Source organism: Populus alba, chromosome 1 (genome assembly GCF_005239225.2).
Source record: "Populus alba chromosome 1, ASM523922v2, whole genome shotgun sequence".
NCBI classification, from domain to species: domain Eukaryota; kingdom Viridiplantae; phylum Streptophyta; class Magnoliopsida; order Malpighiales; family Salicaceae; genus Populus; species Populus alba.
This window is the reverse complement of record NC_133284.1, coordinates 39,903,007-39,975,095: the sequence shown is the minus strand read 5'-3', so window position 1 is coordinate 39,975,095 and position 72,089 is coordinate 39,903,007. Positions and strand designations below refer to the sequence as shown.

The window sequence follows — 72,089 nt, the reverse complement described above, 5'->3', positions numbered from 1 at the left end:
AAGATATAATTTCCATATAAAGATGACAGTCCATGCATAATATTTTTCCTCCTTTGAAAAAGTTATTGATATAATTTCCATATAAAGATAACAGTCCAAACTCGAATCTCAAATTTTAAATAAATAAAATATAAAGAAATAAAATTAAAAATAAATTAATAAAAAAATACAAAAACAAAGGATCAATAAATTGGATAAACCAATCAAACTCTGCAACTTTAATTATGAGAATGAGATAACACAATAGAAGACAAACAAAAAAAATTACAAAGCTCAATTCCAAAATAATATAATCCAATGTTGAAAAAGAAAAATAACAAATATTAAAATTTAAAAAAAAAATCCTAAAAAAAATCTAGTCAACCCGCCAAACCAATGGTCTAAGTGATGTGACTAGAATAAACAAATATAATAGAAATTGAGAAAAATCATGAAGCCCAATACAAAAAAGCTCCACCGTTGAAGAATGGAATCGAAGAAAAAAAATATTTCTAACTAATTTAATATTAAAGGATAAAATAAAAAAATATTTTAAGAAATTTGCCGAAATAAATTTAACAAAAAAAAATAAATAAAAAAATCCAAAATAACTCAAGTTATTTTTAAATTTTGTGAAAAAACATTTATAAAAAAAATAAATAAAAATAACATAGCCCAACATCCAATTGAGTAAATAATGAAACTTAAAAACCATGAGTTTCAAAAAAAAAAAAAAAAATCAAGCAAACTCGATTAAAACTTATTAAAACCTATGTTAATCTCTAAAACTTGTAAAGTGTGAAATCCTATACCTGAGCTAAATAAAAATGCTCAATTGTCAACTAATTTAATATTGAATGATGAAAATGAAAAAAAAAATTTAAGCATCAAAGTAAAAAAAAAAAATAGCAATTAAAAAAAATAAAGATAAGATTTGATATAAGAATGAGATTGTAAAAAAAAATCAATTTTAAAAATTATCTCAAATAAAATAAATATCAATAAAAAGAATAAAAATCAAATTTAAAAGATGAAAAATTAAAGGGGAATAAAAAATAAAAATATTTTTTTAATTGTAAAAATATCTTTAAATCAACTTGATATTAAGTAAGGAATCATGATGAAAAAGCTTATGTAAGATTGTTTAGTAGATTTTTCCTTTAAGAGTAACTAAATAATTTTATTGTGCTAAAAAATAAAAAATAAAAACTAAAAGCTTCTAGTCATATTTTTAATTTTTATTTTATTTTAAGAGTAACTAAATAATTTTACTATGGAATAAAAAAGCTAAAAGATTAATATGTCCACATACAATTTGAGATTCACAATTAAATCATAGTAAAAAAAATTATTTTATCCTCAATACTTAATTCGAAGGTCTTGTAATTGAAGATTAAATTTATCATTATACAATTACAGTAAACAGTATTCTACGAGTATCTGTACAATAATTCCACAAGTATATTTAGTTATACACACACACACACACATAATGTTAAAGCTTTGGCAAATTATGGGCTTATCCGAATCAAATCCATCTTTGATTTTGTTAAAGGCTCGGCCCATCCAAAGAAAGATGCTTATCCAATTAAATATATTTGACTAAAATAGGGACATATATGTCGATAGTTAGAGTGAGAGACGCAGGGGCCAAATGGAGAGGGCAAATAAGCAACACAAAGTGCTCAGACACCTGAAATTTACTGGGCTCTGCACTTGGCTGCTCTCTTTCTTTGCTATTTTGCCCTTACGCCAATCTTTCAACTATGGTGAAGCTCTCTCAAAAAGTCTCCTCTATTTCGAATCGCAACGTTCTGGTCGGTTACCATACAGTCAAAGAGCCGTTTGGCGATACCATTCAGGCCTCGCCGATGGCCTAGAACAAGGAGTAATGGATGCAGTGTGTTTCATAATCATATATATATGTCCATATGCGTTTAATTTTTGGAAACCTAATTTGTTCCGATATATATACATGTTGTCAGGTGGACTTGGTTGGAGGTTACTATGACGCCGGGGACAACGTCAAATTCGGTCTGCCAATGGCATTCACTATAACGATGCTATCATGGTCTGTTATAGAGTATAGCGAGCAGATTTCCGGTGCCGGAGAGCATGAACACGCGCTGGAGGCAATCAAATGGGGAACAGATTATTTCATCAAAGCTCACACTCACCCCCATGTCTTATGGGCTGAGGTAAGTAGTTCAAGCAATTGAATGGGGAACAGAATTAATACACACATATGTATGTATGTTACTCCAGTACTAGCTAGTTTTAGACCAAACAAAATCGAAAATCTTTCAGGTGGGAGATGGTGACACCGATCATTACTGTTGGCAGCGGCCGGAGGACATGACAACGTCACGGCAAGCCTACAAGGTTGACGAGAACAACCCGGGATCAGACATAGCAGGGGAGACCGCGGCAGCAATGGCGGCAGCGTCCATTGTGTTTAGGAAAACAAACCCACGCTACTCCCACCTACTTTTGCACCATGCAGAACAAGTAAGTTAATTAATTGGTTTGTTATGCATGGTAGGTGCTCTGCATGCCGCTATACACCAGAATCACTAAGAAATGAATTTTATTTAAAGGTGTCAGAGTTACCAAACTTGTAGAATGCGTTTAACTAATTTTAGTTGTATTGTATACATAAAAAAAATAGTAAAATAATGATGATTAAAAGTGGGATTGGGTTGCCTTGCAGTTGTTTGAGTTTGGTGACAAGTACAGAGGGAAATATGATGAGAGTGTTAAGGTGGCGAAGGGGCACTACACGTCGGTGAGTGGGTACATGGACGAGTTGTTATGGGCAGGTTTGTGGCTGTACAAGGCCACCGGCGACGAAGGTTATTTGAATTACGTGATAGAGAATGCTCATGTTTTTGGTGGAATCACTTGGGCCATCACCGAATTTAGCTGGGATGTCAAGTATGCCGGTGTTCAACTCATTGCTTCAATGGTACAGATACGCCTCTCCATCTCTTTCTCTTTTTTTTCTTTTTCTTTTTTTTATGGTGGGTTTTTGAGCATGTGGTAGCAATTGTCTTTTAAAGTATTTTATATTTAGAAATGCATAAAATAATTTTTTAAAAAAATTATTTTTAACATCAGCATATTAAAATGATCTAAAAATACACACAAAAAAATTAATTTGAAACAAAGAAAAAAATAAAACTTTTCAAATTTTTTCAAAAATATTTTTAAAATGCAAAAACAAACATGACTACACTTACAACATGCTGCATATGCAAACTAAATTCCATTGCTCATAAATCAAAATATTAGTTGTTAATAAGCCACCATCGTGACCACCTACCGTAATGTAAGACATAATGTGGATTAAAATTAAGGCCTTATTTGTTTAGCGAAAAATGGTTTTTTCTGAAAAACTATTTTTTAAACTTTTCTATGTTTGTTTGTTATTAGAAAAATTTGTTAATGAAAAACACTTTATAGTCAAAGAGAAATTTAACTTGATTTCTAGAAAAGTGTTTTCCTTTTATTTTGGACGGAAAACACTTTTTGAAAGTTGTGAAAAAATTAGAAATGTCATATTATTTATTAATTATATCAAATTTGGTCCTCAAACTTTTAATTGCTATATATATATATATATGTTTTGAATATTTTTTTTTCAATTTCATCCTTTAGAAATTTGATTTTTATATTAACTTTGGTCCTCATTTTTATAATTGTTATTTTCTTTTCCCTTATCATTTTTTAATTGAATTTTTTATCTATTAAATTTGGTCATCATTCTTTTAATTGTTACTTATTTTATTTGAAATAATTTATGAAATAGTTATTATTATTATTTTAATTTCTTCATCTTTCAATTTTTTTTATTTGTTAGATTTGATCTTTATTATTTTGATTATTATTTATTTTATTTGAGATAATTTATGAAATTATATTCTTTTTCAATTTCATTCTTATTCAACCTTTTAATTTGTAAGATTTGTTCCTCATTATTTTAATAAACTTGAAAAAAAAATAAAACATTAATAAATTATTTTTCATGACATAACCTAACATTGGAAAGTGTTTTTCGTTAGACTAACAAACATCGAAAAATAATTTACTTTTACGGAATTCACTTTTCAAAATAAAACTTACTTTACAACAAACAAACAGAGCCTAGATATACAATAATGATATTAGTATAAACTAGACAAGTGGTATGTCTTATGTTATAGGTGGGTTAAGTTTTTTTTTTTTTTTAATATAAATAAAAGATAGTCAAATAACGCCAAAATTTTTAAATAAGCAAGAAAAAAAAATGTGATTCACTCATTAATTTGACTAGGTTTAATAACTCAATTAACTTAATAATATGATTAAAAAAAAAGACATTGATAATAAATATAGCGAACAAAAATAACAATATTTAACTATAAAAAATAGTTGTCAATATTATACTCGGGAAAAGAATAAAAAAAGTTTATTAAAGACTCACCAATGTTGAACAGTAAACATTGATCATCCCACCACTAGAAAGAGCTCACAAAAAAGTTCTACAGCTCCTGTGAAAGGTTGCACAATGACATTAAAAGAAGTAGCATGCGCCATTAGAGCGATGACTTGGAAAGCAAACCAAATAAAAATCATGAAAGTGATCATAATATTTATATTTAATCAATTAATTTAATTTAATCCATAAACAATTGTTTTTAAAAATAAAGCTAAATTGAACTAAGAACACCAAATAAAAAGACATGAAAGTCATTTTTAAAATTAGTGAAAAATCTTATAGAAAATAAATAAATAAAAATAACATAGCCTAATCTTCAATTAATTAAATAAATACAAAATTAAAAAACCATAAGCTTAAAAAAAAGGGGAAAACTAGCAAACTTATAAGAGTCTTCTAAACCTGTGTTAATTTTCTAAACTCACAACCTAAGAAATTTTAGACTAGGGCATAATCATTAAGCTCAATTCCTAACCAATATTTAAGGAAGGAATTTTTATTTTTTTAACAAAGCAAAACATTAAAAAATAAAGAGATATGCTGAAATTAAAAAAAAAAACAAATAGTAAAATTAAAAGAACAATAGTATCAAATTTTAAAGAAAAAACGAATTGAAGAACTGCTTTGAAAATTAAGATGGTTAGGCATGAAAATCGAGGAGAGATAAAAGCAAAAAAAAATAAAATGTTGGTGCCAAACTGAAAATTAACAAGCCATATACATCATCTAGAGATAAAGAGACCATCGAGACAATTAAAATGTCGTCTCAAAAGCCACCATTTAACCATCAAACGCTCCCTCACAAGTAGTTCAAATAGTGCCAGCACAAACCCATGCATACATTAGTCATTTTTTTTTAAAAAAAATACCAATTTTTTTTCTTAACATTAACATAATAAAAAAAAAATCATGTTAAAAAATAATTTGATCACTTTATTACGTTTTAAAAAAGTAAAAATTTGAAAAGGGCTTTGGATTGGATGGTAGTTAAATAATTTTTTATGAAAAAATCAGGTTAATTATAATTAATTTAATAATAACTAATAAACCTTACTAAATTATATTATTACCCCGACAACCAATCCAGTGTTTGTTTAATTAGAATGGTAAAATCGTTGTTACATTTTCCAACCTATACTGTCTTGAGTTGTACAGTCGATCCCTTTTAGTTTCTTTAAACACATGTAAACATAAAATAATAAAAAAAAGGAGTTGAGTGAATCTATTCAGGTGTCCCTTTTACGGTGTCTGTGGATTGATAATCAAAACGTCACCGGTTAGTTCATTATAGGAAGAATACTACTAGATTAAACCCCATCAATACTCCTAATAATTAATTAGCATTCAGACAATTATCTTGCTTCTATTTTTTATATATATATTTTTCAGGTTAATTATTAACTCATTTAAAGTTTATTATAAATGCTAGATAATGTTCTTTAATATATCCATACACAAACACTATCTTCATAAAAAAAAAATTATATATTTTTTAATATTTTTAATTTAAATATTTCAACTTAAAAGAATAATATAGTATTTTTTTAATATGTAATAAAAAATACTTTTGAAATTTTATTATTTATAACATGTATAGCTTATATATATATATTAATTGTTTTTTAATTTTTTTTATATGAAATTTTAAAATCTTAAATATTTTTTTAATTTTTTTTCAAATTTGATTCGGATTAACCTGTATAATTCAAGATCCAATTTCTTAATGGGATCAACCCTCAGCAACGAGGTTTGATAACTTCGAGTATTTCTAATTGATAATAATTTCTTCATATTATCTTTGCAGTTGCTGGCCGGAAAAAGCCACAAAAAACACCAACACATCCTTAAAGAATACCGTTCCAGAGCAGAGTACTACCTCTGTGCTTGCCTTAACAAAAATAACGTGACCAACGTGCAACGGACACCAGGCGGCTTGCTTTACATTCGCCAATGGAACAACATGCAATATGTATCAACTGCATCGTTTCTTCTCACGACTTACTCCGACCATCTCCAAGCCTCTAATCAACGGCTGCAATGCGATCAAGGTACACTGGACCCCTCAGATATCTTCAAGTTTGCGAAATCACAAGTTGATTACATATTAGGTTACAATCCAATGGGGATGAGCTACTTAGTTGGATATGGTGCAAAGTACCCTGAAAGGGTTCACCACAGAGGAGCATCTATTGAATCGTATAAAGGGCAAAAGGATTTCATTGGATGCATGCAGGGATATGATATCGGGTACAGCCGACAAGGTCCGAATCCTAATGTTCTCACCGGAGCTTTGGTCGGTGGTCCAGACATGAAGGATCAGTTCAGGGATGAAAGGGAAAACTACATGCAAACTGAGGCCTGCACGTATAACACCGCGACTCTTGTAGGGGTTTTTGCTAAATTGCACTGGCTGGAGAAGGATTATTTGTCTGCTAATCCATCATCATTGGCTAACAGTAGATAATTCTTCTCTCATTAAATAAAAGGGAACCACGCGAAGCTTTTGGCTGTCATCCATGGAGATGGCAGTCTTAAGTTTAGATTCAAGGTTCGCATGATATATAGTTGAGATAACGATATGGTCCCAAAATGCCAAATGGGTTGTTTCAAGCTTTTAAATATAATGAACAATGATGCTCATGTTTCAGGAAATCTAATATACCTGATCTTAAGCCTCTTTGATGGGTTGAGAAAATGATGGTGATGGTGCATCCTAATTCTGCGTGCAAGAAAGCTCCGGAAGTTTGTGGTGTTATGATTGTAGGATTTTGAAACATAGCAGAAACGGTAAATTTAATTTTTGTTGTGATTAATTTAATTTATATAATGGCTAATCATTGTGGTTAATTTATATTATAAATTTATTACTGTTATTGCGGTCAATTACAATTATCTACTTGTTATTACTATTATAATGTATTATAATTATCTTTTTATTATTACCATTGTGATTTATCACAATTATTTACTGTTTATCGTCATTGCAGTTTATCACAATTATCTACAAGTTACTATCGTTGCAGTTTATCATAATTATATACTTATCACCATTATAGTTTATCATTACTCATCATTACAATTAATTACAAAACACACATAGATTTTAAAACACAACTAAATATTCACCGAAAATCTAACACCTATCAAAGCATTTTAAATAAATAAAAATAGGAATGGAGGCAATTCCTTACCTTGAGCACAAGCTGTAAAACCTCTAGAGAAGTTAAATCACTTCTGATGCTTCTCCTACAACTTTGAACAATATATTTAGTGTTTTCACCATCAATTAAAAACTCAACCTTAAAAATAATATTTGGATAACATTTCTATGTTGATAAATTAATATTCACATATTATAATTTCCAAAAATCTAATTTTTATCATTTTCAGCACAACACCACAAATTATTTATTATGTTTGCACCCATAATTCTATCTTTTAACATCTAAATTTCACGGGTTTCATTTTTCTTGCTTTCCAATTATTTTAGGTTTAATATCTTTTCAATTTGTATACATAATTTCCTATTATTTCCAACTTTAAACTATCTTTAATTACCAAATCTTACTTTCATATAATAAATTTAAATCATTTTAGTCATTTAATATTTTGATCCATTTTCAAATTCCACCAACTTACATATTGACTATTCAATTAATATTAAACAATACTTATAAATTTCAAGCTTCCTTAATACATGCTACAACATCATATCATAATAAAATAACAATACATACTCACATATAATTTCCTAACATTTACACTTATCCCTTCCATTATATCCTATATATTACCAACATGTATTCAACAATAAGACTTCTTAATATATTAATTTTAATACCTTTTCATTTACTTAGCTACATATAACATCACAAAAATAGTCAATTTAATGTTCATATCCTTGCTAAACCCACATTCATACATACAATATTTGTATATCAACAAAAAAATCTTTTCCTAAAACATAATTATTCAAGTCAATATATTAATAAATATATAATCTCATACAATTCAACTAGCTTTCAAAAATCAAGCTTATAGTAAACTTAACAACATCTAGTAATTTTAGTAAAACTCTTACAACTTGATTCTACTCTATTTCTTACCATACTACATACCATAACCACCCAATTCATACAACTCCAACACTTTTACCTCATTTCTATAATATAAAACTCATGTTCCCAAATAATTTATAGGTACCCAAATAATTTATAGGTACGTATACATATGCTTAACTAATCATTTATGCTTTAATTTCATTCTCAAACAATATACATTAAATTAACACATAGATAAACAATTCAATTTAATTCTTCTATTTTCCCCAATTTTTTTTTTATTATGGCCAACTCTAGGGTTAGGAAATTTCAATGGTTTTTCTTTCAATTATCATCATAATTCTACTCTATCTAACATATATCCCATGCCAAATTAGTCAATTTACATCTAAACTCCCATTCCCCTAATTCTTTTTTTCTCAATAACCCTAAAATTAGAAATTTAAGGATTTGTTCTCCAATCATAAAAGACAAGTTAAATGTGTAAATAAATGGAGGGTTAGTCCTTTACCTTGGATGTTTTAACTCAATTTGATGAGTTATTGTCACTTTTCCACCAATTTTCTCTTTCTTCTCCAAGAACCTAAGCTTTCTCTCTCTCTTTTCCACATCCAAATTTAGTTCTTTATTTTTTTTTTCTCTCGAGAACCCTAAAATTAGAAATTTGAGGATTTCTTCTCCAATAATAAAAGATAAGTTAAAAGTGTAAATAAGTGGAGGGTTAGTTCTTAACCTTTGATGTTTTACCTCAATTTGATGAGTTATTGCCCCATCAATTTTATATTTCTTCTCTAAGAAGCTAAGCTTTATCTCTCTTTTTTTTCCACACTTTTAGTCCTCCCCGTAAATCCCTTTTTAACCTTTTTTTCTCTATCAATGATCACTTATATACACACTCCAATTCATATGTTTGAAAGATCAAGCCACTTATTTGGAATGAAAAGAAAAAAAATCATATCCTCTCTTTCTATATAGTTGTTGTTGGTCATTTAAAAGAGAAATAGAATGGATTTTTTTTATTTAATTATAGAAAAGCCATTAATGAGTCCATATGTTATTTTCTATATATTTTTTTTTTATCTGACTAATGATACTCTTACAGGGCTTTCCAAAACTTCGATTGATCTAAAATTGCAACTTAAGATAATATGTTAGGAGACTCGTTGTAAAATTTTCATCTATTTCAATAGTCAGAGTGAGAGTTATGTTTGACATTGTAAAACTAGATAATAAATAATTTTATGTTAGAATTCAAATATGCATTCTATTGTATTTACTTAAATCATCAAATTTTTCATACCAACTTACTTAGGACTTTCATCCATAATTATGATAAATTTTTCCTCAAAAATTTCACCATTTTTGAAAAAAAAAACAACGTGACACGTGTTTTTCACCCATTTATGGTAAAAAAAAACATGTTTGTATATATGTTTTTCTTGCATAAAGTCATACATTATTTTATTTAGAATTCCACTTTATTATTATTATTATTATTATTATTATTATTGTCTAACTATTTTCATCCCACTTTAAAATTTGTTTCCTTTAAATAATTATTCTACCTAATTGAGAAGTTTGTGCGATTTATTACTAGTTAACATTTTACGTACATATTTTATTACTTTGTTTCATTCAAAATCTAAGTTAATTCATTGGGGATGTTCTTCCTAAATCACAACAGTTTTTTTTCCTCTTAATTCATATTTTTTCAATTGAGGATTACCCTATTAACACTAGTTTATTGATTTTTGGACCAATAGTTTTTAGTCATTATCAAAACCAAGTCTAAAAGGGACATTACAATCATTAGACCTACTTCTAAGTAGATGATCCTATAATAGGTCACTTTTTAGATATCTAAGGTTATGGTATAATACTTGATTCAACAAAAAATACAAGTGAACCTTGGTAGCATAGGGTAAATAGGATTTGGGTTGAGTAATCATTATCTATATGCCATTATTGTATAAACAACAAGTTTAGCAATAACTTCTCCTAGGATTTGGGCTAAGTTCAATGAGCCTAATAATGACTTATCCAATTAATCACTAACATGATTTGATAGACCATTATGGTCACATATTATGATCATGAGTAAATGGTCATAGATGTACCAATTCACCAAGCAATTAGGAGTGATAAACATGACTTGGATCTTAGAATGAATATGTTTAAACTCAACATCTACTTAATTGGTCTACTCATTGTAATAGACCAACTATCACCTATCTAGGAAGACCATTAATAGATTAGACATAACAAACCATTAAAAATAAAAGATAAGTAACAGTGTAGCTTAGCTCAAGTATGATGTTTTAGATTGATAATATTTTCTTTATAGCATAATTAGTTTCTTATCTTAGAACTCTAAATAGCAATTAGGATTTTTAGTGACCATAACGTTGGATAGTAATTTATTTTCATAATTTCAGACCCCCCTGCCCTTTTATAACACCAAAAAAAGCATTTCTTTTTAGAAAAGAGGGAGGGTCACCACGATGTTGGGTGTGCTATTTTTAATTATTTTTTTCACATAATTATTAAAAAAAAGGTTAAATCAAACCATTATTTTTTATTTTTTTTAATATATATTTCATTATTCAACATTTAGTTTTTGTTAAAAAAAAAATATCTGGATTTTTTTTTTTAATATCATCCTTCAACATTTAATTTATTTTGAATTAGTATTCATGCCATGTTTCAGTTTGGTTTTTGTAGGATCATTGTGGTTTTGGACAAATATCCTGATATTTGGTTGGTGTTAAATCTTATGAGTGTCTATTTTTATTGTCAACATATTTTTTATGCTTTATTTTTATTTTTATTTTTTATGATGTTATCACTATATCATGACTAGATTTATGAGTTTGGTAGGTCAATTTAAATCGATCTAATATGTTATCATCTTAATATTTTTTTAATTATTATATTGAAATTCTTTTTTAAATATCAAATCATATTATTACTTATTGTCTAATTTAATTTTGGATCCACATGTCCATAATTTTTTATATGTTTTTTTTTTAACTTTTTGTTTATATTAAATTATTTTTAGTCCAACCCGCCTTATTGCATCAGAAGAAACCCAATCAATATCTATTCAATTCCGGCTATGCGAACATGGTAAATGATAAATAAACAATAATAAAATCTTTAAGAGAATGGTGCGCTGATGATAAAATCTAATAATCTAATAAGTTATGTTGTGCATAATCAATTTTTTTTTTTAATTTACTATTACTATGAAGACATTATTTAATTATTGAAAGTTGTATTTCTCTCAATAAGACATATCAATAATTTTCTCGATAGATTCTATATTCATATAAAAGAAGAGTCATGGTATTTGATTTTTTTTTTCTTTTATGCAATGAATGTTTTTTACGTTTTATTTTTTTAAAAGATTTTTAAGTTTTTTTATTTTGTTATTATTTTATGGCCGAGTTTTTTTTAAAATTAATTTTTTTTTATGAGTTGAGGGACATTTTTAAATAAAAAATGATATATAAAAGAAAATAAAAATATTTAAGGATGAAGAAGTTTAAAAGAATTTTTTGTTTAATTTAATTTTATTAGATATTTGAATTATTAATTAGGAATTACCTTTTGTTTTCTTAAAAGAAAGCTATTTTTTTTAGAAAATATTATTCCTAAACATTGGATTTTCTGAATTTCTTTTATTAATTTCATCTTTTATTTTAAATCAATAATTATATTTTCTTTACTATATAATTAAATAAAAAAAGTCATTGAGTCACAAGTTTACGCAGATTTATCCAAATCCTGAAAAAAATCTTAACGTGGAGGGAATTTGTTTTATTTTATATATATATATATATATATATATATATATATATATATATATATATATATAATATATTTTTAAAAAATGATTCAATGTAGCGCTGAAAGTAACCTTTTACAACTCCTATAAATAAAAAAGAAAAATAATCGGAATGATAGAAGCGAGTTAGGGTTTTATCTGCCTACTTGCTAAGTCTTCATTACACTTGATTGTCTAAAAACAAGAACGAAAATAAAAGAGTGGAAAACAGAATGGAGTCAAAGGGAGGTGAAGCTGCTAGAATCCTCAGCGAAATTGAAACATTAAAGGCTACGAGGAGCGACTTAGACAATCGAATTTCTGCTCTCGAAGCTCAGCTCCGTCACTTGAATTTTGAGAAAAACAACGTTTCCTGTCCTTTAATATCCACCGGCTTCGGTCACGGATTATCACCTGATATGATATACCGTTACAGTCGCCAGCTGCTGCTCCCCTCTTTCGGAGTTCAAGGTTCTCTTTATGTATAATATGTTGTTCTTAAATTCAAACTACATTCCTTGTCAGAATTAATGTTTTTTTTTTTTTTTTCTCTTTGAGATTCAGGTCAGTCAAATCTGTTGAAGTCTTCGATTTTAGTAGTTGGAGCCGGAGGGTTGGGTTCGCCTGCGCTGTTATATCTTGCAGCTTGTGGTGTTGGTATTGAGTCAGTCTTCCTCTTCTTAGAATTAAATTTTCATTTATCACCAGCAGTGACTAGTTGCAAAGTACTTATGCTTGATTTACGCTTTAGCTGGTGTAACATTATACTGTACTAGTTTATCTAGAAAAAAAAAAAAACTAGCAAAAAAGTGGTTTGGTAGGAGGTTGGGAGCATGGGGGAGGGAAAGGGATTGTTACTCAATCATGGAGTTGAATATGGTAAATTTTGCTTTCTGTGTCTAAATGATTTTCTTGCCCAAATTATTGAAGTTGGTTTCTCAATTTGTAGCATCTTCTATGGAAAGTCATGAAGATGGTTCTCTTTTATCATCTGGGGTGGGCATCAAATGGGTCTTTTAGCGGATTGATATATATGTCTCTGTGTTTATATCATGATTTCAATATATATTTCTTAAGTAGTTGATTGGTCCAAGTTAAGTCCTAACACATTTTGGCCCTGTTTGGCATTGAGTCCAACTGCGCTTATGAATTTTTTTTTGGATTGTTTTGATATGCAAATATCAAAAATGAATTTTTAAAAAATTAATAAAAATATTATTTTGATGCATTTCCAAGCAAAAAGAACTTTGAAAAGCAACCTCTACCACATTTTCAAACAATATGCTATTGCAGTGCTTCTTATTTCCCTTTGCTTCCTATTTGTTAATGCTCTGTGTTTTTCTTTGTAGGTCAATTAGGTGTTGTTGACCATGATGTTGTTGAGCTGAATAATATGCACAGGCAGGTACAAAGCTGGAAACGTTTGCGTTGAAAATCATTTTATTGTTTCATAAGTAGTTACAAGAAAAATCTAAGCTATGTTATTTTTCAGATGAGGGGAGGGTGTTTGCAGTGCTAAAGTGCCAATGTCTATGACTCCATTCTTATACCATCAGTATTATTTCGGTTTATAAATGTTATTTTGCAAAGACAACATAAAGACTTTGTAGTTAGGATAGTAAAGGAATGAAAATAGAGTTCTCTGCATTTTCTCATGCAGTTATTGTGCATGGGTGTCAAACAAAGTCGCTATCTTGGAGCTCTAATCATTCCATCATTCCATAAGTCATCTAATAAATTTTCCTCATATTTGTGTTTTCATTAGTTATTTCTCTAGAAATTTTATTCAACTTACTTCTATAGTTATTTGTTGTGCTTAGGTTATACACACAGAAGCGTATATTGGTCAGCCAAAAGTGAAATCTGCTGCTGCTGCCTGTCGCTTGTATGTGTACATTTTGGATTATCTGTCTACTTCTATTAATTGATTTCAAGTTCCATAGCTAATATTTGATCTCAAGCTGCAAGTCTAGTAAAAAAAATTAATAAAACAACTTTGTACTTGTATTGCGAGTGATGAATTCATTCTCGTCAATCGAGCCTTAGAAGTTCCAGTTCCTATTTTTAATGCTATTGTTTTACTCCTGTTCAATATTTGTTTTTTGAAGGATCAATTCTACAATTCAAATTGTGGAACACCAAGAAGCTTTACGCACATCCAATGCTTTGGAAATTCTGAGCCAGTATCCTTGAAATGATAAATCCAAATTACAGCTTCTCTCCATAATTAACATTTAAAAAAGAAACTCAGCCAGAATTGTAGTTTCCATAACTGCCAACTTTGTTAGATATGACATAATAGTAGATGCAACAGACAATGCTCCAAGTCGATACATGATCAGTGATTGTTGTGTGGTTTTGGGGAAGGTAAATACTAAATTGTTATCTTGAAGTGTTTTTCATTTCTTTTCTTTTTCCTTTTTAATTCCTCGAAGTGTGTGCTTGTTTAAATCACTGCACAAAAGACTATAATCTGAATTTAAAACATTGAGTACGAAAATATTTTCTATTGTGGAATAATTTGGACTTGATTCAAGTGATATGTAGGTTATTTTGTTACACTAAACACTGTAACTTTGTAATAACAATAAAACATTGATGTAATTAAATATTACTTCCTAGAGGCAGGGTTGTTCTGGTTTATGCTAAAACTGAGTCGTGACGTTGTGTATTGCACTGAAACTTGTGTTGTCAGCTTTTCTGCATATAGATATGCTCTGGCATGTATGTGTGCATTACAGATTGAAACATTGATCTATTGTTGTCTCATTTTTCATTTTGAGCGTTAATCACATTCCATTTATCTACATGCAGCCACTTGTTTCAGGTGCTGCATTGGGATTGGAAGGGCAGGTATGTTATGCAGCTGTCGTATTCTTTCTAAAGCATACAAGAAAACCTATAATGGTTCACTTACAATTGTAATGTTCAGTGCTTTAAATATTCTGTGAAAACTCCAATTATAATTCTGTGTAAATTTGTTGTTTAGCTCACAGTCTACAATCACAACAGAGGTCCATGCTATAGATGCCTTTTTCCTACTCCTCCACCTACAACTGCATGTCAAAGATGTGCTGATAGTGGAGTTCTTGGAGTGGGTATGTCAATAAGTCCTTATTACCGAGGTTGAGCTAGTTTTAAATTCTTGTCTAATGCCATATGTTTATATGTCATCACTAGCTTAGTTCATTAGGGAATTTTAGGTTGATGCATTATGTGTTGGAGTATGATAAGAGCCATTGCCAGTGGAAGATTTTTTCTAGATCCTATAGAAATTCATTTTTATTCCAATATGCCTATTATTATGATAGAATTTTGTGCATATTAGAAAACCTCTGCTCTTGTTTAGTTGTCATTCAGCTAAAGAGAGCATAGATGCATTTGTTTGATGTTTATATTATTCTGCTCATTCTGCTGATAGACTTGTACACTTTGATAATAGATGAGTGCATGTGACTCCTGGTGATTTGTTTAAATTGCAGTGCCTGGCATCATAGGCTGTCTCCAAGCATTAGAGGCCATTAAAATTGCAAGTGCTGTTGGGGAACCACTATCAGAACGGATGCTTCTTTTTGATGCATTGTCAGCTCGAATTCGTATTGTATAGTCCATCCTTATCTTTAAAAGCTATTTTAAGTGGCTAATGATGCTCTATTGAAGTGATTAATTTACTCTATTGTTGAATGTTGCTTAGGTCAAGATCAGAGGTAGATCATTACAATGTGAAGTATGTGGAGAAAATTCAGCTTTCACCCAGCAACAATTTAAAGATTTTGATTATGAGAAGTTCACTCAGTCTCCATTGTCGGCGGTATTATTGCTTTTCCTTGCTTTATTTATTTATTTATTTATTTTTGTTTCCAACTTTAAATTGCTTAGATGCAATAACTTCCTCACATATTTCCTATTTCCAACCTTCAATGTTTGTTTAGAGGTCATGTAACCCAGAAGAGAAAAAAACCAGGGTTGTCTGGTATGATTTTTTGTTCTCAGATGTTTCTTGTTTATAGTTTGTGGAAACTATTTATTTTTCTAACAAAGATAAATGAAGGAAAAGTTATTATACAGACAAAATTTAATTTAATTTAAGAAATATAAATATGCATTATTAGTTAAAATATAAAAATGAATAATATTACATATTTGATTATAGTGATGAAATGGTGGCATGGCGGTGCTGGTAATGACTGATGTAATGCTAATAATAGTCATACCAAATTAATGGTAATTATTATATTATTTGTAGATAATGTTAATTGTGATGGCGGATAATGATATGATAGAAGTGACCATAATAAAATGACAATAACAGATTTTCATTAAATGTTTGTGAAGGTTATAGAGGTAATGATTATGGTGGTTGTGCTGGATTTAATGATATTGTTGGTTGGTAATACTAAAGGAGGTGGTAAAGTGACAATGAAAGTGATGGTTGTGGTGGCTGTAGTCGTGATGGTGATATTATGGTGGTGGTGGGGGCTATATATGTGGTGGTAGTGGTATGTTGTTTTTAAACCAAAATAGATAACACTATAACTTTTTGTTGTTTTTAAACTGTGCTTTAATTTTTAAAATTGTTCACAAGAAAAAAAGAAAAAAAAAAGAAAAAAAAAGAAGGAAACTATAGATATACCAAACAGCACCCAAGAATTGTTTTTGTTTTTATTTTCTTGCTTGCATTTTGTTTTGTTCTTATCTCAGAAAATCTAGTCATCTAATTGTAACAGATCTGTTCTATCGGTCTTTATCTACATGGCTAAAACATGAAGTTACCCTATTGGAAATTGGCCTCCTAAACTGAAAATTCTCATAGTTTGCCCCCCTCAACTAAAGTTTTATTGGATTCAGGTTTCTATTGATTACCCTCCCTTAAACTAATTGCAAAAGCTGAAGGCTGATTTGCTGACATGTAGCCACATCAGCCAAAGGTTGCTGGTAGTTGTTCATGGACGCCAAATTCTCAGGTCTTGATTCTAAGAAAATATCAGTTGAGGAGCAAAAGAAAGACCTTATTGTGGTGGGATCATTTTCAAAAATTAAAGGGATGCTGATTTTAGTTATTTAATATCGGTGATTTCTTAAGAAACAGAGTATTAATTGGCAACTATGTTCTAATGTATTCGATCGCGTAGAGGATTGTGTCCCACATTTTTCTTTCTTTCATGGAAATTATTGTTCTCTAGATGTAACAAGTCTTCCTAACTGAATGCAGGCTCCCTTGATGTTGAACCTGCTTCCAGAAGATCACAGGATACACAGCAGAGAGTTGAAAGAGAGAATTGTTAAAGGGGAGGCTCATGTGCTGGTAGACGTACGCCCTGCACACCACTTCAAGATTGTTTCTCTTCCGAATGCCGTGAACATCCCACTATCAAGTCTAGAGTCTAGGTTAGCTGAGATCTCATCAGCTTTAAAGGAAGAGGAAAAGCGGAAGCATGGTGGCTTTGAATCTGGTGCAAGTCTGTATGTGATATGCAGACGAGGTAATGATTCACAGAGGGCTGTTCAATTGTTGCACAAAGTGGGCTTCACTTCAGCCATAGATATAATTGGAGGCTTGGAGGCCTGGGCACGTGATGTCGATCCGAATATCCCTACATATTAGAAAACATTTTATTTTTTTTGCCATTATTTCTGTATGATTATGCTCATATTTTGACATAAATGGTTTGCCAAGAGAAGTTCTATCCAGCTATCAACTTCTCCCCTGCTGTTCGAATTAACATAAGCAGGGAAATATCATGACAAGCAGTGAACTTTAGTGAAAGGTAACTTCTTGGCAAATTCCACAAAATGTATTGGCACTCGAGTTTCTTATAATCTTTTAGTTTAAACTTTGTTCCAGCAACCTCATCATCATTCTCTCCATGCCATGTCAAGTTTTGGTAACAGAGTAGATGCGGTCATAGAACTCACTTCTGGTGTTGATTATAAGCTATGATTGGATGCTGTAGGGGTCGTGGAAGAGGCAGTCTTGGTCCTCAAAGAGAGTTGCTTGATGAGGATTTGTCGCAAGTTGTTACCATGCTGGAAGGCGGTCTTGACGATGAACGTAATTACGAAGAAACCCTTCTCAAGAAGCTGGACCCGTGCACGAGGTGGATTGGAGGAGCGATTGGTATAATGCCCTGAATCTAAGTGGGGTTGGAAGCAGACTCGAGGGTACTGATTTTCAAGAAAAGATGCATGAGGAAGATTATTCGGATTGGGAAGTTGGCTTGGAGAATTATTGTGTGGAAACCAAAGGGTGAAAATAAGGTGATGTTTGTGAGGCTAAAATTGAAATGCATTGTACTTTAATAATTGAAGGAAGTCGAAGAGCAATGTGCGCGTTAAGTAGAGGAAAATAAATCAAATAACCAAAAAAAATGAAAAAAAAATATATGATATTTGATTTGGATTCGATTTGAAACCTCTGAAATCATTCAAATCGAGCCGAGATAAACTAGTTTAGTTTAAACTTGTAATTTCAAAACTAGGCTAGTAAACTAGGTACAAGTGTTTTTTTTTTCAAACCCTAATCCCCTCTCACCTCCCTCTTAATTTCTTATCATTGATTTGGTGTAGGAATATATAACCCTTTTTTTGGGTTCAATTTTAACATCTATTTATCCATCCATAAAGTTTTGTAAATCACAAATCTAAAACCTTTGCTCTTTAGTTCCAAGATATATAATAATTAATATCCTAAAGTATAAGCATGTAAGGCATCCCATATAAATACATGCAACAATATAGTTAAAATCCTTTTCATATGCTAATCAATCAAGCAATTCATCCTCTCAAATTGTAATTCTCGCAGTTGACAATAACTAGATTTTTCACCACTACACAAATAACAAGAATTCATAACTTTATTGTTGTTTACATCTTATATTCATTCTATTTATTTGTATTGGATTTTGTTGCCTCTGTGCATGATAGTTTGAAGGGACAAAATCATCTATTGCGTCCCCCTTTTTAATTCTTGGGTTATTTCTTTTATTTTTCTTCATACTTATTCTTCTTTCTAATTTAACATCCAGTTGTGGTAGTTTTCCTATCGTTTCACCTGTCTTGATTCAAAAGGTATTTTTTTCATGTATTTAAAGTAATACAAAAAAAATAATATTCAAAAATATTATTTTCATGTATTTAAAGTAAAAAAAAATCTTGAAAAACAACCATTATCATACTTTCAAACACTATCTCAAGAAAAAAATGACAATGTTTGGCTTATTTACATTGGATTTTAGCAGCTTATTGATATTGTATTTTTATTGGAATATTGAAACGGATTATCTTGTAGCATGGATAATTGATTTTGTTTTAGTTTAAACAATAATTAATGGTTTTTTAGCTAGGAACTGACTCCTAAGTCAATTATTTTTCCTTTAATAAAATAAGTCTTAGGTGTGTTAGTATAAATAAAGCAACATCGTAATTGTATTTTTTTGGCATGCTCGATACAATAGTTTTAATACAAACTTTCTTTAACTTTTAGCAATTATTTTCACCTCTATGCTCATGTTTTCGGATCGCGTAATTTACTAGTTTTTTACAGCTTTATTTTTTTTTTATTACAAGCTTTTGATTTTTTTTATTAATTTCTTTCTTATAATTGCTAAAAGTTATAAGAAAGTTTGTATTAAAAACTATTGTATCGAGCATGCCAAAAAAATACAATTACGATGTTGCTACCCCATTAATTTTCAACTACAAAGACCCACAAAGCTGCTACCCCATTAATTTTTTGGTGCGTCATTTGTGGTCACAAGCCCCCAACTATGTGCTCTATGAATGAGTGGTAGCATGTGGCTACATGTGCTCTCTTTATTATGTTTGGCTCACACTCAAATTTTCTTGTACTAGTACTATTAGTAGATTTCAATGGATAAATCTTCTACTCATATGCAATGATTAAATTTGTCAAATCACCAACTCATCAAAAAAAAAAAAAAGGATCTTATCTACTATATGATATTAGACATATCCAAAAGAGATATTTTAAAAATCAAGTCAATATCTTATCATTTATGTATCTTAAAATATAACGATTTGAATCCAAGGGATTGTAGTGTGTGTGTATCCCTTGATTTGAATCAAGAGATTGTTGTTGTTGTTGTGTGTGTGTGTCTTGATTTAAATCACTTTATATGATGTAACAATGAAATGTATCTTCTTAAAAAATAAAAATTACATAAAAAACTCTTTTTATATATCTTCTCTCCTTGTTTTTACTCTGTTACAGGATTAGCCTCAAATTTCCTGGATAAAAAAAATCCAATTTTGGTAGAATATCTAAAAGAATTTTGTTTCAATTAAGTCTTTTAAGCACTCAGTATTTCTCAATTGATTTTTTGGTCTAGACTTTTCACAAACTTTTAATGAAAAATATCCAACTTTAAAAAAGAACAAAAAAAAAAAAGCATCATTTTATGGGAAAAAGGGGGTAGACTTCGATAGAACTCATTATCTATATAAAATTCTTAAATTGAAATCTAATTTTAGAAATAATCTACCAATAAGTGTCATTTTCAGAAACCACATCCAAAAGGTGTTTAAGCTTAGTTGAGTTTACATAGAGGATCCATAACAATTAAGATGAAAAACTAAGCTATAAATGATGAAATTACATCCATAACATTTAGGGATCAAACTAGCAATAATAGTTCAACGAGTGTCCTTGTGGTTTCTAAAAAAAAAAAAAAAAAACATTGTGTTCATGAGGTTGAGCCTGGCCATAAGCCAATAAATTAAGCCAGTTACAATGATTTATTTGGTTGAGACTAAATCCATGTTAATATATGTGTTTTTCTTACACTATCTTGGTATTCACAACTTCAAAAACATGTAAATCTCCATCTTTGTTTTCTTTCTCTTCAACATACGGCACTGACACATTCCTAGTTACAAACACCATTTCCTTATATCTTAAAGTTATAAGCCTCCCATTCACAGTAAACTTCAACCTTTGAGGTAAATTGGAGGCCACAACACCTCCACAGTGAATTCAGGAACATCCTAATAACATGTTATAATACGGTTGAATATCCAGTACTTTCAGCATCACTAGAAAAGTTGTAATCTAAATCCCATGGATATAAAAATCTAGAAACTCACAGTTAAATCAATATTTTCTAAAAAAGTTAAATTCAGGCTTGTGATTGAACTTAATATAATAATAACCTATACCGAGACACAAAAACTATAGAAACTGAACCCCACCTAACGTGATGCAAACACCTCCTAATATGCGCTAAAACTTTGAATAGTTTGCAACTTCATTCAATAAGAACCCGCCTTAGAGAATCAAAGCTATATGCAATGATCACTCCCATTTTACACTTATAAAAAGATGTGAATGATTAGTATAAAATCACAATGAAGTTGATTAATCCTTTAAAATGTTTACATGTTCAATCAAAAACTTAGTATGAGAATCACTTAACCACATAAAATATAAGAAGAATAATGATTTTTTTAATTAAAACAGTCTAAACTCTAAAAGTTTCTACAAATTTGAATATCTATACTAGAAAGAATTTTAAGTCTAATAGAATATCCCTCATAGATATAGATAAAACCTAATAAATAATAATAATAATCTATTGAAGCTAAATTTAAATAAATGCTCTAATATCTCTAAAAAATCCTAGTAAATAACTAAAAGATAAATAAATGCAATAGACAAAAACTAATTTAAATAAGATGAAAGTTGTTTTTGTAATTAATTAATAAAATCAAAGCCCAACTTCAAATATATGATTCTCTCTCATTTTAATGAATTAGAAGGAATGTTATATATCAATAGAAAGATATGGATGTTTGCTTTCCAATGCAAGTTTAATAGCATTAAAGTTATTTTTTTAGCTCAACTTATGACCAAAATAATAGTGAAAGGTCAAAAATTAGAAAATTTAAATCTACTTATTTTAATCTTTTGTAATGCCTGAATGTCCACAAATAGAGCATTCTTGAACATGAATTAAATTATTCAAGTCTTGCTCTTCATTATTTAATAGTTTCTTGAAGTTCAGTCTTGAAGAAGTCAATTGAAAGCCTATCTGAACCTTTTAGCCATAAGTTTTATCACTAGACTAATTGAAACCTGTAACAGATAATTAGTGTTGCTTGGATCACATAATTCCTTTTCTCATTGAAAGGATCCATTCTCAAATCATCACCTGTATCAAATAAAATAAGATTAAAAACATTGAATATAGCACTAACACCATAATCACCTGATAGATCCACTTTGTATAAACTGTCATTGATCCTTTTTATGATTTGAAAATGACTATCTTCTCGAGGCATCAATTTTGATCTTCTTTATTCAAAAAACCTTTCCTTCCTTATATTCACCTAATGTTGGGTTTCCTAAAACACACATATGTAGCGAAAACTATAAATTTAAAATATTTTCAAGAGTCCTAAGGATCTCGTTAGACATATCTAGAGTTGTTTAGGGTTTATGCAAACATTACCTGAAGATCGGATGTCCTTTTTAGTTTTGAATATTTGTTAAAAGGTAAGTTATCACAAACCACAAGTCATCCAAGTGTCTAATCTTTAACAATAATCCATACGAACCACCAATAATAAAAAAAATCTCCTAAACCCTTTTAGAAGATAAAAATTCTTATACCTTAGAGTGTTAGCTTTTTTATTTTACGTTTTATGTGTTTATGTACTGTACTTTTCTCACCTTAAGAAATAAGAGGCATAACTTTCTATTTATAGAAAAACCTAAAAATCTTATAAATGATAAAATATCAATTTTCCCCTTAAATAATATTGTTTGTTCTTAGATCAAGTATAATGTCTAGCAGCCTGTCATGATCCCCCAAATATTAGGAAAGTTATAAATAGCTAAATGGCATGAGTGTTTTATTGTAGCCTAATTCATAGTATAATGTGTCTTAGGCTATAGTAATATTATCTTTGTGCCCTTTTTTCCAAAACAATTAAGCCTCTTAGGTGGGGGTGTTGATGTCTTTTTTATTTTTTTTACATAGTAAAAATATCATTTTCCCTCAAAGTCAACAAAATATTGAATTGTTGACCAAGGACTTTCTTGACTTTGTATAAGTTTCTTGACAGTAAAAATACATATTTGCCCCTAGAGTCAAAAAATTATTGTGTTGCTAGATAATGTGTTTTGGGGTTTTTGAATTTTAATGTACAATGCAATTACATCTTTAACCTTGAAAAGGACATAAAATAAGCTTAGCATTTTGGGGGTATTTTTGTACTTTCATATGGGTATTTTGTGTAATTATCGGGGTCATAGAGGTATTTTTGTATTTTCATTTTTTTTGAATTTTTTTAATGCTTAAAGTTGTTGGAGCATGCTTGGCACGTCCTAACGCATGAGTGGCATATGTGCCATTCAGGCAGCAAATGTGATGACACTCAATGGACGTAAGTAGCCTTCCGCCCGTCTTCTTAGATGTGTCTTTGTGTCCTCCTTTCATTTGGAGTGGCATGTGGCAACTGACGATAGTCAAATTGTTGCTAGTGATCGTTTGATTTAATTTCCTTCTTTTCTCTCTTCTGATAGGTAATGTACATCATTATCCTTTTTGTTTCTTACTTTTCAATTTCAATCCTCAATCTATTAATTTCTTATTTTGTTTTTTTTTTATTTATAGAAGTTTTTATTCTTTTCAATTTAGTTCTTCAATTGCAATTTCTCATATGTTTGGTTTTTCATTTCAGTCCTTATTTTTTAAAATTTCTAAATTTTTTTTCTTGGTATTTTTATTGAATTTATTTCTTTCAATTTCATCATTCAATCAAATTTTTCTATTGTTTTTATTTTTTCAATTGACCCTCATTCTTTTGATTTTTTTTTCTTTTTATTAAAGTCATTTTGTAATTCAAATTAAACTCTCTAATTGAGAATTTTATCCCTCTAATTAATGTTTTTTCTCACCCTCATTTTTTTTTATATACTTTTGTGTATTAATTTTTTTTCTGGTTTCATCTTTTGACATTTAATTTTGTTGGGAATTCAGTTTCGTACAATTTTATTTTTTAGCATTAATTTTTTTTTAACATTAATTTTGTGATTATCTTTAAAGTTTTTTGTATAAGTTTATCTTGGTCTCATGATTTAGATTATGATTTTTGCATGTCTTTTTTTAATATAATTTTTTTTAGTTGTTCTATTTCTATTTTATTTTTCAAGGTATTATTCTAATTCATCTATAATGTTTTTTTTATATATATAAAAATGAAATTTAATTTTTAAAATTAAAAATAATCATTTTAAAAATTATGTTGTTGATGTGTTCGGCCTTGCGTAATATTTATTTATACCATGAGTTTATTCAGTTAATTGCTATTTGTGTTTTATTTTTTAAAGTCACGAGTTTTTTAGAATTTAGATTTATCTCTTATTTATTTAAATAAATAAGTTCATTAAATATATAATCAAATACATATCTCTTTTTATATTATAGAATATCTTGATCTTGCTTGCATAGACTTTTCAATTTACATTGTAAAATGTTTTTTTTATAATATATAAAAACATATTGAAGTAACTTTATATATATAAAGTTTATAATCCGCAGTGAATCGCGGATTAAACGGCTAGTTCTCGACTAAAATCATTCAATTACTGTTTATGTCAGGTTGGTAATAGCAGAGAGGGAATAGGGTTGCATGGAATGTGATGAAGCTCATGTTTACCATATGGAACCAGAGACCAAGGAAAAGCAAAAGCCCCTTAATTCTATCAAATCTAACGAGCAATGGCCCTTCTTTATGTTGAAATAATATTTAATTAATACTGAGAAAAAAAGGTTAGGGTCACATCAGTTACACAGATCCTTTAATCAGGGATTTGTAAAAGCAAAAGACCAGCCTTTAGGAGCAGAGCAATGGAAACAGCCCTCTCCAAATCACGTACTTAGTAGTTTCACCTCTCATAACACGAGAATTCATTTGTTTAGCCATGCAAGGAAAACATGAACCCTTCAAGTATCTGTGGGCGGCGAAGATCAAAACTGAATTGAACTATTATATATACTACCTTCATGTGTTTTGGGTGTGTGTCCAGTGCCTGCTTGTGCGTCTAAATCATGCGGTTCGGCAAAGCTGTAATTGCTATCTTGCTCGTATCCATGGTATCAAAGTTAACAGAAGGAAATTCAATGCTCGAAGAAGAGAACAACTTCACAACTGGCTCGTCAAAATCCCGATGGCTAAAGAAAGTAATGAACCATGGCCCACGACCGCGGCCCCCCGGGTGCCGGAGGACGCCGTGGATATGCAGAGAGGGACCGCATCCATCGTCAGCTCGAATGCGGTGTTGTAGAAACCAATGTCTTGATGTCTCTTCGGATGTTAGTAACTGCGGTTTCTGCGGAATTAGATGCCCGTTTGCTTGGCAATGTTGCCGCGGGTTCTGTGTTAATACAAATCGCAACCCGTTTAATTGTGGCCGGTGCGGGAACAGATGCCCCCGGAAGGTCCGGTGTGTTTATGGGATGTGTGGATACGCTCAGCCAGTTCCTCCACTACCATTTCCCTGATCCACCTATGACTCATCATCCCGGGGAAGTTCAGCCACCTTCAATAAGTGAAGATCTTAATTAATCGATCATTGTTGCTCAAAATGTTTTCGTAAGACCTTGAGTTCTTTTCTTTTTGTTTCTTTTCTTTTCTTTTCCAGTTGAATCTATATATGTTCTTGGTTAATCCGCTTGCCAGGACCATCCCTAAGGTCTTGTTGTGTTCATTCATGCATGTTGTGATTTCATTTTAAATTTCTTATATGTACGGTTTGTAACTTGCATTGATGCGTTCTCACATCTCACCAAATCAAAACATTAAGCTTCAAGCAGGCATGCGAAAGAAGCAAATAAAAGAAAAGAAAAACGAGGATGGATACCTTCTTTTCCAATGTTGATTTGATTATTAAAATGCAATTTCTATTTAATTAATCACTGCTAATTTGCAAGCTAGCAACAAAAAGTCATAATTCTTCCTATAAAACGGGGCACGAGTCTTGACAAAATTCTTAGTTTCCATTATAGAGGTTTATGATGATTTTTTTATTATTTATTTAACTAGTTTTTTTTCTATATTTCTTTAGATTTTATAAAATAATTTTTCATTTTTTAGTATTTTTATATTTTTAAAATTATTATTATTAATAGTTTATGGCTTGAGGGATATTTTCGACAAAAAAGGTAAAAAAATTATGTGAGAGAAAATATAAATATAAAAATACGTAGAGTGAAAAAATTCTTAGAAAGTAAATGAAAAAATACACCCAATATACAAGCAGAATGGATTAGATAATCCAAATTTTTTTATGATATTTGATAAGTAATAATTTAAAACAGCTATAAGTAGAATGATGATGATATGTTACAGTGTTATAGGAGCATTGGTTGTGACAAAAGTGCTCATGAAGAGATAGGATGATGGTAATAATGATGGTGGTGATTAAAATAATTAAATTATATTGTGAATGAGTTATTATATATATGAAAAATATAAAATATTTTATTAAACTTCAAAAGCTGAAACTAATTCAAACAAATGAAATAAACAAACACAAAACAATTAAAAAATATTTTAACCAAAACAAATTATACAATATATATAAGGAAACTGTCTTTTACTATAAAAATGATAATTTTATAATTGTTTTTTACTGTTATGTACTTTTTAAATTTTTAATTTTATGATCTCCTAATTTTTTACAAATTTAATTGAGTCCAAAACTTTATTTTTTTTAGTTTTTGATTTGAGAGATAAGAAAAAAAGTTTGATTTTGATGGAAGAGAAAAAAAAAATCTAAATTGAATTGATTCTGACAACAACATACATTAAGTTTAGTATCAATGGGTTACATTTAATAAGAAAAGTCTTATCAGGTGTTCTTTGGTTCTCCAATTGTCTAAGATGATATATTTGAAGCATGAGAAGGTTTTTTTTTTGTTGTAGATTAATTTTGTATTTTGTTTTTACTTTTTTTTTTGTTATTTGAAGTCATATACAAGTTTATTAAGGTATATGAAGTGTTTTGGTCAAAATTTGGGTTAATAATTGGTTGAAAATAAGTTTTTGAATTAAAATATCACCCCCTAATTTTTTTGAAAATTTAGGAAGAGGCAAGTAACACGTAGTCTGTTTTGCTTTTTTTTTTTTTTTCCAAAAACATTCTAGTATACACAACATCGTCTACCCTTTTAAAACTAAAAAAATATAAAAAGCCAACCAAAGCTCATGAGGGTCTAGGTTGAAAATCTAGCTAGCCTGATATTTTCAATGCTTAGGATCGTTGGTCCACCCAAGTCAAGCCCCTGCATTTAGGCTTTTTTTTCCATTATTTTTTTTATATTTTTTTTTTATCAATTTCATCATTTAATATTGATTTTTATTGAATTTTTTATAGGTGTTTTTTTAACACATTTTTATGATTTTTTTAATGTAATACAATTGAATCTTTACTTAGTTTTAGGATAAAATTTCAATGTTTTTTAGTTATGATATTAGAAGGCATTTTTTTCTGTGTAACCCTATATTTTTTCTTTAATTTTATTTAATTAATTTCTTAAGCATTTTTTTATTATCGTTTTATTAAATAAAACATTAGTTACAATAAACAAAGTTATTAAACATCATTGAACACATGGTTCATGTTGTAAAAAAAATTTCTTAATTTACATCTATCTCTCAATTTTACCAGTACAGTCTTTAATTTTTGTATATAATTTTCAATTTATTTAATTAAATAAATGCATCAATTTTCAATTTACTGTTAGAATTTTTTATGTCAAGAAACAAATTGAAAATGCCTAATTTTTTTTTTTTGTATTGAAAATATAAATTTAGGCAACCTAGAGGGGTTCAAAATATCTGGTACCATCTAAAGGTAATTTCCAATACTTCATTCTAGACAGTCTAATACTTGCAAATAGGTAAATTTAACTTTATGCAAACAGAAAAATCATTATTTGTGTGGGCCCACCATTAAGAAAGTCCGACAAGGTGGCCAAACCTTTTTAAATCTTTTTATGCATTTAGGTTTGAAAATACACAAATAACTCATACGTACCATTTTCTACACTTAGGTTTGAAAATACACAACAAACTCGATCGTCTAGCTAGTACAAAGATTAAAATTGAGTCGCCACTTGATAAAAACACTAACTACCGTTCAGAGTCAAATTATATTTGGAATTTAATTCAATTTTATATGTAATTTGAATTCAATTAATAATTTATTGTAATTTTTTATATTTGAAATAAAATATTAAATTACATAATTAGATTTAATTATACTATTTGAAATTCATGTAGAATTTTAATTGAATTAATAATTTTAATTGTTTTGCCCTTAATTCAGAAATCATTTTTTTTTTTGTTAAAAAACATCTTTTTTATTGTTAATATGAAAATAAAATCTATAAATTGTCTTATAATAAATCATGATGCAAGGTATGGTACAACATGCAATATTAATGTGCTTGATGTTGAAAATATTAGGAACAAATGATTGTTATTAACAAAAACATCATATTATTTCTTTTAGTAATAAAAGTCACAGGGATCTCGTTAGATAAATTTAGAGTTGTTTAAAGCCTATACAAAGATTACTTAAAGATCAAATGTTTTTTTTTGTTTTGAATAATTGCTTTAATATCGGGTTGTCGCAAACTATAAGTCATTCAATTGTATAATCTCTAATGGTAATCCATACGAACTACTAGTAAAAAAAATTCATAAACCATCTGAAGATAGAGGAATTGTTATGACTTTGAGAGCTAGCTCTTTCCTTTAGTGTTTTTCATAGGTTGTGTACTATATTGTTTACTATTTCAAAAATACAAGGTATAACATTCTATTTATAGAGAAACCTAAAAATCTTATAAATAAAATAAAAAATTCCATTGAATAATATCACATATTATTTCAAGTAAATTTTAGAATTCATTCAATCAAGATCATACTTGATTTTTCTAGATTAGAATTGTAATTTCTTATATTAATTACATTCTAGTCCCTTAAGTCACACCTTCATTAATCATTCGAGTATAATTTCTGACTAATAGTTTTTATATGTGTGGCCCATTAGGTTCCATAATAAGTAAGTCCAAATATAAATCATAATTTTAGATAAAATAGAATTAAATAAATTTATTTATTTATTATAAATTTAATAATTAATTGATTTATATTTGAAGATCAAGTATAATATCTAACAACCCGTCATGACCCTCAAATATTAGAAAAGTTATAGGTAGTTTTACTTAACCTTTTAGTGACAAGTTTCTTAATGTAATTTTATCTCTTCATTAATAATATTCTTGATTTAAACATTATACTATAGGGTGTGTCTACTGTATCAAATCGTATTTATTTTCAACACCATAGTCATTGATTCTTTAATAAGATTTGAAACTCTTTTCAAATCTTATTCCAATTTGTGTAAGGATTAATAATCAATACTATTTGAGAATATATAAAAAAAAAATTTAATTAACTTAGGGTGATGAATTATCTCTTGATTACTTAAATATCTTTTAATAATTCATGTTATACCCAATATATGCTCATTTGCTACCCTTGATTAAGAAAAAATATAGCATGATCAAAGCAAAATATTTTCTATATACGATAACTTAGTGATCTTAAATCTAAAAATCACTTACACAACTATCTTGTAAGCCTTTTCATAGATAAAAATAATTTCTTCATATAAAATTCTCATACAAGCTAGTTCATTGTATATGTCATCTAGCATGCACCTATATATTAGTTCTAAATATCCCTCATACCTCACATTATAAAAACGTCTACTTCATTTCATAAAGAAAAGAACATAATATGTAGTAGTTTCAATGACTCTAATTAATATCCTATCTTAATTGAGCATTAACCAGAAACATTTAAGAACAATGCTTTGATGCAATAGAAATTTCATAATTATAACAACTTTATAATTTCATTTACAAAATATTTTTATTCTAAGAACTTTATTTTTACTCTAAATTTATTAATTAAATATTTGATTAATATTAAAGATAAATAAGCTTTATTTATCCTTAAATATATTTACATGAATAAAATCAATATCACGTGTAACCAACTGATTAGATATAGGGCACATAAACTAACCAAGGTTGTTAATTTCGTTCCATTTCGTCCAGAATGGTTGAAACATTTTATACCAATTAAAAAAACAGAACAAAATAGAACAATTTTAATCTCATTTAAATCTCGGTCCGTTCTGGATTTTTTGGCTAAATTCCGTCCAGAATATTCTGGTTTCATTCCACATATTTCGTTTTGGTCTTGAAAAGTCATTGAATCAAATTGAACTTTGTTCAATTTAATTAATTAAATCATTCAAGTATAAAAAGCTCTTTTTCATTACTATTTTTCAATAACAATGATATTAATAATAATATTGAAAATTATTATTACTATTTTCATTAACAATGATATTAATTTTTTAAATTAGATTTATCACTAATATATATGATTTATATTCATGTTGGTTTTTTTTTTTTAAGTTTATACTTTGTAGGAATTTGAGCAAAACAAAGGATCCTTTAGATCCTATTAGCCTTGATAACATTGACCTAACTTTATATTTATTTAAGTTAAAACATTTTCATTTCATAATATTTTGATATTTTATTTAAGTTGAATTACTTTAATCTTAACTATTTAGAAATATTTTAAATTTTAAAATTATATTTGTTTGACATTGTGTTTGTATCACATAATTTATAATTAATTTATCTTGAATTTGAATTATGTTTGTTGAATATATATATATATATATATATATATATATATATATATATATATATGAATAGTACAACCCTAAAACGGAATGTTGAAACACTCTGAAACTGAAACATTCCATTCTAATTGAAAAAATAAAATACCTACCAAAACAGAATTGACAACCTTGAAACTAACACATGTAGCCATCAATATCAAAAGAAACTCCTGCAAATTCTTACTCAAGTCACATCTGTTTATAAGTTAGAAAAAATAATGATCCAATTTATTGCATGCAAAGCCAACAAATGCAATCTTCCTCTTGCTGGCACACATGAAGAAAGAACACAAGAAAGCTACAACAAATCAATAGACTTCAAGTTATGGCATGCTAGTATTTAAATTCAAGTGAAATATACACAAATGACTAAGCTAATTCATATTAAATCTCATGGACTGATTTTAACTCCATGTACGTCGATGAACAAAAATATGTTAGATTCATGGTTTATGATAATAAGCCATAAATATCTTTTAACTAATTAAGTTCATATACTGGACAACTATAATCGACATGCAACATAATTAACCCAGTGTATAGACCCTAGATGTTTAACTTAATGGAAGGAATACTTTTATTTTTATTTTTTTGTGTCCATGTTCCAAGTTAAAGAATTTTTGTTAAAGAATAATTCCTAATAAAGTTTTAACCCTAAGAGTGAGTGGATCCCAATATTAATTTGGTCTCAAATACATCCATTAACTATATTTTAAAACAAAGTTTTAACAATCCCCTACATGAATGGAAATTGTTTAATAAGTATATAAGGATTCAAAAATTCATAAAGAGAATGATTTGGTAGATAAATATATTAGGATAAGTCGCTTTTAGCTTTGAACCTTCCATAATGAAATATTATTAGATTTTCTTGGCTAAATAGTACACAAAATATCTTAAACTATTTATCTTTTTATGTAAACTAAGATAATATTACTCATATAATTCTCTACTTAGAGATTTCTTTTTATTCTCACATTTATGTTTATTTTGTTGCTAAAAATATATGGTTTCATGTGCTTTAGAGAAATTAACTCTTTTTTTTTTTTTGTAAATTCTTAAAGAAATTGCATATTTCTCACTCATGTATTTGATCTTTTTATTAAAAATATTATTCATACTTCAATTGATATATTAAAATACAAAAATCAATAAGAGCATACCTCATTCTTTATTACGCTACAACTAGCACTGTTTTCATCATAGAAATAGATAGGAAAACATTTTTTAGTGCTATTAAGATTGTTATATGGCTTTCTTTTTTCTTTGAACCTAGATCCTAGGATCTCTAATACATTAGGTAGGGTTACCATGATTACAATATTTTATTTTTAAAGGATTTAGGCTCATTCCCCTCAATGAGTTATATACAAACTATTTCAACAAACCTTTTGTTAGCATATCCATAATATTTTTATTTGACTTTACATAGTCAATGAAATAATCTCATTCAAGAGCAAGTATTTAACAATATTATTTCTTTACTATATATGTTTAGACTTATTATTATACATGTTACTTTGTTTCCTTCTTATTGTTTCCTATTGATGACTAATTATCATAGTGGACATGAATTGCTAACATTTGTTTTGGCTAGCATAAAATATCCTCTAAAAAATTATAAAGTCGCTAGACTTCCTCTCTAGATTTATTAAAAGCAATAAAATTTGAGTTCATTGTGGACCTTACGATGCACCTTTTTTATACGATTTTGATGACATAACTGCTTCATCAACTGTGAAGACATATCCACTGATGGATTTTAAATCTTTAGTGTTGGATATTAAATTCACATTACTACACCCTTATAGTATCATTAGGTATCCAATGTAGCGTAGCTCATAGTTCAAGGACTATCTAGAATATCTAAGTACCTTATTTATTATTTTTCAATGATTCATACTTTGATTACTAGTAAATCCACTTAATTTAGTAATTGGGTATGTGATATCTAGTCTTGTGTAGTTTATAACATACTGATAACTTTCAATTATTCAGGAAAATTTCAAAAGTTGTATTCTTTTACCTTTATTATTAGATAGATGTACAATTATGTCTATTGGTATTTTCATTGTACTATTTTTACCTTTAGAAAATTTATCAAGAATTTTGTCAACATAATAAGATTAAAACAATATCAATCCATCAAATGTGTTAGTGATTTTTATTCCTTGTATTCCTTATTAATATTTTCTTAGTAAACTTGATATGTAATCATTGTTTCTAAAATAAGTATATTATCCAAATACAGATATACTATGACATGACCTTTATTTGTATTTTTTTTCCACATAAACACATTTATCAAATTTGTTATTTTGAACTTATGACATTATACAATTATAAAAATTTTCATATTATTGTTTAGGTGCTTCTTTCAAAATACATAATATCTTGTTAAGTTTACAGACTTTTTTTCTTGTCCTTTAACAAAAAAAAACTCCTTAGGTTATTCTAAATAAGTTTCTTCATTAAGATTACCATTTAAAAAAGCTATTTTTTCATTTATATGATGTTTTTAAAATTTGTTAATAGTTGTAATGACTATTAATATTTGTATAGAAGTTATTATTGACACAAGTGAATATGTGTCAGAATATTCCACACCTTTTTGAATCCTTTAATAACAACTCGTACTTTATATTCTTAATAATTCCATTATCTTTTATTTTTATTTTAAAGATCTACTTATGTCCTAATGGTTTACTTCCAAGTTAAAGATTCGCTAGTTTTCATGAATTATTGTTCATAATATATTCAATTTCATTATTGACTGTCACTTCTAATAGATAGCTTAAGAATAGGACATTGCCTTAAAGTAGGTCCAAGATTTATTTTCTAACAAATATGTTAGAAAAATATTACTACATATTTTTTCATTTTTTCCTTTTTACTTCTTATAAAATCAACTTCATCATCTTCCAATTAATAATGCTATTTAAGCTAACTTCAATTATTGTCTTAAACAAACAATTATCTTATGCATCCTTAAAAGGAAACATATTTTTAAATAATATAGCATTTATTGATCCCATAATAGTATTCAGATGAATGTGCTAAATATTTGACTTGTACATAAAAAATCGATATACATTACTATTATAGGCATATCTGATAAATAAATAAATAAAAACACAATCTATAGTTTTAAAATGCTTACAAACTTATCATTATGGAATCCATCATTTGTTTAAGTGTTTAATTTTTACTTTCCACAATATTATTTTGTTAAGGTGAATAAAGAGTAGTAGTTTGGTGGATAATTGTATTTTGAGAACAAAATTCACTAAAAAGTATTTTGTACTCTGTACCTATATCATTTCTTGTCATCTTTATTTTCTTATTAAATTGATGTTAAAATTTATTCATTTAATGTTTAAACATTTTATAAGCCTCGTCTTTACTTATAAGCAAATAGATATAATAATACATTGTGTAATCATCTATAAAAATAATATTGAGCTTTTTTTTCACTTATAGTTTGCAAAAACTTTAAATTACCAATGTCTAAATGAATTAAATCTAGAGGTTAATATTTCCTTTAATTATTTTTAAAAAAAATTTTGTGAATTTTTATTATGCATAAACCTCACACATATGTTTTTTTCTCAACAACCATATTAGGTAATAATTTAAGATAAATTAATCTTTTGTATAAAATTATAATTTACATGTCCTAGTCTATCACACCACATATAACAAGACTCATGAAAGTAAGAACAAGATGTATTATTCTTATTATTTATCTCATCCTCAATTACAATAGTTATTATATTTATTTTGAAGGAATCACAAAGATACCCCTTTTATATAAACATTCTATTTTTAGATAGTATAAATTTATCACTCTCAAAGACCATATTAAAACCATTTTTAAACAATAATGAGCTAGACATTAAGTTTTCTCTACTGTTAGCAATATAAAGCATATTGTTGAGGGTTTTAGCTTTCTAGAAATCATTTTTATTGTGACTTTCTCAACACCTAGTACCTTAAAACTTGAAGAATTTCTCATGTAAAAGTGTTCATCATCCCTTTATTTATAAGTAGAAAACATCATCTTCACAAGGTATACATGTCTTATTGCATAAGTATCAACCTGCAACTACTCTGGTTTATTGATTATATTGACTTTGGAAATAGTTGTAAACAAATTCATTTCTAAAACTTCATTTATGAGGTGATCAAATTCAGTGATATTGGCTTGAGTAATTAATTTCTTAAGGTTTTCTTATTGAGCTCTTTTCTACAATCATTGCTTTGGAGTCTAACCTTATTGCATATGAAAAAATTTCCATTCAACTTTTTTGCAATCCCCTTTCCTTTCACAATAAGCTTTTTATTATTATTATTATTATGGGTCCTTGCCACTTGTTTCATAATATTTGTTTTATGGACCATATCAAAAGAGTTGGCTCTTTTTTTAAATAGTTTATTATCCTCTAAAATATGATCTTCAACTCCCATTTATTTATGCATAAGGTAGTTCTTAAAGTCTTTTCAAAATAGTGATAAATTTTCAATAATTATAATTACTTGGAAGGATTCATTTAAAATCATATCTTCAGCATAAATGTCATGCAAAACGAGCTGAAAATCTTGAACTTGTCTAATAATAGTCCTTAAATTAACTATTATAAAATTTAAAAGTTTACTAGCTATGAACTTTTTCATATCAACATCTTCAGCCTTGTACTTTTAGTCTAAACATTCTTCTCATAATGTCTCTGTATTTTTTATTGAACTATACACATCATATAATATGTTATCCAATCTAGTCAAGATATAGTTTTTGCATACAAAATCGTTATGATTTCATGCGTCTATAATTATCACAATGGTAGAACCAGATTCACCATCTAATAGTTTTGATGTATTTTTTGTCAACTTTACCAAGTTCTAGGTGGTTAGATAGAATAGTATTTTTTTGTTTCCATCTCTTGAATTTAAATATATTAAAAATTTTAGGTTTCTCACCATACATCAACAAAGATGATGGTTCAATTTATATCGAAGTAGTACTTGTCAAAGTAATGTTAGTTTAAGTAACCAAATCTTGAGTAGAAGACATGATTTGTAATCTATAACAACAACCAAAAATATATAATTAAGTTTAGCTTATAAACATGCAATACAAAAAAAAAAAGATCACTAATAGATTGACTATACAATTAGAAACTATATTTAGATATGACAATCAGATATGAAAAGAACACAAGATAATGAGAAACTCGGTTTAGTATTAATATTATTAGTGATGTATTGATGATAGTAATTATATAGTGTAGATTGCAAGCAATTTTATATCAAGGAGAGAGTATAAACTTGCAAAATAATTTTTTTAAAAAAAACTTAGAATGCATACTAAGCAAATAATAGGATATTTAAAGTTGTACTTGATTCAACAAAGATCCTGACACACACACACACACATACATATATATATATATATATATATATATACAATGTAGATATTTGTTGCACCAATATAAAATTGGGACCTTAAAAAATTAAAGGGAATATAAGGAAAAATGGAGTCATCACCTAGTTCTTTAAAGAGACTAAGAATCCTAAAATATTGACTCCAAAGATTTGAGTAAGAATCTTGTTATGGTTAAGGAAAAATAAAAATCACCAGTATTGTTTCTTTTCCAAGAAAATGTTGCCTTTTCTATATTTTCTTCTAAATTATTTTATGCATGTCATTAACTACCCAAATTATTTTATAATCTTACTTACAAGTTATTTAATATTGGTGGATGTTTGTCAAGTTAGCGTCGAGCCTTAAATCAAGAGTCTTGCAAATCAATGATTTTTTTTGTTTTTATTTATTTATTTATCAATATTTCTTAACCTTTTTATTGTTATTGTTTTTTTTTTAATGAAGAAACAAATTGAGTGAAATGCTATGTTTCTCCCATGTCAGTTCCTACTCGGAGGAGACTTGTGGATTTATTATTGATCTCTTTTTTATTTTAAAACATCATGTTAGGCCTATATCTAATCAGTTGGTCTCTTTCTTATTTTAAAACTATAAGACATATTGATCTAACTTTAATCACCTTACATGAATATTCATGAATAAATAATGACCATACATAAATAGTAACATGTTCATTATATGCATTTCCATGGTTTCAGTAGGGGCGAAGGAAGAAGGATTTGGGTCACCTAGGGGAGATTTTTGGTGTCGGTGATGTGCCATAGTAAGGTGGTTTTAGGATGTTTTTCTCTCTTTTTTGTTTTTTGTGTCATTTCTTTTGTGTATTTTTTATCCTATTTTCTCCTCTACTACCTCTTGGTTCATAACACCTCCATTTCTAGCTCAAAACTCTCCTCTTATTTTTTTTAAGTGGGTTTGGTTTTGGTTTTATTCTTTCTTTTCTTTCACTTTCTCTTTTTTTTTTTCACGTCTTCTACCTTCTGAATCAATCTACTATCACTTCTCTCAACTCAAACTCTTTTTTTTTAATCACTTTCTAGTTTAGCTACCCTTATTTCTTGTTCTACAATGATAAAGCTTTTGGAACTTTTCTTAACAGAATTATCATGGCCATTTTTTTTTTAGGTTAATGACAACCATCCATTATGGTTGTACCTTTTGACCAGCATATTTGGATTGGCTTCTTTACACTAGTTTGTGGTGCTTTCATAGGGTGAGAGCATGTGTTTTTGGTTGAGAATATACTTCACATGTACGGGAGAGGAATGTAGTATTGTTTGGCCTTTCTAGAAGGTGTAGGAGAGAGAAAATGGCAGCAAGGTTGTTCATATAAGGGGAAGAAAGACTATTTATCTCATGCACCAAAATGACATCGTTGTTTTTTTTTTTTTTTTTTTAACTAATGAGTGAAATGGTGTCGTTTCACATATGTGAAATACACCGTTTCATTTAAGGTTTTTTTACCGACATCATTTTGAAAGAGAAGGAATTTTTTTTTCAAATAGGTTCTTTAATTTCCTTGCCTTTTTTAATTCAGTCCACATGTTTTATGTTTTTTACTTTATTTTTTTTCAATTTCAACATTTTCCTCAATTTTTCTTCTCAATTTCATCTCTAATTGCATTTTTTTCTATTTTAATTTTTTTATTTTTCTATTTTTTAATATTTTTTTAAAAATACTTTTTTATTAAAATATTTTTTTGCCTTTTTGGTTAAAATATATGTATTTAGAGTGTCAATAATTAGGTTATGACAATATTTCATACTTGTTAGAGATGATTGAAAGAAATGAAGAATAAGAATATGTTTGTTTGTCAAAGATATAAATATATTGAAATAATGAGCAAAATATTTAATTTCTCATAACAAGAGCATTCAAAACATAAAAAATTATCCAAGAAAAACCTAAAGTGCATACACTTTTAAATCTATAAACATGTAAAAAAGCAAACCTAAGAAAAACATGTTTTCAATACAAATATAATAAAAGAATACTAGTATGCATACTAAGTATGTGTTCAGACTTGTAATTGATATAAAATTAAAGTCCTAGCATGCATACTAACAATAAAAATAACTATACTTAAATTAAAATAAATAAAGGTACTTATTTGTTGAAGCACTTTAAAATTTTTTTTTTTTTTCAAAGATGATTCCTTTGTCCTTAAGGCTTTATTACTCCTCACTTGAGCAACTAGGATGTTTGCAGTATGCCTTCCAAGATTCTAGCAATATCATCTTGGTTTGGATGCATTTCTATACAAGATTTTTAAACCAAAGATTATGTAACTTAAATATTTCTTATGAAAAAGAACCTAAGCTCTAGATTTCAAATGAAAACTAAATAAAAAAAAAGAAAAAAGAACATAAAAACATTAAAATATAAGGTAAGGAAGAGTATATAAAAAATTAAAAAACATTATTTTAAACTCTTCTTTTACCCCTCCTTTTTGTAGTGGATTTTGAAAGCTAAAAAATTAAAGAATTAATTATGATAATAATTACAATTAATTTTCAAATTATCAACCTTTGATTAGCCACCATAAATTAAGAATTAACTCTTAATATAGTGGCTAGAAATCTGTATTTTTAACAAGAGCTTTTAAGATTGTTAACATTCATGAGTTTGAAAGAAATAATTTTTCATAGACCAAGCTTAAGTTCAAATTTTAGTTGAAAAAAAATAATTTTTTGTGACCCAAAATATTATTTTATAATAAATTGAAACTTAGGTATTGTTAACATTCATGACTTGAAAGAAATAGTTCTTCATGGACCAGGCTCAAGTCCAAATTTTAGTTGATAAAAAATAATCTTTTGTGACCCAAAATATTATTTTATAAAAAAATCCAAACTCATATATGAAGCCTGAATACGATTTGAGTCGAACAACATGTGTGTGGGTTTAAGCTAAAAGCTAATTTTGCCTAAGACCTCTCCTCTCTAAAAGTTTGGGTGGTTTTTTGGTCTAATTTTAACTTTTCAACTACCTATTTTATAGACATTAGAAAAGTTTTGTTTTTTTTTTTTCAAATGTGGGATAAAGTTCTTTAAAGGGTTTTGGGTTTCACCAAAACACGTCAACCAAGGCTTTTTTTTAGATCAATTTCTAATTCAACCATAATTTGTTTAAATCATTTTGATGTTCTATGTTAAAAAAACATAAGTTGGAGATTAAGTTTCAACAAAATTTTAACCATAAAAGTGAGTGAGACTCACTTTTGATTTGGTCTTAAATGTGCTCTTTAATCATGTTCTTTAAACAAATTTTCAACAATGTTGTTGTCAAAGACTAGACCTTTTATCCTTAAAAGTAAATTGTTCATCACTTGGTGCAAACGATATTGTTGTAAATAGTCTTTTAGGTTTTCAACAACAATACTTTCAAAGGATACAGGCCAAAGAAATAAAGAAACTCAAAGTCTCTCTTTGAATGACTGGAACTTGCTCTAGAATGAAGGAAAAAAGGGCAAACAAAGTTGTGAAAAAAATATTATAGAAAAGGGCTAGAGATTTGCTGCAAAGTTTATAGAAAATCTCCCCCTTAATCCCTTTTTTATGTTGTTTTTTTTTAATAAAAATATATGCAGAATTAATTCTATTATTTTGCTTTAATTAGTCGTCATTAAAAACAAAATTATCATAATAGTTTTTGTTGTTTTAAAATATGATGTTTTATGTATAAATAAAATTGTTCATGTTAAAAAAAAAAAAAAAAAAAAAAGATTGCTCACTCTTTATTCATTGACTAGATAAATAAATGAGCTAGCAAAAAAATAATTCTTTATGGATCAAAGAATTATTTTATAACAAACTCAACCCAAGTTTAAAGATAAATTGATAAAAACACCCAGGACTCAGGACTGGAACCACTGGCCCTAGATCTAAACCCAAGCTAGGCCAAGCAAGCATGTACCTTCAACCCAAATCCACTTTGCTTAGGTTAATTTACAACTCTTTAACTTTTCATTATGTAAACTACAAGAAAATCTTGTACTTTTTTAATATGGGATGGAGAGTTTTTGAATTTCACAAAACATATCAACCAAGGGTTTTTGGTAGATGGGTTTTTTTATTTACTTAATTTATTTTAATCATGTTAATGTTTTATGTTAAAAAAAACTTTTATTGCATAATAGTTATAAATTATTAACCCTGAAATGAGTGAAAACATATTTTTAGTATAACCTCAAATATAATCATTAATCATGTTTTAAAACACATTTCTAACAAATTAAACACATTGTTTAAGATATTGTTGGAGAGCCTTAGCTGGTAGATATGGAAAACTAGATTGATTGTGCATAACTTAATTGATCATTTGAGAAATGCTTGATTTGTCTATTGTTCTAAATTATTGACACTTTTTTTATGTGTGAACACTAGAACAAGGTTGTCATTTTGTACTTAGACTAAGAGGGTGTTTGAGATAAAGACGTTGCAAGATATGGTTTTTTTTTTTTTTTATAGAACCCACCCAAAAAGCAAGAAAAACTTGCTTTTGGTGATAGCTTTATTTGGATTAAATGGGTTGTACATTAAAAAGAAAAGGTAACCATATTTTTATTCCAAAAAACTTTCTAGAGTTCTTGGTTTTTGTTATGCACCAATTATATATTGGATTGTTATGACATATTTTCAAAAAGTAAAAGCAAACAGTTATCCAACTATTCTTAGCATTGTTGTCACTTCTGATTTTTTTTATTAGATCTTATATATAATTACATTTCAAATTTTGATTTTATAGAAGCTAAAATAATTTTTTTTTATTTATTTTACAAGAAAAATTCATTTTATAACAATTTTAACTAAACAAAATCTTTAGGACTTATTTTTTTTAGAATTAAAAAAAATGTTTTTTAAAACCTATTTCTTTTTAAATTATAATAGCAAAAATTACCATAACAACAAAATTACAATAACTAAGCCATATAGTATGAAGACATCATCCTGATGCAAACCTGTCTTCAACTTAAACTAATAAAAACATAAGATAAAGATGATTAATGGCAGCCACATGTCAATTTTCTCACGTGTTCAAATGACCAACAAAACTCTACAGTAATTGATTAAATTTAGGAGAAATGAAGATTTCATGCATCATTTGAAATCAAATTTCCTCAAAAACCAAACTCATATTTCAAATTAAATTATGTAAGAATTATCTCAACATAACTCAATTAACTTGATAATTTTAAAATCAACTTAAACAATCGATAAAAAATATAATTTGGCTTTAAAAAGTCCAATATGACATCTTTATTTTAATATTGAGATACTAAAATATTAGATCAAAAAGAACTTATGACTTAACCGTCAAACAAACCTACAACCTAAATTATAAACTTCACAATTTAACTCATAAAAAAACAAAGTCTAAATCATGGACTATAGTGGGTTTAAAAGCTTTGTTTTTTAAAATTATTTTTTATTTAATAATATGATAATAAAAATAGATGCTTGCAAAAATAAACATCAACTAAATATCAAGATATTTATTTAAGACTATAATAACTTTATAGAAAATAAATCAAAATAAATTACAATGATAAATTAAAATTTAATAAAATATTAAATGATAAATTAGATATTCTAGTGTAATAGTGGTGATAAATTAGATTAATCTTGTTGAAGACCATCATGCAACGTTGTCAAAAACTACACAATACAGAAAATTCAATATAAACTTAAAAACAAATAGATTGTAAAATCATAAAACCAGAAAGATATTTTTTTCTAGATATCACATGGCAGTCAAGAAGTCATTAAAGAATTAATTCAAATAGCACTGTAATCCATTTAAATATTTGATGATTCTAATTAAATTTTAGTTATAATACATGTGATTAAATGAATCAATAGACAAAAGGAAAATCAAACAAGATCAGATATTGACAAAAATAGACAGGTATGCAACTTGGTTTTTTATCTGCTAAACAAAGGCAAGTGGACATGAGAATCAGTGCTGTTAGGTGCCCGTGAAGACCAACAAACACCCAACAATTGACAGCAGAACCATAAATTTATCACGCATGCAAGAAGCTTCGGTACTCAAAAAAATTTTGTGGATCTTGCTAGGAAGATATCTTAAACCAAGGCCTTTGATCATCTGATGAGATGATCTCAGCCATTCATCATTAAGTTTCCCTTTTCAAGAGTCAACTTTATAAATTTCACAGTAAAATCCTAGGTCTCTCTCACCTGCATAGAGAGGATGTCGAAGGTGGAAGTTGTATGTGATGCAGTGATGGTTTATTGAGGAACACTGGAACGACTTGGAGAGAGACGCTGGCTAGGGTGATTAATGTGGTGTGGTGCAGTATATATATTCCATTTATTAAACTCGCGAACACGCCTTTACTGAACAAGAAACACTAACCATTAATGATTTCTGCTAGCCTGCTACCATTCCACTCTTCCGTTTCTCAAAAGACACCTGCTTAGAACATATGCAGGAGGCACTGGTACCTGAAAAAAGCAACGCATATGACAAAAAAAATAAAGGCGTCCATTGTGTTACATGAAATCTTGACTGATCCCATGTTACCCGGCACCTTGAAGGGCCAGCACAAGCTAAAACAAAACCAAACGATTCTCGTGCCTCAGTGCAACAATTCTTCAGGTTCAGATTTCCATCTCATTTGGATTCAGTGAACAAAAGAAGATTGACGAAAAGATGCTCAAGTTCCACAAGAGCGCACATATTCCATAGTATTTTACACAAATCCCCTGCAATACATGCATATACCACATTACATGGTCAATATGCTAAATACACATGCAGAAATACTAACATAACAATCCACACCAGGCGTAACAACGCAAGCCTAGTTTGCTTATTTAGACTACTTCCAAAATCCACACCCACATAATAGATGACGACTAATATGCCAAACTACCATATGCTTATCTGAGAACCAGATAAGGTCATGGCCCGGTCACCAAAGCCCAATTCTCAATGCAGAACTAGGCAATCCTGATTCCCAGTAACCATGGCTTGATGGGAGCATTCATTAATAGCATTCACTTCTTCGACAAGTTGATGTTCCACGTTTACATCCTCCAGCAAGTTCTCAGAATCAGTTCCAATGACACAACTACGGTAGGAAATGGCTTCAAAGATGAGAGCAGTCACTTCTTGGAATCTCTCTTCAGAGAGAGAAACCTCTGCAAGAAGCCTCCAAGCATTCTCTTCAGATGCCTCCTCATAGTCTTTTTTCCTCTTCAACACCATATGACCACTAATTTCCCACACGGCAGGGTTCACTTGGGTATCAAGAAGCTCAGCACTTACTTCCCCTAGAGCTTGTTTCTCAGCATAACACTGTTCATCCATTAGACAATATTAAAGAACAGAAGACAGTGTAATCTATGCAGTTAACATATCAAGGAGCAAACAAGTCATCTCTATGTTGCTCCCATGTTCCTTACCTGTGGAAGGAGAAAGATACGGTTTCCACAATCAGCAATGAGCACATTGTAAGGTATGTTGTTTTCTTGAAGGCAAATGCAGGCATCCGAGACACCATTTGATACATCTAGCAGGGCATTTCCACCCTCAAAGACTAGGCCTCTCACAGGATAATTCACAAGCTCAGAGATTTTCACGCCAGCATCCGATGTAGTTATCTCCTTGGTGGGTGCCTTCTCAATTGGAAATGGCACGGCCAAGTAGTAAGCCTGTTCCATGGAAATTATCAAATTGCCTTTTCATTATCAAAAGATTCACCTACTACTAGTAAGGGATATGAATATTCAAGTCAAAAAGTATAGAGCTATTAGGATAGTAACCTGAAAGTGAAGGTGGTTAATGGTTGCGAAAGCACCCAAGCTATTGTAACCCAGTCGGAAGTATGGATTCCCAGCTTCAGCTGCCATGTAAATTGCAAGCATGAAGCTATCACGATCAATCCTCTGTGGCAAGCAGTCCAGAACACGTGGGATTAACAGCACATGCCCGTATTCAATAGGGCTCACCTGTTAAATTGAAACAGCAAAAGCAATTAACCACCATCAAACAGCTCTACTCAAGTACCACAATCAATGAGGCAGGAAAAGTTATTTATTACAAGAACAAACGACCTACATTGATGGCGACCATGCTTGGAGAATTCTCAGGATCGATAGGTGCATCTGGGAAGAACTGAACTTCCCCATCTTCACTTGCTCCAAACTGGAAGAGCACCTCTTCTTGGCCAACTTTAGTGAAGTTAAATTTGTTTCCGTCAAAGGGCTGAAGAACCTTATCAACACGGAATTCAGTTGGCCTCTTCTTCAAGTGGCGGCCCTCATTCAGCTGAGCGATAAAACCATGCTGACCCAGTATCACCTAAAACAACATCACAAAATATTTTGGCATAAATCTCATATCCGATTAAGTAAATACTAGAATATTATGCCAAACCACCCCTTCATATCACAACCAAATAATAATAGTGAGAAGAAGAAGAGAAAAGACCTTGGTTTCACAGGCAGTGACATCATAGCGAAAGAGCCCTCTCTGCATACGGTCCTCCCACTAAAAATTCAAACACGTAAAAAATGTAAACTGATACTGCTAACTCAACTGCGAATAGAAGAATAAATTAATTAATTAATTAATTTCAATTCGAAAGACTTGTGTTGGTTAAGAAATTATACCTCCCCAAGAAGAAGCGATTCGAGGAATGCAACTGGAGGCTCGCCCTTGTCATACTCAAACACACCCACACCCTTCTTCTCAGAGACAATACTGTCCACTTTCTTGAAAGCATATAAAGGAAGGCATGCGTCTACCCAAATGTTTAGTAACCATAAATCAAACCAGTTAAAACTCCAGCAACGCCTCAATTAAAGATTAAAAAAAGAAAAGAAAAGAAAAGAAAAGCTAGTACCTTGAAGACAACAATTTTGAAGGCAATTGCGGCCGCAGCCCCCTTCGCGGCGAGAACCCTCATTACCGTCCTCTTTCTGGTAATTGGAAACAACAGTAGGAACCCTCTTGATCCTTAGCATCATCTTGTTCGCTTATTCGAGATCTAATACTTTTACTAATTTGCAGACTGGCTTTTTATTTTAGATTTGATAATAATAATAATAATAATAATAATAATAATAATAATAATAATTAACAACAACAACAACAACAACAATAGAACTAAACTACTACTAAACAGAACAAAAAGAAACCGCCACCGGCTAGAAAGAGGAGATCAGAAGGGCTACCGCCTTCGGAGGGCAAAGCACCACGTCCACCGTGCGGCGAAGGGTTGCTGCTCTCTATTAGACAGCCCTTACGTCGAACAGCCCGGACATGAATTAGGGGCCGAGTTACTCCGTGTATAGCCGTGATGTCTACAACTTGTCTAACCTGGGATTTTAACCCTTATTCTTGTACTCTTTAGATTTTTTTTTACAGATCACAATAAATAAAGAAAAAACAAGAACCACTGGGCTGCACCCGCCGCCGCTGAAATGGGAGTTGAAGTTTATTATCAGCGAGAGGAGAGGTGCTGGGATTTTGATGAGAGCAGGAGATAACAGAAGAAAAAGGAGATGGGATTATTATATAGATAAGAGAGAAGGGGGAAATGTGGTTATGGTTATGCTGTGAATGGGGGTTTGGTTGTGAGAGTTTTTATTCTTTTTTGGTGAGGAGGGTACAATAATGGTTGGTGTCAGAACTGAGCGCGTGTTTGGCATTTAGGATAGCCTGTAGGTGTGGTGGTCGTTGTGTTGTGGCATGTAAAGATATATTAATGAAAATACCATGTTTATGTATTAATATATCTAAAATTAAGTAAATTATATTAATAGCAATACAGGAGTTTTTTAGGAAAATTATTTATTTATTTTCTATTATGAAATTTTTTTATTTGAAAGGAATTTTTTTTTAGTTTTTTTTTTGTATTATTATAGTTTTCTAGCCTTTTCTATTTAAATGATTGTAATAAATGTTTTGGCAAATTGAGACATGAATTAATAAAATCAACTATTTTGAGAGTCTCTCTATATTTATGGTATTTTTTTTCTTTAAGAGTTTTGATATATAACAAATTCATTTATTCTCAACTTCGTTTGTGTCAATTGGTATCATAACACAATAATTCTTGATGGGTATTTTGTTTTGTTGTAGAACAATCACGACTAGAAGAAAATCTAACGATCCTAAAAGGTTATTTTGCTTCGTTTTGAATTGTAAAACAATCATCATTGGAAGAGGTTGTAGAATATAATATGCTTGAGAGGAGGTTATTCTTTAAGCAAAAGACATTCATGTGTTAAATATGTATGTGCCAATTGTTGTTATTTGAAATCCTGGTGATGCAACTTATGAAGAAGGAACACGTAACATTTGGTTATTGTTCTAAAAGAAGACTTTATCTTTTGTTTGGTTAAAGGTGAATAAGACATAATAAAATATGAAAATAAAAAATATATTTTACCTTTAATATGTATTATTGTAAATCTTACATATTAAATTATATATATATTACTTTAGTTTATATTAAGTATTAAAATTCATGATAATATAATGACCCTAATTATAAAATTAGGACCAGTCTAGGACCCGGCAACTCAGAGCTTGAAATAATTTGAGTTTAAAAAAATAGAGAAATAATTTATCCAATTTAACCTAATAAAAATAATGATTTGACCCACAACCATAATTATAAATCTCAACCCAAAGGTTGACCTTAAGCAAGATTCGAGTAAGAAACTTAGGAGAGTCAAGAAAAACATAAAATTATAATCAAAATAATATTGTTTTGATCATTTAAAAAAATACAAAGTTAATGAATTAAGGATCGAGTTTTACACTACGATGATCTCCTCAACAAAACACATTTTTTTATTTAAACACAAAGTTAGATACCATGTGATGGTATCTAAACACTACCTTAAAGATCCATGAAGGACAGTATACATAAAGATATTGTGTTAGATATTCATGATGGGATAACCAGTAAAACACTATTAGGGACCCACGATGAGTTGATTTACATATAAAATGAAGTTCTTGATGGATAATAGTTTTTAACTAAATACTGGATTTGAAGATGAGTTTTTTTCCAACCCGAAAAAAATGATGTGGTAGTTCTTTTAGAAAAATAAATATCTTTCTATTCTTTATTCATATGCCTTTCCAGTTTTTTGTTTTTCTATTTGAAGGGATTATCTTTTCTACTTTTTTTTTCATTTATTATAATTATGTTTTTTATATAAATAGTTATAATAATTTTTTACTCATAGTTTTAAGACCCGGCCCGGTTCAAAGCCGGAGTTTTAACTGGGTCACCGAGTCGGTCAAATCAAATTTTTAAAAAAAAATCAAAACAACGTGATTTAGTAAAAAAAAAAAAAAAGTCAACGGGTTTACAACCAAGTCTTATAGGGTCAACTCGATCACTAGGTCACACCGGATTTTTCTTTCCCTCAATTTTTTTTAACTCGGTCCAGTTTCAATCCTGGGTTGGTCGGGTCCCAAGTTAACCCGCCGGGCTAGATCAAGTTTCAAAATTATGATTTTAATAAGTGAAGATATAAATAAAAAAAAAATTAAGAGTTTTTCTATAGTGTTTTTAAATTTTCACAAGTAACAAATCTCTTTACCATACCCTCCTGTCTAGCTAGAAAGCCCCGGAAGCCTCCTTCACCCTTTCCCGGAAGCCCAAGCGCGGAGCTTGGAATGTTGTTTCGTGGTACTCCCGGTCCCCATTGGCCTGGTCGGAGAGGGACCACTCAGTGTAGTAGGTGCAGCACCACGCAATTCCTGTCTCCCCCGTCTCTTTCTTATTATTAATTTCCTGAGGAACCTTCTTAACAAAATCCCAATTAGTTTGGAAAGGAAAAGGAAAAGGTACTAAACACCCTTTCACACGCGCTTTTCCTTCATGTGCGTCTCACGCAAGTACATGCCTCAGCAAAAAGGTGTTTGTAAAATGAAAAAATCACGCTAGTAGCCCTACCACAATCTTATTGGTTGAAATAAAAAATTGGAGCTTTAATATGTAGAAACCCCGCACTTGCTATCAGATATAAAATACCCGTAAACGCTTGGAATGATCAAAGGGTAGACTTAGATTATCTCATATTTTTTTGGAGCATTATTGTACTTATATTTCAAACAAAAAAAAGGAAAAATCGTGATGAGAAGAGAGAAAAATGTATTTTTCTTAGTGTTTTTACATACCCATGTGAACACCAAAATATATATAGAGGTGGTGCTTTCAGCTTTTAAAAGTTTATCAATTATCTTTAGACATCTTTCAAGGCTTCACAATATTATCCTCGGTGTTATCGTTTCAACTGCCCTTTTGCATATATTATTATTATTTTTTTTTAATTTATGTGGAGGTATTCGAACTAACTTGTACATACTTCGACTAATCCTTATGGATCCTGAGTTAACAACCAGGTAAACCAGTGGCTATCAATATTAGCAACCACATGGCTTAAACTTGAAATCATAGAAGAAGCAAACTGTAAGCAGTACAGCAACAGAGTCACAAGAAAAAATCCTTCGAGGTCGGGAAGAAAGAGGAAAGTTAGAGGCAAACAAGAGTACCTGTAAGAAAAGAGATAAGGTGAGCACGTATAGGGTCAGGATTGGAGAGATGGACTTACATGGAAGGCTGGAGAGAAGATTTCTCTTTGGCTGACATCTAGCAAGGAGATTAATTTCAAGGCAACAACACCGTTTAGTTAAGAGAAAGGGTCAACATGCAAATCAGATCAGGATCACAGCAGGCAAGCCTCGTTTTGAATTCAAAAATTAAACTACCGGAGAGTGATAATAAAAAAGGGAGGAAAGGTTGCAAAGAGGCAGGAAATTGCTTTGTAGCAAATCACATTTACCCAAGATGCCCGGGCTATCTCGAAGCTGCCCAGAAATTTATTTAGGGTTTATCAATTTAAATTATTCTTTCAATTTTATTCCCAATTTTATCTTTAATTTTTTATTCTAATTTCCACAACTTTTATCTATAAGCTCAGGACCAATGGAAGCTACATTAAGATTCATAAAGTGAAATAAAATTTCTTTATCTTTCTTTTGATAACATTTTAGGCTCATTCCACAAACCCTATTTTTTCCTATTTTAAAAATAGATGTAGAAGGTATTTCTTCTACAATCATGGGACACAACATTACATTTCCCTTTGCAACTCAGCCCGAAACCCATGAGATCCATTCTTTGTTACACCAAGTTGTAATTCACAATGAATCCTTTCTTTGCTCACTTCAAGAGGAGGTGAAGCACATGAAGATCGAGGATGGACTTAGAAGTCCAACAATTCATATTAGCACCTTATCCTTTTCTAGAATCTTATCAAACCTAATCGGGATAATAATATTATCTTGCCATTTTCTTTTCTTCCTTTCTATTTAAGCTTGTAATTTGGAGAATAACACATCTTCAAGATTTTAGAAAAACTCCTATGTACCTATTATCTACTATCTATTCTTTGTAGCTAATATATTGTAAGAAGCCTTTTTTTTTTTTGTAAATTTTCAATAAAATTAATCAATTTTAATTATTTTAGTCATTTTTATTTAATTTTTGTGTGTTAGGTTAGAATTAATCATTAAAATAAACATATACAAAAAAATAATTAAAAGACACAATATAGTTGGGGCTGAAATAAAACCAATAATTGAGTATCACATATAAAAATTGAGTTTGAGAAATTTTAAGTTAAATCGAAGAAGAAATTGAGATAAGGGCTTAATTTGATTTAATTTGGCTAGAATTAAAATAAATTGAAAGTTCAAGGATGGGTTTGAAATAAATAGCCAAGTTATAAAACCATTTGTGGGCTTGATTGAAGAAGAAAGTTGAAATTGGGCACCAAATCAGCTTTAAAATGAAAAATCTAAAAACTAAAATCAATACAGTGAAAGAGATCAGGGATTTGTTTTAATTCGGTTAGGGATATAATTGAAATAAATTGAGACAAAAGATGTGGAATTGATAAAAGAAAAAATAGAAGAATTCGAAGAACAAGAACTAAAAAGTAAAAGGCGGTGGAAAAAAAGACGAGTTTGAAGATGGATGCCACTTTAATTAGAAAACCTAATTCTAATTAGAGAAGAAAAAGAAAAAAAACCACAACGTTTTACATGAAGTGATGCATTTTGACAAATTAAAAAAGAACAGGTTTAAAGAGAAACCCACTGATTTTTAGTCTTCCTCGAGCCATCTTTAATGTTTGTTTTCACCTTTAAATAAACACCCAATCAGAGGAAAATCCCATGATCACAATCCTGTTTTATTCCCACAAATAAGAAAAGATTGAGAGTCCAAGCCTCCGCATATTTGCTAGGAAGTTTTTTTTTTTAAATAATTTTATATAAAAATAAAATTAAAAAAAAATCTAATTTTATAAATTATCTCAAATAAAATAAATAATAATTAAAGTAATATAGATCAAATCTAATAAATAAAAAAATTTAAAAGATAATGAAATTAAATAATAATAATAATAATTACAATTTCATAAATTATTTCAAATAAAATAAGTAACAATAAAAAAAATAAAAACCAAATTTAATAGATAAAAATTTTTAATTAAAAAATGATAAGAGAAAAGCAAATAATAATTATAAAAATAAGGACCAAAGTTAATATAAAAATCAAATTAAATCAAATTTTATGAGATAAAATTAAAAAAAAAGATTCAAACAAAATATATATCAATTAAAAGTTTGAGAACCAAATTTGATATAATTAGTAAATAATATTATATTTTTAATTTTTTCACAACTTCTAAAAAATATATTCTGCTCAAAATAGAAAGAAAACACTTTTCTAGAAATCAAGTTAAATTTTTTTTTGACTGAAAAGTATTTTTTATTAATAAACATTTTTAATGGCAAATAAATATAAAAAAAATTAAAAAGTGATTTCATAAAAATTATTTTCTAGACAAACATACATCCCTAAATATAAGTAGAAGGTCAAGGCAGCAGATGAGCTAATTATAGGCAATTAAGGTAGTGCTTGGTATTATGATTGGAAAATACTTTTAAAAAAAATAAAAATTTTTTATTTTAAATTAATATATTTTAATATAGTAATATCAAAAATAATTTTTAAAAAAATAATAATTATCATATAATTAAACTCAAATAAAATGAGATATCGTGAGACTGCAAGGGTCATTGCACAAATATGAAGAGAGGAAAGGTACGGGAAAATAACAACAACAGCAATCACGTAGGCTACAGGGGAGGGGTTCTGGCAGCAACTTTCACGTAAAAAACTCCCTTTAGAAAAGCACACAAAAGGGCCTCTCTACCGAACCCACCTACAACAACAAAGCGATCCGTACACCACATGTGCCTGTTTTTTAATAAAAAAAAATTAATATTTTTCTTTTATTTGATATATTAATGTTAATTTTTTTTTAAAAAATAAATTAATATTTTAATATATTTTTAAATGAAAAACAATTGTTATTATTCAGAATATATTTAAATGATGTTTTTTCAATACAGGTGGACGACTTTTCTAGAACATGTGTTAAAATATGTTAGTGATGGTGCAAGTTGGCCCGTGGACTGAGTTTCCATTAATTTATTTTTAGACCAAACATGATTTGTGTTGCGGTAAAAGCATGAATATATGCTTCTTCGTTCGATTTGATTTTTTTATTTCTTTCCATTGAACCTAACTAATCCGGTCGATGTTGTACTTCTCTTCTTAAATGACGTTGAACGATTACAATTGTTCAGAAATAATTGATTTAGTTCTTTTATTTTTAAAGTGTATCTAATAATATGGTAATGATTAATTTTTAAATTGTTTTTCACTTATAAAATATATTAAAATATTTATTTTAATTAAAAAATAAATTTTAACATTAACATATTAAAATAATCTAAAATTACATATATATACAAACATGATTTCGATTGTATTTCCATGCATTGTTTTGGTCAGCTAAATCTTTGTGTGTTTGAAAAATATGGTTAAAATAGCATAGGTTTCAGTTTTATTTTAGCCTCGAGTTGTCTTTTATTTCAAAAAGCCCTTAAAGTGAGGCAGTGCTTTAGATATTCCTGATTTTTTTCAAAATAAATAAATAAAATAAATTATCCAGCTTAATATTCACTACTATTAAAATTAAATATTAAGATTTTTATATGATATTTACCAATATTAAAGCCAGAAACATTGAGATGAGGTGAATCTCGTTAAAGCTTGTTATATGAACCTTCTTAAATATTTGGCATAGATTCCACGAAGACAATATAAACCCAGCAATAGCATTCATGACTTGATTGACAAACAGACCCTTAGAATTGTCAATTCATCAAATAATTAGAAATAACCAAACCTTAGAATAAAGGTTTATTTAGCCTGTTTTTTTTTTTTTTTTAATTTCAAAAATTTGAATTTTTTTTTAATTTTAAATTAATATTTTTTGGTATTTTTAGATTATGTTAATGAGTTACTATCAAAATTAACTTTTTAAAAAACTAAAAATAATATTATTTTGATAAATTTTTGACTAAAAAATAATTTAAAACATAATCACAATTACAGTACTAAGTTGATCTTAATAAAAAGCAGAAAACATGGTTGTTATGTATAGAATCTGCGATAAAGTAATGAACACGATTTTGAGCTTAGTAGCTTGAGGAGGGGAGGAAAAACCATGTTCTTACAAATGTCAATTAGTCTAACTTTGGTGGTCCCTAAGAAAACCTCATGAATGGAAACTAGAGAAGACAGCACCACCTCCAAGAGAAGAGCCGAGAGCCTAAGAACATGCTAAACACGTTTCCGTGTTTTGTCGTGGATGGAACAATATCTTTTTTATATAAAAATAGTAATAGGTTACAAAAATTCAAATCCTCAATCATTAGTTTCTTTAACAATTTAAATAATATCTAACATAGAGGATTAAATTAAAAGAATAAAAAGTAAAATTTAAAAATAAAAAAATTATAGAAGATGAAATTACAAACATATGTAAAAATCAATCAAATCTAGACAAACATTCTAAATATGATCAAATCTTAGAAAGCTCGCAACCTATAAAAACCTGGATCTAGGTTTTATCAAAAAGTTTATTATAAGCCAATTTAAGAAACTTGTCAAAGCCAAAAAAGATTAAAAAAAAAAAACCTCTAGTTAAACTAGTAGCCAATCGATCAAATACATGATTTAGGACATGAGATTGGGATGATGCTATAAACATGAAAGCTTAAAAAATACCAGTAAAAAAATATTAAAAAAATACCTTAAAAAATTTTAAAGTTAACTCGGGTTAATTTTTTAGATTGAGGACCCTGGTCATAAGACTGATGTGACCCCATTAAAGGCAAACATAAAATAAAAAAAGAAGTCAGATTCATAGCCAAATACACATTGAGGGATGAAATTTTAAAAAAATAAATCAATAAAAAAACAATGCAAAACAAAAAAATCAATGAAAAGAATCAGGACTAAATTCGACATACAAATCAAATGAAATTAAATATTCAAGGATGAAATTGTAAAAATACAATCCATTAAGAAAAAGATTAAAAAATAGCAATTATAAGAAGCAAGATCAAATTTGACATAAAAATTAAATGAAAAGAAATGCCTGGGGGTGGAATTATAAAAAAAAATCAAGAAAATAATTAAAAAAAATAATAATTTAAAGAATGAAAGCCAAATTTGAAAACAAATTTCAAAAAAATAAAATGAACAGAGATGAAATAAAAAATAAAATTCAATCAGAAATAATCAATGTAAATAAAAATATTGCAAATAAGAAAAAGGGACTGAATCCAAAGAAAAAATAAATTAAAGGGCTAATATAATTTTTTGCATGACCAGCACACAATCCCAAGAAGAAAGAGAAGGAAAAGAAAAGAAAAAGAAAAAGAAAAAGGCCATTTCCAGCTAAACCCACTGAACCATCATACATGTGCCCTCCAGGGAGGAAGAGGACGCCGAGACAAATCAAATAATGTGGCGGAAGTTCCATCACAACCACCAGCATCAGTAACACGTGTCACCCAACGTCAGTGGAGTGGCTGATGTGTTGATATGTGATTTGCATACGCCAACAACTTCTTTTTTTTTATTCACACAAAACCGAAAATGCCCTCAAGACCAATCAACAATAACAAACAAACAATGAGGAAATTACTACCAAACCCCTGAATCCAAGGCTAAAAAAGTGGAATGGCATGGGTAATATGATAATTTTACTTTTCTAGTAAACATGAAAATACCAAAACATCCTTGTTTAGAAGGCATCAAATTATTTTATTCTAACGTTACATTAGTTATTTCCATGTGTATTTTAAAATATAACTACCAAAATAACTTCATTTAAATCTTAAAAGACATTTATATTATGATAAAAACACATCTCTACCTCTGAAGCAAAAACAAAAAAGAAAGTTACCAAAGAGCAATATAATAATTATACTTAAATTGTATCCTAGAAGACAATAAGAACACCTCTCAACGTGTTGATAAAGATGTGGAGATAAAGTTCTCTACACAATGAAAGATTCGTCGTTAGTTAATCTACAATTTGAACACAACAGAAGAAAGTTAGGATCCTTGGCTGCTAGTGGATCTACAATTTGAACACAACATTTATTTAACAATGATTTGTCTGGTAAGAGATTTCAGCTACAGTACTATCACATTTATTTAATTTAACAAAACTTTAGAGGTTTGGCTAAATCATTCTAGTAACACTTACCATTCATTGGATAAGTGTTTTACTTTTTTCTTTCTTGCTTTTTTTTTTTTTACCATCCAATAACCTATTTTATTTTTTATTTTATCTTTCAAATCTTTGATCTTTATAAATTTTTTTTTTATATAGAATTATCATGGTTTTATAGATTTAGTTTTTTTTTTTTTCGATTTCAGTCTCCAATATTAAATTCAATAAAGTTAAATTTTTATAGTTTTTTCTATTTGCTTTATATTGAGATATCTCAATCTCATGATCTAAGTCATCAGTTTGACATATTAACCCGAGTTGGGTGAGAACATTTTTTTACTCTTTTTTTTTTAATTTATCCTTTAACATTGAGTTGGCTGGAAATTAAGTAACACAATTTTTTTTTATTTGCTTTTTATGGGGTTATTCAAATCTCATGACACAAGACACGAGTTTGGTAGGTTCACCCGGGTTGATTCAAGTTATTTTTTTTATCATTTATTAACTGAATACTTTTTTTTAAAAAAAAATTCATCCTTCAACTTTAGGTTAATTTGGGATTGAATTTCATAATTTATTTCAATTTGTTTTTATGAGGTTATCACGATCTTATTACTTAAGTCACGGGTTCGATAGATTAACCCACTTGGACGATCTAATATGTTCACGTTTCAATGTTTAAAATAAAATAATATATGTGTAATATGTCACCAACTCAATATTTTTTTAAAATAATGTCCAATATGCATCAAATTTTGAGTTCATGATTAATATGTTTTTTTTTTTTACTAGAAAACATGTTAGCATATCTCAACAATTTTTTTTACCTTAAAAGAAATATTAAATCTAACTCTTAGTGTAGCGTAGGCTAATAATTTAGTGAAATACAAAAAACATGGGGAAAACACTATTTCTCCACCCACATAACATTGTGAATTGAAATAATATTTTTTTTTTTTAGTCATCATGTTAGCACCAATTACTTTAGGTTGATATTTTGTTATGATTACCTTTTTTTCTTTTATGGTTTTTAAGGTCTTTAAAAAAGGCCAAGTAATTGGTGCTCAATTTCATGAAAAAAAGTTTGATTTTATTGTGTGTAAGAGATGGAAAATGAGGGGACCAAAATTGAAAAAAAAAATGGTAGCCCTTTTGTATTTTTTTTTCAAATATTATGTCAACTCTTGTCCTTTTTTTTTTTTTTTTTTTACTTTCGATCATTAAATTTTTTATTTTTTATTTTATCCAACAATGTTGTGTTGATTATTTGTTTTAATTAATTTTTCATGTAGTTATCTAAATCATAAAAAAATCCCAACATTAGATTGGTGCTTGATTTCACAAAAATAATTCAATATTATTGTTTGAAAAAGATTGAAAATAAGGGGATTAAAATTAAAGCAAAGAAAACATGGAAACCCTTTAAGAAAATAATGGTGTTAACGCCTTTTTGCTTGATTTTACCTTAGGATTTTTTTCAAAAATCTTTTTTGGTCTTTTAGTCTAGAAATTAAACACTTTATTTCAAAACTTTATCTTTTTTAGATTTTACTCCCTAAGCATGAGAAATGAGAGAAAGTCTTCAAAAAACAAAAGAAAAAGAAAAAGATTGATTGGTCTGATTTCATTGGAAAAATTGCAATTAAAGAGAGATGTCTTTTCCTTTGGTAGCATATCCCGCTTAGGCTTAAAGGTATTCCCACATCCTAAGCTATATAGTGTGTCCTTGGTTAACAATATGTCTATAAAAATCAAAGAGAGATGTCTTTTTCTTATAAAGATTTTGAACTATCATCAATTAGTACTTAAAATTATATTTTTATCAAGGTTATATATCATCATTTTGCATTTGAAGTATCAATAACTCCTTAACTAAAGCATGTTTTATAATAACAAGTTTGATACTATAAGATATTTTTAATTTATGGTAAATGTTCATCTTAAATGCATGCATATCACATAAATCAAAGGATTGATTGATGAGTTCAACTACTGAAAATGAGAAGACAAAGAGAGGGTGAAGCTTAGAAAAGAGATGTTGGTTCAATTTAAACTGGAATACTATTCAGTCATTGGGTCATGTCTTGAACTTTAGATCTTGGATTTTAATTTGGTTTCTATGGCTAGAAAGCTAAGACATAGGTCTAAAATATTCATGGGAATGCAAGATTCAATTCTGCTGTTTGGAAGTCCAAATCTTAGCAATAACGGAGAAGTCCGAATATGTCCTGCAACCTAGACACTGTTCAGTGTTCAGCCCATATCTTGAGTTTTAGAAATTTAAATGACCTCAATTTTTTTTTGTTGGAAAGTTGAGACAATTTCCTAGAACTTTCATGAATCAAGTTTGTTCAAATTCTGATGTTAGCAATGACGTTTTGTTCAGACAAGAAGATAAAAATTGTCACCAAGTCAAGATGTGGCCACCCACTCAACAATTAGTCAATAAATCAATAGTTTCTAATTTTTGCCTATAAAAAGAGGCATTTGCCATGCATTTAGGCATCTTAGTTTTCAGATCAAGATCATGCTCTTTCTTTCTTTTTTTATTTGTGTTTTGTAATGTTCAAGTTTTATTCCATGTTATATTTTTATTAATATCTTGTTTATGCCTTTCATTTCCTTTACTATACTTATATAATCATGTTCTCCTTTTGTTTATTTATGTTTATCTTCTTCATAATGTTTAGCTAAGTTTATTATGTTAAGGTGAAAAGGTTTCACTAATGGTGTTAAAATAGGTATAATATAAACTCAACATGGGCTTCAATGTTTATATCCAAGAAAGTTTGTCATTAACATGTCTTATCTTTTTATCTTACTAATTCTTAATATCTTGCTTTTTAAATGGTTAATCTAGATTTGTGTTATATAACACTTGGTATAACAAATGTTTGGCACTTTCATAGCCAATCGTATGGTATAACCTACACCTGTGCTATGAAAGAAACTTGATTTGTTGTTAACATAAGTTAGCATCATGAATTCCTGACAATATTTAAAAGTTTGGTGTTACTTAAATAAGATAATTAATATGATCATGTTTAAAATTTATAATGCACTATTAAGGATAAATCATCCGATTGGAACCTCCTTTGTGTGTGGTTTCCAATTGATTAATAAAAAAAGTTTATACTATACTTATTTATAATACTATTAGTGGATCCTCTAACCTTGACATTTGTTTTTATCATTGTTGAATCTTCACATTAATTTTACATCTCAAAGTCCTCTTTAACTTATTATTATTATTATTATTATTATTATTATTATTATTATTATTATAGTTAATCTCTTTGTGGTTTAACCCTGGTTTTGCTAGGTTATTTATTACTTCAACACTCCTACACTTAGGAGAAGATATCAATCTTTTATTCGTGTCAATCATGATAAAATTTGGTGTGATGTAATTTCCATGGATATAGGACACATTATTTTAGGGAAGCCTTGGCTATATGACTTAGATGTTACCATCTTTGGATGCTCAAATTCTTTTTCATTCATTTTCCATTGTAAAAAGACTTAACTCATTGAATTACCACCAAGACCTAATAATAGTAGCAAAAAGAAGAAAAAGGTGAAAGAAAATAGGCTTAACATAATAAGTCATAAAAAGTTTGAAAAAAAAAAAGATTCGTGAAGAGTTTGTTGTGTTTACCTTAACATCCAATGAGGTTGTAGAAAATGTTTTAGATGAACCACCTGAAGAGATAAGGGAAGTGTTAAGAAAATTTTTAGATGTTTTTCTTTCTAAACTAACTGATGTTTTACCCCTTATGTATGATATTTAACACGTCATAGATTTTGTTCATGGTGTCGTATTATTGCCTTGCTATAGGGTGAACCTTAGTGAACATGTTGAATTGCAAAAACAAGTAAATGAACTGTTATAAAAAGGATTTACATGAGAGAGTTTCAACCCTTGTATAATACTTTCCTTTTTAACACTTAAGAAAGATGGATCATGAAAAATATATGTGGAAAGTTGAGTCATCAACAAGATTACTATGAAATATTGTTTTCTCATTCCTTGATCGGATGACATGTTAGATATTATGTCAAAAGCATAATTTTACCTTTAAGATTGATTACAAGAATGGGTATCTTCATATTAGAATCTGTTTGGGAGAAGAATGAAAAACTGTTTTTAAGACTAAGAAAGAATTATATAAGTGGCTAGTCCTGCCTTTTGGCCTTTCTAATCCACCAAGCAATTTTATGATGGTAATGACATAGGAGCTTAAGCCTTTTATGGGAAAATTCTTGGTGGTGTATTTTGGTAACATCCTTATTTATAGCTAAACCAAAGAAGAGCATTTAGATCACCTTATTTAAGTTTGTACCACCTTAAGAAAAGAAAGTTTGTTTACCAATGTTAAAAAGTGTTTTTTCTTCATGGATTGAGTGGTTTTTTTTAGGGTTTATAGTGTCATGTGAGGGAATCTCTACTAATCCCTAAAAAATCCAAGCGATTGTAGATTGGTTCAGGCCTAAAAATATTCATGAGGTTTTATAGTTTTCTTAGTTTTATGACTTTCTATCAACATTTCATTAAGAGATTTATCACCATTATATCTCTTATCATAGATTATTTTAAACAATGTGAGTTTTAATAGAGTAAAAGAGTTAATAAATCATTTGAGGAGGTTAAGAAGAGGATGATAGAGGCCCTAGTAATATGACTTCCCGACTTTACTAAGGTGTTTGAAATAGAATATGATGCATTGGGAGTTGGTATATATAGAATACTTAGTTAGAAACATCATTTTGTAGCTTATTTTAGTTAGAAATTTAATGAGGCCAAACAAAAGTACTCAACCTATGACAAAGAATTTTATACGGTAGTTCAGGCCTTACGCTACTGGCACCATTATTTGCTACCATATGAGCTTGTTCTTTACTCCGACCATGAGACTATTCGTTATCTCAACTCCCAAAAGAAGCTCAACTATAGGAATGGTTATTGAGTTGAGTATTTGCAAGCCTATTCATTTCTATTAAAACATAAACTTGGAATGGAAAATAAAGCGGCAGATGCCTTGAGTTGTTGGGTAACATTGTTATCCATTATAAGTGTTGAAGTTACTAGATTTAAGAGACTTAAATAGGAGTATCAATCTTACCAAAAGTTGAAGAAATATATATGACATCGATATATAAGAGTAATCATGTTGTAGATGGTTATTATCTTTAGAAAAGATATTTGTTTTGGGATAATAAACTTTATAACCTGAAGACATCAGAACTTGATTTTTTTGGTGTGGGGGATTCATTTTAGAGGTCTTTCAATATACTTTGGAAGAAATAAAACCATTGAAGGGGTGAGAGGTCATTTTCTTTGGCCTAGCTTAAAAATATATGTAGCTAAGTTGGCAGGTTAATGCCAAGCATATCAACTACCTAAGCATAGAAAAAAAAAACATTGGCTTTTAAACCCTTTTCCCTATTCTTATTTGCCTTTGACAAGATGTAAGTATAGATTTTATGCTTGAGCTTTCACATACGACTTGAGAATTTCTCTAAGATGACCCATTTTATCCTCTAAGACCATAGATGCTTCTAGAGTTGCGAAACTATATTTTGACAAGATTGTCAAGTTATATGGTCTTCCCTAAACTATAGTATCAAATAGGGATGTTAGATTTATGAGTTATCCATGGAAAACCCTTTGGCATATGGTAGAGATTGTTGTAACCCAATTTTGGACTCACCAAGATTTTCTTGAATGTTATTTTATTTATATTATTATTTATAAAAATAAAAAAAAATCAATTTCTTTTTCAAAAATAAAAAATAAAAAATAAAAAATAAAGGTTGACAATGTGGAGAAAGGAAATCGGGGAATCAAGCTGCAATTTTGGAGGAAGTTCAAGGCCTAATTGTACATTATTGTGCCAAAAAAATGAAGAAAAAATGCAAATTCAAGGTCAAATTAAATGATTATTGGATGAATTTGCATAAAAATTAAGTTCAATGACATAATTAATTTTTTTTTAATGGGCCAATTTGATTTAATCATGGGCCAAATTAAATTTTAATTATGTTTAAGAATTAATTTGGGTCCAATTGAAGGATTTAATTAAGTGCAAGGACTTAATTATACTTTAAATGGGTCAAATTAATTTTATTTGGGGCTTAATTGGTAAAAAAATTAAGTTTGGGAGTTTAATTTGGGCTTAATTGAGAAAATCCGAATTTTAAAGGACCACATTTAATTTTTACCAAGTTAATGAGGGGGTTAATTGCATTAAATAAAAAGGTTTAGGGTCAATTAGGGCTCAATTGAAAGAGAGAGGACTGAAATGAACTTTGACCAAAAATCACTGTTCATTATCTTCTTTATTTTTTTCTGAAAAGCTGGTGTGGTTGACTACTTTGCAGCTGCATTTAATGTACCTAACGTCCACCAAATTTAACAAATCTTAGACCAAAATGATCCTTTGCAGTTTTTCTACAACCCCATGTGATCAAGTTGGGCTAAATGACAATATATTAGCACTGGTGACAGCCTAAAGAGGCCTACTCAATCAGCTTTTGTCTGCAGATTTTATTTTTTTTCTAGGAAAAAGCTGGTCTGGTTGATTACTTTGCAGCTGCATTTAATGTACCTAATGTCCATAGAATTTAACAAATCTTATATGAAACGGATCCTATGCATTTGTTCTACAACCCCATGTGATCAGGTTGGGCTAAATGACAATATATTAGCACTGGTGACAGCCTAAAGAGGCCTACTCAATCAGCTTTTGTCTGCAGATTTTCAACTCATGATACCTACTTTGAGCCAATGGTTGTGATCCTTCCCAATTGAATCAAGGGCTTAAATTTTTCCTCAATGCAGACAAGATTTCCCTCTTCCACCGCCTATAAATAGAGGTGGATTTCATGGCCTAAAAAAAAAGAGAAAATTGGGTCCAAAGTCAGCCAAAAAACCTGTTTTTCTGCCGATTTCTGCACATTTACTCTTTCTTTCTCTCTCCACCGTGACTTTCAGCCACCACCATCCTCATCACCGGTGTTCCCACCATTATCTCCACCACAGTCAGCCAACGCAACCACCAGCCGACCACCAAGAGCCACCGTCGTTTTCTCTCTCTTCACTGCAGCCCCTCCCGCGCGTTTTTTTTTCTTCCTCTTCTTCTTCCTTCCTCTGCCACAGGAAGCCGACGCCATCACCAGCTCCACCGTTGCAACCACTGGCAGCACACCTTCCTCAGCCAGAATAGTGACGGCAGCCACGACCCTTCAGCCAGGTAAGCCACTCTTCTTACCCTTCTTCTTTTTTTTCTTCGTCGCTGTTGTTGTTTTTGCAGGAACAGAGGACGTGAATTATAATTCACGTCCACTGTTCATGCAGTGGACTTTTTTTTTATTTTTTATTTTTTATTTTAAAAAAAAAAAAAAATTTCAAAAAAAAAATCATTTTAAAAAATTTATGATTTTTCTCAAATATTTTCTACCAATTGTTTGCATAATATCGGGTTGTATATTTACATTGTAAAATACAAATCCAGTATTAAAATACCCGGTTTTCTCCGAATTTTTTTTTTTAAAAAAATAAAATTCAAAACAATCATTTCAAAAAAAAAATGTGATTTTCTCGCATAGTTTTCTACCAATATTTTAGACGAGTTTCCTATTTTTAGGAACTGATGTCTTTTTTTTAACGTCTCTTATGAACGTTGTTTGTCGACATGTCTCTTTTTATAGAAAAGGACCGATGTCAAAATAAAATAAAATAAAATAAAGTTTAAATACCAAACAAATATGGATTATATTCATAATTTTATTTTATTTTTTTGTAACTCAGACGTAAATCTCCTTTTTAGGGTCAAACGTCAATATTTTAGACAAGTCTTCTATTTTTAGGGACTGACGTCATTTTTTTAACGCGTCTCCTATTTTTAGGGACCGACGTTAACTATTTAAAACAAATGAAATTGCAAATAAGTTCAAAATATAATAGCATTTAAATCAAATAAAAAACACACAAGTAAGGGTAACCTTTCTTTTGAAAGGATGTTTTAAGGGTGGTGTCTACCTTCCCTTAATCATAACTAACCCAGTACCCGAATCTCTGGGACCAGTGTCTAATTTGGGATCTCTAGTTCCCTCAAATTACTAGATGGCGACTCCAATAAATTTTTCATTTCCCCAATAAAAATAAAAAAAATCTTTTTGTTAAATAAACAAAAATGATGTGGAGTCGTCGCCCGACGTCGTATATCGACAGAATGGCGACTCCACTGGGGACTAGGGTTGAACCAACTGCTTGTGTGTGTTTTTTCATTTGTTTTTTTTTATTGCTGTTTATTTTTGAGCATTTATTTTATGCGATATTTATTGTCAATCATTTCAATTTTTTAGATTTTGCACATGCATGCATGTTATTTATTTGTGTATTCACACACTTCACGGTGAACCCATAAAAGCTTTGGACCCGAGCTCGTCCTTTTTAAGATTAGAAAAGAAAGATTCAGGTGGCAAGTGTGACTTATGTCCACTGATGCTCATTTGGACTTTCGCTTGGATTGTAACTCACCCTATGCAACGGGTATTGTGGAATTTTCTTCCCATACTCATGTTGTATAAGGTTAAGAGGCTGATTACCCCATGGGTAATTCGGGCAATCTAAGAACCAAAGAAAATTTTTAAGATTAGAATCAACTGAGCCAAACCCTATGAGCTAGATCTTATCAATTAGGATATACCTTTAGGACACAAACAAATATCAATGCATTAACATACATATTCATATACATTTCCTATTCTCATTAAATCTCCACCGATCCTTATAGGAAGTGTGAGATGGAAAAGCCCATTACTATTGAGGAATTTTTGACCAGATCAGAATTGAATCAATATGATGAAGGGGATTGTTTGCCATCCAAGTTTGAGTCTCAATTGCCAGAACATGTTAAATTAGATGACAAGCCACTTGGTACAGGACAGTTGCTAGATTGTTGGGAAAAGTTATCCTCTCATGATCAAATCGATTTTCAAAAACAATACGGGGATCTATCACATTTACTGAAAATTAGGGTCCAGCATGCTTGTTTTCAAGCCATGATAGGGTTTTGGGATCCAGAATATCGGTGCTTCACTTTTGATACTGTGGATATGACTCCTACTATCGAGGAGTATGATGCCCTATTAGATTGTCCCAAGTCAGAAAAGGTGTACTTTTACACACATACAGAGCATGCACCTTCTAATTTTGCTTGGATTACTCAAATAGACTATCAACTAGCAAAAGCACAGGCGACTAAACTAGGAAATAACCAGGGTTGGTTTTGGAATGTACTAGAAGCCATATTCAACAGGAGATTACGCGATGAGAGCAACGAAATTCGACTGAGAATTTTGGCCTTAGGCATATATGGTTTGGTTCTTTTCCCATCTGCCGAGGGAATGATCGATTTTGAGGCTGTTAATGTATTTAAAAGTGTGGTGACCCTTAAAATCAACCCTGCTGCAGCGATATTGGCAGAAACCTTCTCATCCTTAAATTATTGTAGAAAAGCTGGAAGGGGTCGTTTAAGATGTTGTTTACAGTTGTTGTTTGTCTGGACTGTGAGTCATATGATTGAGGGGAAGATTTCAGGTTTGATCGGTACCCCATGACATCTTTATTCTAAGCTGGAGAATTTCACTGAAAAACATTTGCATGAAGTAGGAAGATCCACATGGGAATCAATGTTTCGAAGTTTAAGTAAATCTCAGTTTCATTGGAGGAGTCGATACTCTTACTTCAAATCTTATCTGGCATACTGTGGTGAGTACCCATGGGTTCCGTTGATAGGAGCCCGTTGCTGTATTAGTTATTGTCCCAACATGGTTTTGCGACAATTTGGATTTGAGCAGTTTATTCCAAGGACTACCGAACTGGCAACATTTTATGAAGATTTCAAGACCTCGAAGAAATTATTAGAGTCAGTGAGGAAGGCATGGAAACATCCTGGTAGGGTTACTTCTGCTAAGAGAGTAGAAGGAAAAACAACTAAAGGGTATCCGATATGGCAAAAGACTAGAGGGAAAGGGTACAGAGTCCCTCCTTTTGAAGGGCCACCGAGGTCTTTGATTCAGTCTGCTGAAGACATATACGAAGAAGTTCGCGCCCAACAAGAATCTTACAACCTAAGTTTGAATGCTGAAGTGGAAGAGTTAGGGGCTAAAAGAAGAAGGTTAGAATCTAATCTAATCACTCAAGAAAAAGCTTTGGCTAACACAAGAAAAGAAAAGGATGATTTGTTAGCTCAACTACAACAACAACAACTTAAGTTTCAGCAACTACAAGAAAAATATGTACTTTTGTCAGAGGATAAGAAGAGGCAAGATGTTAGCATGAAGAGATGGATTGGAAGAGCATCAAAAGCTGAGGAAATGGTATTGAAGTTGGAAGAGACAAATGAATCACTCCAGGAGCAGTGCCGAAGTCAAGATATAATAATTGCCAATTTAGATGAGCGGGTGGATCATTTGCTTTCTATTGAGCAGACCTTATTATCAGAAAAAGAAAATGCAGAAAGAGAAGTAGAATGTTGGGCTTCTGAAGCTATGCGCTATCATGTACAAGCAGATGATGCCAAGAATTATGCTTTAGGATTAAGAGGTATAGCCCAACAAATAGCAGACGGTGATCCAATGACTAGAAATGAATTCCATCGGTTTTTTAGGTTGATCAGAGATGGAATTAATGAGATCTCAGCATATGACGGTCCAAGGCTTTGGAAAGATTGAGTCTGTTGTAATTGTAATATTGTAAAATAATGAGAAATGCTTATTTTGATTCTGATTTATGGCATCAAATTTCTCCCCTAAATCGGTTCAAGTCCCTGTAGGTTTGGAGTCCTCAGTGAGAACTTTTTTTTAAGAGAATCTGATCTGGTTTGTTCCTTATCATAAGTTAAAAGAAAATTTAAAACCAATAACAAACATGCATAAACCATATGGCATTTTGCACCCATTTGTGCATTTCATTTAGTTTACTTGCATTCATCCAGGTTGAAATATAGGTCCCCCAAGAGGCCATAAAATTCATTACACTCGACTACGAAGGAAGATAATGGAGAATGAAGAAAGAGCCCAACTAGAGGCTTATTATCAAAGAGAGTTAGAGAACATGAAAAACGATATAGCACGACTTACAAGTCTACTCGAGCAGACCCTAGTATCCAAGTCTGGGGAAGGTACCTCTACCCAGCCGGCAGTTGCAACTCCATCTATATCTATGCCATCAGCCCCCTTTGTATTCCCGCCTCAAAATTTAGGGGCAAATCCCTCTTCATTTGAACAACAGTTCACTGCCAATGTTCCACCAGCACAAGTGCCAGTTACTGTAAACCTGGCAACTGATGGCCCACAAAGGATGAAATTCTCTGAAAATGTCGATTATGATAAATTGACTGCTCTAGAAGAGAGATTGAAGGCAGTCGAAGGGGCAGACTTATATGATCCTGTTTATGCTGCAGAAATGTGTTTAGTTCCAAATGTAGTTGTACCCAAGGAATTTAGGGTACCAGAATTCATCAAGTATACTGGAACTGAATGCCCAATCACTCATCTTAAATCTTATTGCAATAAGATGGTAGAAGTAGTGAATGATGAGAAACTTCTCATCCATTTCTTTCAAGACAGTCTTTCTGGATCGGCATTAAGCTGGTATACAAGGCTGGATAACACCAAGATCAGAAAGTGGAAAGATTTGGTAAAAGCCTTTGTGGAGCAGTATAAATTCAACATGGAGGTAGCCCCGGACAGGTCAAGCTTGTTAATCATGGAAAAGGGCAGCAAAGAGACTGTAAGAGAATACGCTTTGAGATGGCGTGAAAAAGCATCTCATGTGCAACCCTCTTTGTTAGAAAAAGAAATGGTCACTCTTTTTTCTAACACTTTTAAATCTCCCTACTTTGAACACCTGGTGGGTAGTTCAGCTCAACATTTCTATGATGCTGTAACTATTGCTGAGAGAATAGAACAAGCGATAAGAGCGGGGAGAATGTCAGAGCCTACTGAGAAGAAAGGCTTTACTGGGAAAAAGAAGGATTCCGAGGTGAACAACGTGGAAGGAATGTACAAGGGTAAGAAAACAAATTACCACCATTATAACTTCCAAATGCCTACCCAACAAGTTGCAAGTGTAAACTTCACTAAACCTTTCCCTACCAACCAAGAAAACCAACCACATGACCAACAAAGTAACCAGATCGTTAATCCTCCAAGAAGGAATTTTCAAAGAACCCAAGAACGACTGCCACCATTACCACTTCCTTTGGGAGAAATGTACTCAAAGTTATTGAGTATTGGGCAAGTAGCTCTCGTTCCTTTAACCCCACTGTAACCTCCATACCCAAATTGGTATAAGCCAGATCTGAAATGTGAATATCATGCTGGCATTGCTGGGCATAACATTGAAAACTGTAATGCATTCAAAAACAAGCTTCTGCAATTGATAAAGGCTGGATGGATAACTTTTGATGATGCACCGAATGTGAAATCCAATCCTTTGCCCAATCATGCTGCAAGTGGTGGAGGAGTGAATGCTGTAGGAATTGAGGGTAAAAAGGAAAGCGTTTTGAAAGTTTCCATGGAAAGATTGTATGATATGCTGGTACAGTCTGGATATTTATCTGAGTTTGAACCAGTGATGAATGAAAATAATTATTGTAAGTTTCATGGCAAGGTGGGACATCACATTGATGATTGTGAAGAATTTCACCACGAAGTGAAAAGGATGCTGACTTTCGGCATGTTAAGGATAGAGAGTGAAGAAGAGAGCAGTGAAGTTGGGATGATAGGCCATCAGGAGACAAAAATGGAAGTTTGTAGACTCCAACCAACTGTGGGTGGTCCACCAAAACTAATCCTGACCAAGCCTGTATGCACAAACAGTGAAAGTTATGGCTCAATGCCTTATGGGTATTCTTTCAACATTAAGAACCCTACTCCCATCTTTCACCCTGAAATCGGTGGTTTAACTCGAAGTGGTCGGTGTTTTACACCAGAAGAATTAGAGAGGCAGAGGAAAGCTAAAGGAAAAGAAATAGTTGATGCTTTTAAAGGCATGGGAGTGAACAAACCTATAAGTGAAGATGAGTCCAATGAATTTCTGAAGTTGATGAAGCATAGTGAGTATAGTGTGGTGGATCAGTTGAAGAAAACTCCTGCTAGAATCTCTTTAATGTCACTTATCTTGAGTTCTGAGTTACACCGTAAGGCATTGCAAAAGGTGTTGAATGAAGCATATGTGCCGCAGGATATTACTCAAGATACGATGGAACATTTGGTGGGAAGAATTCAAGCATCCAATTACTTATACTTCACAGAAGATGAGCTAGGCCCGGAAGGGACTGGGCATAACAAGCCTTTGTACATCACCGTGAAATGTAAGGACTATTTGATCGGTAAAGTGCTTGTGGATAATGGTTCAGCGTTGAACGTGCTACCAAGTCATATATTAGATGAGATGCCAATTGATGTTACTTACATGAGACCAAGCACGATGACAGCTAGAGCATATGATGGTTCCCCTAGACAGGTGATAGGGACCATTGACATTGAATTGTTTATAGGGCCTCAGATGTTTCTGATAACATTACAAGTGATGGACATCCATCCTTCGTATAGCATGTTATTGGGAAGGCCATGGATACACGCCGCTGGGGCTGTGACATCATCTCTACACCAATGTTTGAAGTATATTATCAATGGTACTCTAGTAAAAGTTAAGGCAGAAGAAACCTTGTCCATGATAAGGAATGTGTCGGTCCCTTATATTGAAGCAGAAGATTGCAAAGATGGAAATCTCCATGCCTTCGAGGTTGTGAACACTGAATGGGTACCAGAGAATACGGTGTTAAGAAGACCAATGATTTCTCATACTGCCAGAATGATAGCTAAGTGCTTTTTGAAACATGGGCTACCATTCCAGAATGATCCAAGTGCTGGAAATCTCAAGAGAGTCAACATAATGAAAATTAAGGCTGTTGATCAGAGGTTTGGGCTTGGCTTTAAGCCTAAGAAAGATGATTACCAGAGAGCTACTAGGATTAAGCGAGAAAGAAGGTTGGCCAGAATAGAAGGAAGGAAGCCAGAAGAAGAAGACATTGTAATCCCACCTATCCATGTTTCTTTCCCAAAGTCAGCGTATGAGATGAAACCTGAAAACATGATGGAAGTCTTGGGGCAGAAACTAGCTTTCATGGACATCAACAATGTAGAGGAAGGTGAAGGAAAAGACTGGAATTCTGATGATGAGCCAAAAACAGCAAAAGAAGATGAACTATTACCTCAGTTAACTGTCCACTCTCTAGAGGAGGCTCCAACCAACACCTTTGTGCGAAAGCTTGTTGTTGACGAAGTATTCCATAATTGGGAGATTGAAGAAGCCCCATTTGTTTTCAAGAAGTAATGAATAAGCGTCTGCTTATATTTGCTCTTATGTACTTTGTGTGCTTTGCTTTGGAGTTTGCTTTGTGTTTTTGTACCTAGTTGGAAATCTTGGTTCAAGATGTCAACATAAGGTCTTTTCATAATTATTGAGTCAGCTTTTAAAATATTATTGAGATCTTGCATTTTCTTCAACAATTGTTATCTTTTTTGTTTTGTTTGGCTACAAGATACGCATTTACACAAAACACCTTCCGCTTTCAGGAATTCTGAAAGCGAATCCTCCATAAATCCACAAACATATTGCATTGAAAATGAATGGCCAAACTTTGATAAGGATGTGATTGCAACGGACGAAGAGGAATGGAATGAAGATTATATGAAAGAGTTTACTAGACAGGTAGACAGTCTGAGCATGCTTGGAAACCTGCAAAAGAAGAATTAGAGGTGATAAATATAGGCACCGAGCAAGATAGAAGAGAGCTAAAGATCGGAACTTTGATTACTAACAGAAGAAAGATGTTGTTTAACCTCACTACTACGAGAGTATGTGGATGTGTTTGCCTGGTCTTATGCAGATATGCCTGGTTTAGACATTGATATTGTAGTACACAGATTGCCTTTGATAGAAGGATGTAAACCTGTCAAGCAGAAATTGAGAAGAACTCGCCCGGATATTCTACTCAAGGTCAAGGCCGAGATAAAGAAGCAGTGGGATGCTGGTTTTCTAGAAGTCGTTAAATACCCTCAATGGGTATCGAACATAGTGGTAGTACCAAAGAAGGATGACAAAATCAGAGTATGTGTGGACTTCAGGGATCTAAACAAAGCTAGTCCAAAGGATAATTTCCCTTTGCCTCATATAGACGTCTTGGTAGACAATGCTGCTAGAACTCAACTTATTCCTTCATGGACGGATTCTCCGGGTATAACCAGATTAAAAATGGCTGAAGAAGATAAAGAGAAGACCACTTTTGTCACACCATGGGGAACATTTTGCTACAAAGTGATGCCATTCGGGTTAAAGAATGCTGGAGCCACATACCAAAGGGCAATGGTGACACTTTTTCATGATATGATACACAAAGAGATTGAAGTGTATGTGGATGACATGATTGCCAAGTCTACGAATGAAGAAGATCACGTTCAGATTCTAAGAAAATTATTTCATAGACTGAGGAAGTATCAGTTGAAATTGAATCCTGCAAAATGCTCATTTGGGGTGAAGTCTGGAAAGTTGCTAGGGTTTGTGATAAGTAATAAAGGAATAGAGGTCGATCCTGATAAACTGAAAGCAATTCAAGCAATGCCAGCTCCTAAAACCGAAAAAGAAGTAAGAGGTTTCTTGGGACGTTTGAATTACATTGCACGATTCATATCTCAGTTAACAGCAACATGTGAGCCAATTTTTCGATTGCTTCGAAAAAAGAATCCTGGTACTTGGGACAAAGATTGTCAAGAAGCTTTTGATAAAATAAAGCAATACCTACAAAATCCACCTTTGTTAATGCCGCCTGTGCCTGGAAGACCTTTGATCTTGTATTTGACAGTAACTGAGGAAGCAATGGGTTGTGTGTTAGGACAACATGATGAGTCTGGAAGAAAAGAGCAAGCTATCTATTATCTGAGCAAGAAGTTTACAGATTGTGAATCCAGATATACTATGATTGAGAGGCTGTGTTGTGCTCTTGTATGGAGCACGAAGCGTCTTCGACGGTATATGTTGTATTATACCACTTGGTTGATCTCAAAAATGGATCCTCTTAAATACATCTTTGAGAAACCTTACTTATCAAGCCGAATAGCAAGGTGGCAAGTAATGTTGGCCGAGTATGACATTGTAATACAAGACAAGAAAATCTGTAAAAGGAAGTGTAATTGCTGATCATTTGGCAGATAATGCTATCAAAGATTATGAGCCTTTGAAATTTGACTTCCCGGATGAGGATGTATTGATAGTAGAAGAAGACAAAGAGAAGAATGATTGGTGGATTATGTATTTTGATGGGGCAGTGAATGTATCTGGCAATGGAGCAGGCGCTGTGATAATCTCACCTGACCAGAAGCAATATCCATCTCAATCAAACTACAATTTGAATGTACTAACAATACTGCTGAATATGAGGCTTGTATCCTTGGGTTGGAAGCTGCTTTAGAGATGAAAATAAAGAAGCTGGATGTCTATGGGGATTCAATGTTAATAATCTGTCAAGTGAAAGGCGAATGGCAGACTAAAGAAGAAAAATTGATCCATATCAACAATATCTCTCAAAACTGACTGAGGGCTTTGATGAGATAGATTTTACCCATATGGGAAGAGACAAAAAACCAGTTTGCTGATGCTTTGGCAACTTTAGCTTCTATGGCCAAAATTGATTTCGGAATTAAGGTACAACCAATCCACATTGAGATTAAAAATTTTCCAGCTCATTGTTATTCAGTCGAAGGAGAAATAG

At 30.2% G+C, this 72,089-nt stretch overlaps 4 protein-coding genes across 5 annotated transcripts; 3 read left to right on the top strand and 1 right to left on the bottom strand.

The window, feature by feature from the left end:
* Positions 1-1,633: 1,633 nt before the first annotated feature.
* On the top strand, positions 1,634-7,140 carry LOC118056844 (endoglucanase 11). Its single transcript, XM_035069223.2, has 5 exons — positions 1,634-1,867; positions 1,965-2,177; positions 2,287-2,487; positions 2,690-2,944; positions 6,261-7,140. Exons 1-5 carry the CDS (start codon positions 1,634-1,636, stop codon positions 6,918-6,920), a joined length of 1,563 nt encoding a protein of 520 aa, XP_034925114.1. The 3' UTR covers positions 6,921-7,140.
* A 5,330-nt stretch (positions 7,141-12,470) lies between these two features.
* LOC118056878 (adenylyltransferase and sulfurtransferase MOCS3) lies at positions 12,471-18,191 on the top strand. Of its 2 annotated transcripts, none has more exons than XM_035069291.2 (11): positions 12,471-12,814; positions 12,908-13,000; positions 13,693-13,748; positions 14,164-14,228; positions 14,452-14,526; positions 14,632-14,710; positions 15,158-15,196; positions 15,333-15,468; positions 15,826-15,944; positions 16,038-16,154; positions 17,556-18,191. In XM_035069291.2, exons 1-11 carry the CDS (start codon positions 12,577-12,579, stop codon positions 17,946-17,948), a joined length of 1,410 nt encoding a protein of 469 aa, XP_034925182.1. In that variant the 5' UTR covers positions 12,471-12,576; the 3' UTR covers positions 17,949-18,191. The 2 variants fall into 2 exon arrangements, with proteins under 2 accessions (XP_034925182.1, XP_034925184.1); XM_035069293.2 differs by having other exon boundaries at positions 12,472-12,814; positions 15,333-15,441.
* Positions 18,192-43,247: 25,056 nt separating this feature from the next.
* On the bottom strand, positions 43,248-46,226 carry LOC118056788 (GDP-L-galactose phosphorylase 1). Its single transcript, XM_035069134.2, has 7 exons — positions 45,456-46,226; positions 45,223-45,353; positions 45,041-45,100; positions 44,669-44,911; positions 44,374-44,559; positions 44,014-44,262; positions 43,248-43,906 (listed from the first exon to the last, which is right to left on the bottom strand). The coding sequence occupies exons 1-7, from the start codon at positions 45,577-45,579 to the stop codon at positions 43,538-43,540; spliced, it is 1,362 nt and encodes a 453-aa protein (XP_034925025.1). The 5' UTR covers positions 45,580-46,226; the 3' UTR covers positions 43,248-43,537.
* Positions 46,227-66,310: 20,084 nt separating this feature from the next.
* On the top strand, positions 66,311-71,789 carry LOC140955249 (uncharacterized). Its single transcript, XM_073407350.1, has 8 exons — positions 66,311-66,777; positions 66,883-67,070; positions 67,179-67,325; positions 67,614-69,651; positions 69,898-70,040; positions 70,212-70,690; positions 70,862-71,495; positions 71,530-71,789. Exons 1-8 carry the CDS (start codon positions 66,311-66,313, stop codon positions 71,787-71,789), a joined length of 4,356 nt encoding a protein of 1,451 aa, XP_073263451.1.
* Positions 71,790-72,089: the final 300 nt, after the last annotated feature.

What these genes read in the sequence shown, in the direction of transcription:
- LOC118056844 (XM_035069223.2), top strand. Translation starts at nt 1,634, where the DNA reads ATGGAGAGGGCAAATAAGCAACACAAAGTGCTCAGACACCTGAAATTT. An exon ending in CCGATGGCCTAGAACAAGGA is followed by an intron (nt 1,868 to 1,964) that starts GTAATGGATGCA and finishes ACATGTTGTCAG; the next exon opens with GTGGACTTGGTTGGAGGTTA. An exon ending in CCCATGTCTTATGGGCTGAG is followed by an intron (nt 2,178 to 2,286) that starts GTAAGTAGTTCA and finishes AAAATCTTTCAG; the next exon opens with GTGGGAGATGGTGACACCGA.
- LOC118056878 (XM_035069291.2), top strand. Translation starts at nt 12,577, where the DNA reads ATGGAGTCAAAGGGAGGTGAAGCTGCTAGAATCCTCAGCGAAATTGAA. An exon ending in TCTTGCAGCTTGTGGTGTTG is followed by an intron (nt 13,001 to 13,692) that starts GTATTGAGTCAG and finishes TTTTCTTTGTAG; the next exon opens with GTCAATTAGGTGTTGTTGAC. An exon ending in AATAAGTCCTTATTACCGAG is followed by an intron (nt 15,469 to 15,825) that starts GTTGAGCTAGTT and finishes TTTAAATTGCAG; the next exon opens with TGCCTGGCATCATAGGCTGT.
- LOC118056788 (XM_035069134.2), bottom strand. Translation starts at nt 45,579, where the DNA reads ATGATGCTAAGGATCAAGAGGGTTCCTACTGTTGTTTCCAATTACCAG. An exon ending in TCAAAATTGTTGTCTTCAAG is followed by an intron (nt 45,354 to 45,455) that starts GTACTAGCTTTT and finishes ACATTTGGGTAG; the next exon opens with ACGCATGCCTTCCTTTATAT. An exon ending in GTATCTTTCTCCTTCCACAG is followed by an intron (nt 43,907 to 44,013) that starts GTAAGGAACATG and finishes ATGGATGAACAG; the next exon opens with TGTTATGCTGAGAAACAAGC.
- LOC140955249 (XM_073407350.1), top strand. Translation starts at nt 66,311, where the DNA reads ATGGAGAATGAAGAAAGAGCCCAACTAGAGGCTTATTATCAAAGAGAG. An exon ending in AGGGTACCAGAATTCATCAA is followed by an intron (nt 66,778 to 66,882) that starts GTATACTGGAAC and finishes CTTTCAAGACAG; the next exon opens with TCTTTCTGGATCGGCATTAA. An exon ending in GTTTACTAGACAGGTAGACA is followed by an intron (nt 70,041 to 70,211) that starts GTCTGAGCATGC and finishes GGTCTTATGCAG; the next exon opens with ATATGCCTGGTTTAGACATT.